We start from the raw sequence: 72,089 nt of genomic DNA, 5'->3' as shown, positions 1-72,089 counted from the left end.
TAAAAAATCAGTAAGTTAAAAAAGCGTATTTATTTGCCAAGTAAAACATACAGCTTAATTGAGAATCAGGTGCGCTGCCATCTTTAGGGTCTAAAAGGAGTGATAAATTGTCAATATTCAGAAATTCTACAGAAGTTCTATATCCTGATAGCTATCTTCTTTGTAAAAATCCAATTTCTATATTAGACTAAACGTGAAATGATTTCTTGTTGCAATGGTGAAGAGACGGTTATCACCAAAATCTCAGTTTTGAAAAAATTCGTTTAAATGAAGTAAAAGAAAATAATTGCATGTTTCAAATGTCCACGGACTTGTAGAAAAATCGTAAATATTTTAGTGAGCGTGTTTTTTTATTTCCCTCCGTTATAACTTGGCCATTTTTTTATACCGCCAAGGAAGCCACGGCAAAGCTTGCGTGGTCTGTAGACTTCATGGCGGTCTTTTGTCATGACTGAATGACTTTTGTGACCAGGCCACAGCACTCATGTGGCAGGGCACCTAGCCGCTAAAGGCCACAGCCACGGCCACTCCACAGTCGCCTGTTCAACTCTCCTGTGGTGGCTTTCCCAACACAGTGATACGAATAATGGCACTAACAGAAAAGAATAGAAATGTAGTGGGCACTGAGCTAACATAAAAGAAACAGGGAGAAGTCTGATTTAGTAGAAATTTCAGAAATAAATTTCAAGTCATTGTTATAGCCTCTTAATAGAAATTTCCATTAGAGGACTATAAAAAACTTAAAGCTACTTTTTTTTTCAGTGACATGTAATTATTTCAATATTATCTCATCAAATATATTCATATAGTAAAAGCACAATCCAAAAGAAAGAAATATATATAACTCTTCCGGGGCAAAATCCTTACCAGCAAAAACTGAATTTAAGGCCATCTGGCCACTCCAGTTTTAACCAATTAACTTTTACTGAGTCCACATTAAATACCATTAGATAAAAAAATAAGATAAATTTGTGAAATGCTTTTAATTTTCAAAAAATTAATGGCTTGTAGGTATTTCATACAACTGAAATATTGTTGTATGAAATACCTAATCACAGACAAATACCATTAATAAAAACTTGATATAAACATATTTTCCGATACTTTCATTCTGTGGTAGAAAATTTTTAATCTGAGTATTTTAATCCCATACCCTGTAAAACAGTTTAGTAATTTTTTGTTGTTTACTTCAGCTGGTTTCAAAAGTGATGCTTAAGAAAGGTTATTTTTGGTCTGCAACAATTTTATAGGACTCTTTTAGGGCTGTTTTAAAACTTGAAAATTATTTTAGGACTATTTAAATTATATGGGTATTTTAAACTATTTTAGGGTCTTTTAAAAACATTTTTTATACATTTAGACTCCATTAAAAGCTAATAAAATGTCTTGTAAGACTTTCCATATCAAATGTGCTGATTATTTAATATTTTGTGCAGGATGGATATTTTAAAGGTGTCGAGGATTCACCCAGCTACAAGTATCTTCCTAGAATACTTCCCCTCCTTTTTTTCTAGAATTCACATTATTTTGCTGCCAAAGATATTTTATAAAATTCTCAGAAAAAATTAGTAATGCAGGTCAAAAGAGAAAAAAAATATATATCAAAACATAAAAAGTTCAGTATCTTACATCGAAATGCTTAATTAATGGAGGTTAGCTTTATAAAAACCTGATCACTATCTGCAATCTTCTCACAGGAAAGGATTCTTGATTTGTTATTTTCGCCCTTGCTCTCTGACCAGACAGCTTGAATGCCCACAGACGGGGATTTCCCAGACGCCATCTGGCAGTTGCTCATGGTCAGAACTGAAGCTAGCTAGTTCCTCAAAGGCAGGTGGCCAAAATTACAGTGGACCCCCACTGTCTGGTCTATTATCGCCCCAAGTCATGGCAGCTGTCAGAGCAGGGCTTGGTCTTCCAGGGCTCGGTCTTCCTTCAAGGTTTTGTAAGGAGATCAGGGAGTTGCTGGACTGATCACAGAGGGTGACAGGGCTGTGCCTCAGCCCAGGTACAGACTCAGGGTTTGAAGTCACTCTAGAGGGGGGAGTCTGGCTCTAACACACTCAAAGAAAACCCAGGAAGGAAAAAGCAGCCTGATATAGCTACACAGTTCTGGGAGAGACACAGGGGAATGAGTTCTATAAGGAGGTCTAAGATGTGTTTTCACTTCTAAACTGTGAGGGAGTCTGATAAAATGGCCCTCGTGTCTTTGCCTAAAACACTGTGCTTATTGCAAGAGGCAGGGAACACAGGTGAAGGAAAGAAAGGTGAGGTCAGAAAAGCAACAAAGTCCTTCAAATGGCTGTAGACAAAACAGTGTAAAACTTTCTTAAGAGATGGGGACCAGAGAAAAACGCAAAATCATGGAGATTTTAAATCTACTTCCTGGTCTCCCTCATTGCTACTCAGAAGAAACACCTCTGTCTGTCCCTTATGGGCTCCGGGATTGCCCACAAATGATATACCCAAATGGAGGACTCCCCTGTTCCTTAAAGACCATTCTCTGTGCTTCTTTCCTCAGGGAGTGATGCTCAGCCATCCGTCTTTCTCTTCCCACCATCTCTGGACCAGTTGCACAAAGGAACTGCCTCTATCGTGTGCATGCTGAATGACTTCTACCCCAAAGAGGCCAATGTCCAGTGGAAAGTGGATGGTGTTCTCCAAAACCAAGGCATCCAGCAGAGCATCACAGAGCAGAACAGCAAGGACAACACCTACAGCCTCAGCAGCACCCTGACGATACCCAGTACAGAGTACCAGAGTCATGAAAAGTACTCCTGCGAGGTCACGCACAAGAGCCTGTCCTCCGCCCTCGTCAAGAGCTTCAACAGGAGCGAGTGTCAGAAAGAGTAGCCTCGCAGGCCTCATCGCCTGTGCCTCGGCCCCAACCTCCCTGCCTCCCTCCTCAGGCCTCCGGACCTTTTCTCATCGGAGACCCACGTCTATTGCAGGCCCTTTTCCCCACCTTACTGCCTCCCCCTCTTTGGCTTTAATCATGCTAATAATATTTGGGGGAAAATGAATAAATAAAGTGAATCTTTGCACCGATGATTTCTCTCTTCTTCCTCTGTTAATGGTTGTTATACATTTTTTTTTTCCAATGACCTAGCTTACTTATTTTCTAAGGAACTAAACACTGAGTTGCTATAAAATCACCACTATGCATAAAAATCATCATCCTACATTCTACCTGACCTTCCTGTCCTCTACGAGACACTCTATGAAAGCCATACGCGACCTGTCTTCATATCCAGCCCCCACCCCCACCCCTGGGCCATGGCTTAACAGGCTGGCTTCCTCACTTTCCCCTCCTCAGCAGGCCCTCAGAGTCCTTTTGAGGGTGACAGTTCTCACAGTCACAGATCTTTTGATCCAGTGAACTTACCGTAAGAATTTACTCAAAGCAAATTTTCCAAAAGAAACATCTATAAAGAGTCACTCACGTAACATTATATAAAATAACAAGACAATGAAAATGATCTAAATGAATAGGCAATGGGGAAATGTTAAAGTCCATTATGGCACTTTAACTTAATGGAATATGATCTCTCTACCTGACAAAAACCATACTGAGTGCTTTCCACAACCTAATTAAAGTCTTACTTTACTGCAAGGTTAAAAATGTTCATTAAAACACTGGGCAAGTCCTAAGGTGCACCTGGGTGGCTCAGCCAGTTGGTGATCCCGCTCTTGGTTTTGGCTCAGGGTGTGATCTCATGGTTTGGTGGGTTTGAGCCACGCATAGTGCTCTGTGCTGATAGCAGGGAGCCTGCTTGGGACTCTCTCTCTCCCCCTCTTTCTGCCCCCGTCGCCAATGCTCTCTCTGTCTCGCTCAAAAATAAATAAATAAATGTTTTAAAAATATATTAAAAAATAAAAATAAATAAAAATTTAAAATGTTGGGCAAGTTCTAGAAAGCTGAGAGATTCATATAGTATAGCCTAGCAATCCCATTCCCAGATGTCTCTGTCCACCAAAAGGCCTATGCACACATTTTTCAGAGCTGCTTCATTTATGAAAGCTTGAAACTGGAAATAATCCAAATGCCCACCAACAACAGAATGGGTCACTAATTTGTAGTATGTTTATACACTGAAATTCTAATACATAAGGAGAATTTTAAAACTATAATTATACCCAGTGGCATAGATGAATCTCATAAACATGACAACAAGCAAAAGAAACCAAACACAAAAGATACATTCTTTTTAAAAATTTTTTAATGTTTACTTATTTTTGAGAGAGAGAGAGAGACAGAGCATGAGCAGCAGAGGGGCAGAGAGACAGGGAGACACAGGATCCAAATTAAAAAAAAATTTTTTTTGTAAATGTTTATTTTGGTGAGACAGACATAGACAGAATGTGGGTGGGGGAAGGGCAGAGAGAGAGGGAGACACAGAATAAGAAGCAGCCTCCAGGCTCTGAGTTGTCATCACAGAGCCTGATGCGGGGCTTGAACCCACAAGCTGTGAGATTATGATCTGAGCTGAAGTCGGACGCTTAACTGACTGAGCCACCCAGGCACCCCCAAAAGATATATTCTATATATTTTCATTTAGATGAAGTCCAAGCCAGTTAAAAATACAATTAGAAGTTTAGATGGGGATTACTTTTAAGTATGGGGTGAGGTGGTGCCTAACAGAAGGGTTTCTAGAGTTTTGTTAAGTAATGTGTGTCACTTTGTGGAAATTTGTTGAGCTGTATTATATTATAATCTGTGCACTTTTCTGTATATATATTATACTTCAAAATAAGTTCACATCAAGAAATATCTTACACCAGGGCCACCTGGGTGCATCAATTGGTTTAAGCATCTGGGTCTTGGTTTTGGCTCAGGTCATGATCTCACAACTTGTGGGTTCGAGCCCCACATCAAGCTCTGCACTGACAGTGTGGAGCCTGCTTGGGATTCTCTCTCTCCCTCTCTCTGCCTCTCCCCTACTCATGCTGTCTTTCTATCTCAAACATAAATAAGCATTAAAAAAAAGAAATATCTTACACTCAGTTTATAGATTAGAGAGGCTAAGGTCAAGACCACATGGTCAATGGATCAAATCCCCACCTGCCTAACTCTGCTCTCTGAAAACCTATGAAGTTCTGCCTTCCTGTGCTTATGGTACTGCATAGAACAAAGGGTCAAAAATGCCATCTGCCTGAGGTCTCTCCTCTTTTCATCTTTCTAGAAGGTGCCATTCAGCCTGGGTACCTATGCTGGGGGGAGCAGAGGGAGGGTTGTATTAAATGTGGACAAGGTGGGGCCTTTTACTAAACTGTATTAGTGGCCAGAGTGGCCAGTGGAAGACCTAAGGCTGAATCTCAAAGACAGAGACCAGGGGTTCTGTGCTCTCTCCCTACTGGGTGAGCACAGGTGAGTTAGCACTAGGGTTCAAGTCATCCATTACCATGAGCCTTGCTAGATGAAGTGGACAAATTTCAATGCTCTTTTCCCACATCATTGTTCATATATAATTGCCTGGGAAGATATGCTCACAGGTCATAACAGAAAGTTACTTGACTTTTGTGCCTCAGTTTTCTCATCGGAATGTCTTACTTGTAAGACAGTTGTGAGAATTGAATGAAAGAATTCATGTGAACCACTGAACATCCAGCCTAGCATGTACCCAGGAAGGTGCAAGTATTAGTCATCATCATAATAATAGTAGCTCAATTTGGCAACTATTTGATTTCTTTCAAGGGGCTCTTTAATCTTATTCTCCAGCATTAATTCTTTTAACCCCAAAGACTTCCCTTTCCCCAGATGGAGTGCTTTGATACCCTTGTTGAAAGTCAATTGACCATAAAGTTGGGTCTATTTCTAAAATCTTTATTCCATTCCATGATCTATTTGTCAAGAGACACTACCCTAATTACAGCAGCTTTAGGAGCTTCTTTGTGGATGTGCTAAGTTTGAGGTGCCTATCAGACAACCAAGCAGAGATGACAGGTGGACAACTGGACATAAGATCCTGTCATGTGGAAGACAGAGGTCAGTACTAGAGACATGAATGTGGTCATCACCATAAAGTGGTGCTAAAAGCCCTCAGACTGTAAGAGAATAGCCACCAAGCACACAGGGATAGAGAAACCCAAGCACTAAACTGGGAAGCACTTCAACATTAAGAAGTTGGTGAGATGAGGAAGAGCCAGAAAAGAAGACAAAAAGGATTGGTCAGAGAAGGAGGAAAATCGGGAGAATGGTGTTGCCCTGGAATCCAAAAGAAGAAATGTTACAAGGGGGAGAAACTGATCAGTTGTCAGCTGTATCAACTGGAATGAAAATGGACCACTGGATCTAGAGATGTGGGGGTCACTGGTGAACTAGATAAAAGCTGTGTCTGTTGAACAGCAAGGGCAAAAATCTGATCAGAATGAGTTTAAAAGAAAATGAGAGGAAAGAAATTAGAGACAGTTTGCATGGCCTAGTCTTTGGAGGAAAGAGTTGGAAAAAGGCAGTATCTGGAAGAAGAGAAATGACAGCCTTTTTGAATGCTAATGAGAATAATCCAGTAAAGAAAATCTGGTGCCGCAGGAAAGACAAGAGAAACATGCTGCATCAATGTCCTTGAGTAGGTGAGATGGGGTGGGTGGAACACAAGTGGAGGTGCTGCCCCTCGCTAGGAACACAGATGGGGTTCAAACACGGACAGAAGGGAAGAGGGTGTCCACGCGCACTGATGCAGAGAGGTCCACAGACATGCTGGGAATTGCTCATAACTTCTCCGATAAATATGTAGAATTTCGATTGTGGAGGTTTAGCAATTCAAGATGACTTTGTAGACAGAAATACACAAGTAAAGGCTCCAGGCAGGGGGAAGCTAACAGAAGATGGAGAAGAAGAGTGAAATTCACAAGGGAGTTCCCTTACCATCTGCCACTTCCTGTCCCCTAGGTTCCACATGTCATTCCTCCCATGAATTCTTGGAGACCACTGGCATGGGAAAGACCCCCATAGATAGCTCTTGCCTCTCCCTTTAGCTCCTCTCAGCCTTTCTACCCCTCCATTTTCCTACCAATCTCTTCTCAGGATTTGAATAGCTCTTACTACCCCTACCATGTGGTTACTTATCTCTTAAGAGAAGGCCCTATCTCCTAACTTTGGAAACTTGTGTATCCCTGAAGATTCTCTGCATAGAGGGAGAAAAGGGGGATGATGGTGAGGACAGGGGCGATGGGGTGGGGAAGGCAGAAGAGGGAAAGGTACCGCCATTTGCTAGAACTGTCACTAGTACAAATACCTCGATTTTCATACCACAAACTGAGGTATTTATTAATCTGGCCTCATAGATGAGGATCCTGAAGCTAAGGAGGGTTATGTAGTGTGCTTAAAATTACAGAGCTCACACCATAACTTAAAGCAAGGTTATCAAGCCCAAACCACCATGCTTTTCTGATAGTTTGCACTCAGCAGGTTCTGCGTAGGTTTTCAGTAATACTGGTTTGTCATAGTAATAGTTAGGTCTCAGTCAGCTCTAAAACTAACAAAAAGATTGGACTACAGAGTGAATGAAGGTCTTCTCTCTCTGTGAAAGTCTTTCTCAAAAAAATATATAAGTTTTTGTTTCACCATGGGCTCAAAGAACAAATAAGGAACAGCCTCCAACCTACAACACCATAGTAAAATGTTGATGGTCAACGTAGGAAACAAAAAGTACACAGAGAAAACCTTCTGTAATACTCCTTCTGGCTCAACACATGCCAGCTTGTAACAAGTTTTTACTACATAATAATAGTAATACACACAATGTCTCAATGCTGACAGCAATGACCATGTCACTGAATCCTCCAACAACCCCACAGGTAGTCTGTATTATAAGGAAACTAAGACTTCATGTAAATACCATGTCCAACATCACACAATCAGTAAATACCAAAGTCAGGCCTCAAGTTCAGGCAGCCTGATCAAGAGCCCTAAGTGTAAAACAGCATGGTCCCTTCCTAAATTCTATTCGCAGCTGCCATTCTCTGGGGCAAAGAATCACTGGGTCTTTGACTGAGGAAAGAACTTGGAAGACAGGTCAGGAGACTGAAGAGCAAAGGCTGGATGGCATGGCCTAATCACCTGGAGACAGACTGAGATTCAAGGCTAGAGTTCTTCCCATCTGTTACTAGATGCAACAATGAGCTTATTATGGACATTTCAGGAGAGAAATCCGTGATGCTCGACAAAAATGGACAGTCAGCCATGCCTAAGCCAACTAGGTCAACATGGTCTCATTTGGAAAAATAACTCATTAACCAAAGCTTCCTCTTAGTACCAAAACATCTTCCACTATCACAGTGCTCAGACCTCAGACAGGCCCTGCCCATCCCCACCCCAGGTGGGTTAGTATCGAGTTTCATGGTGACTGGCCTAAGAAGATTAAAAAAGTAATGCCACTTTTTGAGGGAGAGTCCCAGGGACCAAGATAGCAACTGTCATGGTAACGGTCACACTGCTTTGGTCAAGGAGAAGACCTTTTGGGGAACTGAAAATAGAACCTTGAGCACATCTGTTGGTTTCACTCCCATCCTCCTCCAATAGGCTGGCTGGTGCCCTCCACACCCTTCCAGTAGTTCCTATGGCCCCCTGCACCTGGGTTCTCACAGCACCTGGACACGTCTGTGTCCAGCACTCGGCTGGAAGTAACACTGACCCTAACTTTGCTTGATACATTTCTACCTATTCCCACTGCCCCAACTCCAGTCCTAGGGTTCTCTCCCTAAAAACCTCAGCCCAGAATAGGCAGCATCTTCTCAGAGGTCTGATATGGTGACAGGATCCATACAGGCTGCATGTAAGACATTATGAGCAAACAGATTCTTCATGAAGCCCACAGAGGCCCTGGAAGTATCTGAGGGCAGCAAGAAATGATTCATGTTGAATAATAGTTTGGGCATCTCAGGAGTAGAAGGCCAGGAAAAATAGGGAAGAGTCATGGCAACATTTCAGTAAGCCTCCTAGTACCCATGACAGATGGATTCTCTTCTACTATACTCTCCATCCACCAAGGCATATACCCATCCACACATCCACTCACTCATCTGTTGGCCCTTACCCAAGTCACCATGTTAATTGCTTGCTCTTCTACAGTATGCAACCCTAACTACTACATACAAAACTTGTTTATATGGTTGGCTGTATGGATGTTCACCTTCGTTCATTCTACAGACATTGATTAGCATCTCCACGTACCTGGCTCTGTACTATGTTCTGCAGATAAACAGTGAACAAGAGAGAGCTCTCAACCTCAGGGAACTCCCAGCCTAATGTGGAAACAAGTTAACAGAAATTGCAACATAGAGCAATGAGATGGATGGTGAGGTGTCTAGGGAGCCCTATGGAACCACACATGACACATGCTGGAGGTCAGGAATGGTACATACCTTCACCTTCCTATCCAAACATTAGCCAACCTGGGACTTACTGACACCAAGCCTGTCCTCAGAAGTCACTGGAGTGCTCCAGCCCTTCAACTGGGAAGCCATAGCCTCCATCAATAAACTCTTACATGGGGATTCATCACTTATAACTTAAACTGGAATTAACACCCTCCTGTTCTCCGGTTCTCTGTCTATAATAAAGTAATAGTAATGAAACCTCTGTCTCAGCACCATTGTTAATTTTAAATGAAATATTGTCCATAACCCACTTAGTAGAAGGCATGCACAGAATATGTGCTCAATCCATGATCTTTTCTTGTTCTTAATTATTAATAGGTTCTTAGAGTCCATGGCTGAGCTCAGTGGGTATTTTCCTTGTAGTCATTCCACAAGGAAGCCTTTTTAAATTTGGCCTGAAACCTTCATTTCTTCTAATCTGCAGTAATACATCACAATCCTTCTGTTCCTCTTTAACTGGACATGTCAAGGCAAGACAAGTCTCTCAATCTGAAAAATGGAGAAACTAAGGTACAAAGTGAAGGAACTATTTGTTAACACACTTATCTCACCCACAGGCCTAAGGATCAAGTTCAGTTCAGTGTATTTCCCCCGAGCTTGCCTGACACCACAGTGGAATGTAAAAGCATTGCAGGGATTAAGGTGGAAAATGCATTTCCCAAAAACCACTGTTTCATACTGAAAGAAAGGAAATGTGCTCCCAGTCATCAGCATGTGATTTCAAGGGGTCCAATCATTCAGCAGTCTTCCTAGCCAGAAGGACAGTGAACTGACTGTGTCTTTTATATCCTTGTGGAAAAGAAGACTCTGGAATCTGAGACATCATAAACTCTTCTTGGACTACTTGCCAACTGAGACCCATCTTCTACCCACTTGGCTCATGAGCAAGCAGGCAATGGCTCATTTACAGAAGCCCCCTACTCTCTGGAACTGGTGTGTTGCCCTTCACTGTACAAAGAGACAAAAAATATCAAAGAAAAAACTAACAACACAGGTAGAGAAGAATAAGAAAGTACATAGGGGCGCCTGAGTGGCTCAGTTGGTTAAGTCTCCGACTTCGGCTCAGGTCATGATCTCAGGGTTCATGGATTCAAGCCCTGCCTTGGGCACTGTGCTGACAGCTCAGAACCTAGAGCCTAGTTCAGATTCGGTGTTCCTTCTATCTCTGCCTCTCCCACGCTCAATTTCTGTCTCTCTCCTTCAAAAATAAATAAACATTAAAAAAAAAATACACAGATAAATAACCTAGGAATCAGAATATTTTCAACTCAATCCCTTATAACTTCTGATCCCACAGGTATCCCGGGATTCTTTCATTCTATGAACATTTATCTGGTCTGTGTGCTGGGGATTGGAGAAGGACACAGAAGCCCTGTCCTCTAGGGTAGCAGCATGACCTATGAACACTCACCTTGAGCCCTTAGTCACCAAACAGATGCTCAGATCTGCTCCCTGAACCTGGATAATATGAGAAGAAGCTCCTACCTACTCCCATTCAATTTTCACTGTACCCTCCACAGACTCAAAACTCCACATATGGGTTTCCAATATGTACTTTCTTCTGTAGTCCACCAAAGACAATAATCTAGACATGAGGGAATTCTGGATTGACGATCACTGATCCAAACAAATACAGTTGAACCTTGAACAATGCAGGGGTTAGGGGGATAACCCCCACCAGTCAAGAATCCACTCAAAGAAATACAACTTTTAACTCCTGGAAAACTTATCTACTGTTAGCCTACTATTAACCAAAGCCTTACTGATAACATAAACAGTTGATTGACACATATTTTGTTTGTTAAATATATTATATACTACATTCCTATAATAAAGCCAGTGAAAAGAAAATGTTACTAAGAAAAGCATAAGTAAGAGGAAATGCATTTACAGCACTGTACTGTATTTGTCAAAAAAAAATGTACATGAAGTGGACCCGCACAGGACGAACCTATATTGTTCAAAGGCCAACTGCAATCTACTCCAGACTTCTACATTTTGGAAAGATTTTTTAACTCTGTGTCTTCCCTTTTTTCAAGAAATAGAAAATAATGTGTGTGTGTGTGTGTACATTTTATTTAGCAAACCAATGTTTATCATTTAAGTCCATAGTGTGTTTAATTAAAGTACATTTACCAGAGGATTAGAGGGAAAAGGCTAACAAAGAGAGCTGAAGGAAAGACAAAACATAAGAGGGATGGAAATAACAAGGAAGAGAGAAAAGACAGAAATAGAGAAACAGGGTAGGCTCTGTAGAGATCTAATCAGAGTCTTTCCCCTGAGAGCCAGGACCTTGGGCTCCTGAGAACCGCTGTGCATTGAGATATTGACTGGCTAGTCTGCACTCAGTATATACTCTCCCATTGCTAGATGATACCATTCTAATGAGTCTCCACTGACTATACTAACCACAGCAGCCACCCAGAAGTGGAATGCTTTCCTCAGAATGCAATACTAGTGAGGAAAGCCACATCAGCCACAGGACTGGAAGGGTCTCAGGCTTTCTGCCTTTCTGTTAGCTTGCCTTCTTCCTATGTCCTCCCTGCTCTTCTAAGATTGTAAATGCTTCAAGATACAGTGTCTCCTAAACTGACTGTAAAAAAAGAAAAAGGCAAAGTTCTTGAAACAGGAGAAGCTAAAGAGACATTTGTGGAAAATGACATAATCCGGCCTTCATTGCCCTCATCCCAATACACACCTACCCCCAGATACCTGCTTCTGTCTTAGTGTCTCTTACCCCTGCCACTCTTTCCACCTTCAGCCCCTACTTCATTTTTAATATGTGTCGTTGCTCAGAAATACAGTAACCCCTCATTATCATGTAAGGAGGAAATTACTTTTCTCAACTACTTATTCTGTATTAAGAATTTATAAGTAAAATTTAATAAGTTCCCAAAGCTTATGCTTTCATGAAGCCTACCTGATAGGACAGTGGCAAATAACTTTTTCACTCATGTTGACAGATTCATTATATACTCCAAAATAACGAGTCACGTGTTAAATGGAAGACTGTCAACTTTATTAACCTGATAACTCTTATTAGCTACTTTTCTGCAGGTATGTCTGAAAATGAGTGAAGCTGGTTTTATTTCCAGCTGACCTAAAGAAATTCCACCTCTTTCAGAAGATCATCTGTGAATAAGGAAAAAATCTGCCGACTTCACCCAGAGTCCACTCTCTGTTGATTTCCCATATTATTGAATTCATTATGGCCCATCCATCACTTACATGTTTGATTTGTGTAAGCCCCAAGTATCACTGTCTTTATTTTCCATCAAAAGTTAGGTCTCCTAAAAGGCAGGGCCATTTGTCTATTATAAAGAAACCAGTAAGGTGACATTTGGAAACTGCACCAAAATAACATTTGAGAATCATAATAGTAGCTGGAAGACCTATAGAAAGTCACTCTTTATTTCCATGCTTCAGTTTATGATTAATCTACAATTTATTGAGGACCCGAACTAGAATGTTTACACCTTGATCTTTATACAATAATTTTTTACTTGTTGCAGTGTTTAGCACGAAGCACTGTGCCTTGGTTGTTCAAGCATTTGTTGAAAAAAATAAATAAGCAAATGAATAATGACCTGTTGATGCTGACATATGTTTGTAGAACTATTATATGGGTTGTTTTTCTGTGTATCTGGTTGTGTTTGTTTGTTATTTGGATACGCTAACTCATGGAGTGTAACATTACTACTCTAGTTTACAGATGAAGAAACAGGACCAGAAAGACTGAAAGACTTGCCCAAGTGGAAAGGCCCACTCTTAGGTATTTGTCCTCTGATTTCAAGCCCACTGCTCTCTTTGCATCACAAAATCATCTGCCTGGAACCACTCCACTGGATCTGATGACACAAGTCTTCCTGAAAAGTGATGCTGCCCTTGTAATCCACTTTCCATCTGTGACTTCTAAGGATGGTCTGTTTATTCCTTTTCTGTCCCTGTACAGCATGCCTGGTCTGTGCTGCCTTCAGCCCCAAAGAATGTTGCATGGAAGTATAGGAGATTGCACCTTCTAGAGCCAGCCAACTACAAGCCAAGTTTCATTTCTTAGCACCTCAAGTAATCTAATCTAATCCAATTCCACCAACACCATGGCCTATCCAGCACCACGGCCATTCTCACCACCTCTGTGATGGTTGTTCATGATGGGTACTTCCACTTGGAGTGGAAAGGATCAGTCCACTTTCGGGTACAGTGGCTCAACCAGAGGCAATTAGTCATGGAGCTGACAGAAAAGAACTGCTTATTTGGACTGAATGACTTACAATTATTGCTCTTTCACAACTGCAAAGGATTATTTTGTGTTTCTCTCCAGATAAATTTATCAAATAACCTTATTTAGTTAAAAGAATATATCTTTTAAAATGTGTGTGTGTGAAAAGTATTTCCAACATTAACTCTGAAGAGAAACACTGGATCTATAAAACTTTCAGAATGTATTTAAAATGTTGATAACTTCTTATTATCGAGTTAAGAATGTGTTATAAAGACATGAGAAATACCCTAAAACACCAAGAAGATGTTGTTTTGACAATGGTTCTAAGAGTTCAAGTCACCATGAGGAGATACAAGGATATGAGTGTCACAAACCTTGTCCTCAAGAAGTCTGTAGAAAAGTCTGTAGAAAAAATCCCCATAATCCTTGTCCCCCAAAATATGGGTACAAATAAGGAAAATAATTAGACTAGTGCTAAATTGGACAGTGATGTTCTGAGAAGAGCCAACTAAAGGTATCAGAGTGGCTGAAATTTGGTTTCAATTAATCAAAAAGTTTGGATAAAAGAGCTGACGGTGAATTCATAGACTACCAGGACTGGAGAGAAGTGCCCAGAAAAGTTAGACTACTGTCTTTATTTTAATAAATTAGGAGATTAAGCCCTCAGGAGGTTGGCCTACTTACCCAATGCTATTAGTAGCTGAAATTGAAATAAGACTAGAAGCCAGGCATCGAGGCTCTCTGTCCAGTTCCCCTTCCTCCAATCTACATTTTCAAGCAAACAGGCAAGGAGGCCCTGAGAAGTTGGCACACAAGGAGAGTGAAAAAGGGTCACAGGTTCCATGTGGTGTTAAGAAAGATTAGAAGGACAACTCAAGCCATGCTGTTTTGTTAACTTCTAACTCAAGGGAGATGATGATCCTTAGGTTTGCTGACACAAACGCCAACATGTTTTTTGGACTGGTTAGATTGGACTCTTTTGCACTGGATTGGCTTGCATGGGGTTGAACTGATTAGACCCAAATTAAATTCAAATCTGCAAGACCACTGAAGGTCACAGCCATGTTGTATTTCCTCAGATTCTTCCCCTTGACAAGAACCCACTTACTCATGCTATGAAAGAGCCAGCCTAAGTATACATACTACCTACAGGGTAAGTGACCACGTGAAATCAATGTGTTCCTGAAAAGTCAATACATTTTTGACGGATGATCATGAAGAATTCTTTTGAAAATGAAGGGTCCATCTACCAAAATAAAATGTAAATCATCACCTGAATTACCCATTTGCCAAGTGGACTGTTGGTATATTGGTTTTTCTTGAAGGGATATGTGTCTCTATTAAGGCTGATTGATGCCTGGGAGAACCAGGCATTTTCTAGAGAAGCAGCAGGCCAAATACCTGAAGTTCAAAATCAGAGCTCCCAGGGTCTCTCCCTTCCTTTGGATTCAGTATCAGGTTAGGAAGATCTACAGAAACATAAATTGAAGAGGACTCCATAATCTACTGGATTTGTTGTACTTTTTGCTCTTCTAAAAAAAAAAAAAATCAAGCCATTCAAGACAGAGATCACAATGAATATCAAAAGGAAGTCCTACCCCAGAGAAGGATGGAATCTTCCACCAGGGACTGGTATAATATTCAATGTAAGTCATTATTCACTATGAAATTATTAAAAGTAGTTGGTGTCAATTGTTAAAACTGAAAGTCTACTAAAAGGAATGCTTTTGAAATTCATCCAAAATCCATAACCCTAACATATCTATTATTTTGATTTCTCACCTTATATTCTCATCTAGTATTTATCTATGCATCTTCATACAAAGCTACAGGGTAATCCACACCGTTAAGACAATTTTGTGTTCAACTTCTCTCACTCACTATTCACAGCACTTCTCTTTTCTATTTACATGACGCATTGATCATTTTGAATGATACACATCATTCTCTCCTATTGATAGTGCACAATTTTACTTGGCCTTCCTCTCATTATTGGACCCCATAACCTGTGGTCTTGACTCTCTCCTAGGATGGCTGGCTGTGCTGGCACCCCACTCTCCTTGAAAATGAGACTCAGAGACCATTACTGTGAAAATGTGCCTGCTCTGTTAGGGAGGTGTACCCTGTCCCCAGGCAGCGATCAGTCACGTCCTGACTCAAGCTGTTCCTGAATTGTTCCATATGTATTAATTTGGTCTCATTAAAACGTTGCTAGCTCCTTGAGATCAGAGGGCCAATTTTTCAGCCTCAAGGCTAACCAATAGCTAGCACTCATGAGCAGAAAAAAATGAACTTACATGATCCTGGGCAAACAAGCATTTTCTGAGTGCCTAGTATGTATCAAGTAGTACCTCAATCTCTTGCTCAGCTAATTCCCACAACAACCCCATGAAGGAAATATTATTCCTACTTTACAAAACAAAAACAAAAATACTGAGACTCAAGCTTGGTTTGATCTTCAGTAAAAAAGAACAGAAGAGTTTTATAAATATCAATTTCTTAAAATCTAGTCTTTTAAGATTTAGAACTTTGAAAGGAGTCTTTAATTCCTTAAACCAGAAAGGAAGAACAGCTTTCATGGAAATAACCTTCCCTGATGTTAAATTAAATCACCTATTGTTTGGGGCACCTGGGTGGCTCAGTTGGTGAAGTGTCCAGCTCAGGGCATGGTCTCACTGTTTGTGAGTTTGAATCCCACACTGGGCTCTCTGCTGTCAGCATAGAGCTTGCTTCAGATCTTCTGTCCCCCTCTTTTTTCTGCCCCTCCCCTGCTCTCACACTCTCTCTCTTTCAAAAATAAATAAACATTAAAAAAAAGAGGAGGAGGAGAAAATGAAATAAATCACCTATTGTTTTCTACAATCCCAATACATACATGGACACTTACTCAAGCTTTTAAGTGGTGCCTGCACCTACTTTCAAGAGGGTTGCTGATATAGAGCAAATGGGACATCAAGATGGTGAGATGACTACTCTAACCATCAAGAATCATTCTGAGGCCCAGCTATTTCTACTAGAATAATATTGCTGGGAGAACGAAACAAGATAGAGATGGTGAATTTAAAGACCTGAGACCTAATCAGAAACATGGACACAGAACATCAAAGCTAGAAAGGATATTAGTTGAGGTTACCAAGAACAAGCCCTGTATCTTACAAGTGAAGAAACCAGAAAGGTCAACTGAAGAATAAAAGGTCCCACAGAAGTCAGAAAAATGCCATGATACGGGGAGAGATCTTCATCATGTCATTAATCTGAACAACAGGTGAATCAAGGGGGCTTCCATAGTGCCACGTCACATGGAAAAAAGGTTTCTATTTTCAGAACCCACCCCTGCACCTGCTCTATCCAGATGGGCCTTGGCAAAAGAAGAAATGAAAAACAGGGTTTTCTCACTGCACGGCTGGCATGATGTACAGGCAGGTTGCTTCAGCCACAGTGGGGGAACCAAACGTTGCTGCTGTACACCCCACAGAGGTGGGGGCCTCTCCTCCTAAGATTCCCAGTTCAGTTACTACACAGCTTGTTCCCATACCACCAAGGGGAAAAGAAAGGCAAAGTCAGAGAAAGGGAATGTTTAATACTCTGGCTCCCATGAGGGTGTCCTGCCATGTGCTGATTAAGCAGAGGAATGGGAAGCAATAAAAAGGTCTAGTCAAGCCACAGATTAGAGGTAGAGGAGTTAAAGGCCCACACTTCCTATTCAGCATGTGTCCAGAAAAAGGAAATCATTCGCTCTTGGAATCAATTGACAAGAAAAGCAGGAAAAAAATAATCATAGCTTCTTGAGTATAATAAAAGTGCAAAGGAAAGATGAGGGACTTCAGAGCTAGGCAGACATGACTTTGAATTTCACTCTGCCACTAACTTGGTTGATTGGCCTTGAGACTAACACTGTCAAAACCTCAGTCTCCTCATCTATAATTTTCAGATAATAACAAAGCACCTCTTTGGAGGTTGTTGTGAGGACCGTGACAACAAGAAAGCACCAGTGAGGACCTGAGTAAAGGTAACTGCTCGTTACTTTTCTGAACCTACATGCAAGCATTGCTTTAACCTTTCAAAACCCTTCACTGCTGTTTCTTCATTTTGGAACATGAGCAATCAATCCTGTCCTCGGGGACCCATGATGATACAGAGGCCACTCTCTAGTACCCTCCTTCTCCAAGAAACTTCCATTCAAGTTCAAGGGATTCTGTGAGCTTTAGTTTTAGTCATATCATTGGACCTCCTTGTTCTATCACAGCCTGATGATTTAAAATCCGTCATGTGCAGGGGCACCCACATGGCTCAGTTGGTTAAGCATCCAACTTCAGCTCAGGTCATGATCTCATGGTTTGTGAGTCCAAGACCCACATCAAGCTCTGTGCTGACAGCTTGGAGCCTGCAGCCTACTTCAGATTCTGTGTTTCCCTCTCTCTCTCTGCCTCTCCCCTGCTGGCACTTGTTCTCTCTCTCTCTCTCAAAAATGAATTTAAAAAAAGAATTTAAAATTTATTATGTGCAGTTATCAAAATCCACAAACTCTATTTCTTTAGCAAAAGATAAAAATACCCAATGCAGAACTGAGGAAATTGACAAAATTTGTTAAGCAACTTCAGAAAATTCCCTGCTAACTGCCTTACTCAACGAATGGGTTTTTCTAATTAAAATAAACTAAATAGATTTTAAAAGACTCTGGCTAGAGTGAAATAAAACCAGCAGAGCTAATTTCCTTTCTGTAGTAATTTTCTTTCTTTAATAATTCATAAGTCACTTCAGAACCTAAACCTAAGTTACTTTATGAAGGGGCACCTGGCTCAGTTGGTTAATCATCTGATTCTTGGTTTTGGCTCACATCATTATTTCATGGTCTTGAGATTTAGCCCCATATCAGACTCAGTGCTGGAATTGTCTCTCTCCCTCTCTCTCTGCTCTTCCACCACTCATGCCCTCTCCTTCTTTCTCGCAAAATAAGTAAATAAACTTTTAAAAAATCCATTTCATAAAATACCAACTAAATTTTTTTTAAACTTTTAATGTTTTATTTATTTCTGAGAAAGAGTGAGAGACAGCATGAGTAGGGGAGGGTCAGAGAAAAAGGGAGACACAGAATCTGAAACAGGCTACAGGCTCTGAGCTGGCAGTTAGCACAGAGCCTGACGTGGGGCTCAAACCCACGAACCGTGAGATAATGACCTGAGCCGAAGTCGGACGCTCAACCAACTGAGCCACCTAGGCGCCCCAACTAAATTTCATTTTATGCATTTATACTTCTGCATCTACAAGAGCTTCAGAAACTACAAAGGGCTTTGTAATCGTATGGAGGCTCTGTAGTTATTATTTGCCTCTGATTTCTGACCTAGGACATTTTTCCTCTTGTCTGCTCCCCTTTGTAGAATAGTGAGCATCTGATGCTTGCTATATAGTCGTTAAAAGCAGTAGACTAGAGTCTTTCCTAGGCCATCACCTTGCTAACAATCTTGAGGCTATCACCAGGCCTCAGCCTCCCAGTCCGTAAGATGACGGGGTTGCACTGAGCGAGAAGGTCCCTTCCAGATCTAAACAATGCAGTGATTTTCACAGGGAAATATGAAGAACTTTTAAGTCCTTTCTTTGAACTTGATTTGCTATCTACAATGTAAAAATAACTACTTTAATATGAAAAGAGGCCTGACAAAATTCATTTCATAACATTGTTAAGGTTTCACCAAATGAAATGGCATCTGAAGAGGTACTGCTCTAGGGGAGATGAGTGGCCAAAGAGAAATGAAGATTACACCATGCAAGAGACTAGGCCCACGGTGCAGATTAAACTAGGACTCCCCTGGCATGTGCCACTTGTGGCAGACCTCCGCAGGCCTGTAGGAGCTTACCACCTACAACATGTGCTCACCCACGTGGATGCTGAGAATACACCAGCATAGTCCCAGAGTGAGACCAGAAGGTTACCCAGATGATAGAAACAATATAGTCAGAAGAAAGCGTAAATGAAATCTAGAATCCCTAACTATCCTGTTTGAACGTCAACACTGGACAAAATCACCAAGGCAACTGATCTAGTCTTCCCTTCATCAGTGCTGTGGATGCTGAGAGATTTCTACCCTCAAATGGCATGTTTTGAAAAAGTCAAGTGGCCTAAAATGGAGATAAAACCTAGGAAAATGACACTGGATCTGAAGGCAGACTTCTACTTGGTTCTGGTTCTGCTCCTGTGTGATGCTCATGGGGTCGCTTCTCCCAATCTAAAATAAGTCTCTCCCGTCTAAGATTAAATTGGGGATTAAAAAAAAGCTTGCTTGTGCTCTATACTATGTTGAGAAATGGTCACACAGAGTTCAAGGAAACTCTTGGGAAGCGTACTGTATTGCAGCCTTCTGAACAACAGCTCCCAGGGCGGCACGCAGAATTCACTTCATGAAAAGCAACACCGTGCACATTTTGGCCTCATCAGCAATGTGAGGTGAAACTGTTTCTTCTACATGTGGTGGGCCACAGACCTGCTCTCCTTCCTGACTCCACGCTGAGTATTTACTGAGTCCCCTGGAACCGGACTGGTGGGAACCATTTCCCTCAGCTCCCTCTTTTTGGAGAGACACCTGCAATCACAGTCAGAAACAGAAAGTCAAAGTTTCCACTTTACTCTGCGGACTTTGTGACAAAAACGTAACAGAATCGGGCTGTGGTACAGGAACTAATGCCAGACTTGAGGCCTGGAGCTAAGTGGGCTGTTTCCATATTTCTCAGTGAGAAAATAATGTAGAATTTAGTATGTGAAGTTTAGTAATTCACAGTAAACATACATGTATGTACGTATATCCTACCTCACCTTGAAACACGTTTTCCTATGGGGTGGGTGGAGGGGAGAGATGTAAAGGTGTGGAAATAAACTGTAGAACAATCCTCATATGGTTGAAAAAGTGTGAAACACTCAGTTAGCCCTGTAAATGGGCATAGCCTTCAGAAAAGGAATTTAGTAACACATATTGAAAGCCACAGAACTTTACTCCCTTGAACTCAATAATTTTAAGTCTAAAAAGCAAACAGAAAAATCCTACATGCCTACGAATCAGAGAAATGGCCAAGGAAATAATAAAAAGCCAACTCATTCTTATCCTCGAGAAGAGGGCTCTAAAGTCTAAGTGGCAACATGGGAAACTCAGTGGGGCATTTGTAAAACGAGGTGTGCAATTCTACACACCTTACAATTAGCTCTATGTAAAAAAAAATGTGCTTATGAACAAAGACTGGGAGAAAAAAAAAACACCAACAAAAATGCTAAGACTATTGTGTTAAAGTGCAAGATTGTGATTTTCTTCCTTTGAAATGTTTGTCAGAATATCATTTTTCCAAAAAGTAGTACTCAGGAACAGAAGGTGGGGAACAACTTTCCGACACTGCACAGTGGAAGTCAGAAACAAACTGTTGTCTTATTTGCAGATTCTGATAAAACCAGTACCTCCTGAGTACCAGCGCTGTGCCAGCCCCCCCCCCACCGTCAGATCATTCCACAGCCGTGGAGAACCTTCCCTAGCACCCACAGTAAAGCACTGTTACTTAGCCAGAGGAACATAAAAGCTAATGACTTCCCAACAGTGTGAACTGATTTTAAAGATAAAATTTCACCAGTTACAACAAATACTTCTTAGGGTCCTAAATTGTCTTTTATTGCCAAGGGACATGTGAATGATCAAAACATGTTTCACCATTCTGGATTGAGGACTGTCTAAATTAAAGTCACAAGGGCACGTTTGGGGATAGATGCATGTTTTAGTTAGTCAAGTCACTTCTCTCCAATTGCTCATATCCATTTGTCCCGTTCCATTTTTGACAGTATTTAAAAGACCAAGAAAACATTAATGAAAACACTACAGTGGATCAAAATATTTTACCCTCTTGATTACTGCACATGTTTCCATTTTATTTTGGGAACAGTAATACATGCCCTTGGTAAAACCTTCAAACCTCTCTACTGCTCCATTATCCTCCAGATTAAGAAATTCTTAATAAAGCATTTTGGCTCTAAAGTAGATTTTTTAAAATAAAAGTGGATTGAAACCAAAAGCGAGTATGTTATAAACTCTCCTTGCAGAGCAAAAGAATTCTTGAACAACATCTAAAACCAAAATGTGGGAGATTCATTTAAAATTATCCTTACTATACAATTCAGATTATAAAAGTGTTGACTATTTTCATTACAGAAAATGATTTAGGAAAGTAAGTTCTAGGATCCAGTCTTTTATTTGGATAAATGTTTGGGATCATTTACTCTCTGCTATTATTTATACTCTGATACACACTCAGACATGATCTAGTTGAGTTTCCACAGAAAGGAAAACACAAAAAAATATATTTTGCCCCATGAAACAAATTTACAATTCCTCAGTACTTGCCACATGGGTATAATTAAAAACAAAATCTATAAGATTACTTAGAAAAAGGATTCCTCTTTTCTTCCCAAAATTTTTAAACATAAGTATAAAACTTGCTATGCCCACGTCTATAAAATAGTGATCTGTTTTAGAAATAAGAATGCATTGTGGTGACTTGTATTATATGTGAATTATATCTCAATAAAAAAATAAGAATGCATTAAATAAAACCCAAGACAACTATACTTAAAAGAAAGGATATAATCAGAGGCATTAACCCAGAGAACACAATTCTCAGCTCTGCAAAGTACCTCGGGAATTTTCAAGATCAACACTTGCAAACATTATCAGCCTGAGTTATTGCTTATTTGGAGACTCCATTTTTCATGCCTGATACAGTTTACTTTGATGAAAATGTGCTTATTTTTCACAACTGAAATTGCATCCATTACCGATTTACCCTTAGTAACTGTATTTTTCTTACGTACTCTATTGACATTTCATCAAAGCAATCTTTTCCTTTAAGAGGTTTTATCTTGTTTCCCAAAACAGAAAAGAAAAGCGCCAAGCTGTAAAGCATCCTGTACTTACTTAGTGGGGAAAGCACATAAATAGAAGCATATGTTCTCAGTTACAGAGTAAGGGAGGGAAAGGACAGACTATCCAGAATTACATGAAATGATTCTCCCATCTCACTGGACCTCTCTTGGATTTTTCAACACACCACACGCACACACACGCACACACGCACGCAGCAAACCGTGATGGGTACACAGCCGGGGGCGGGGGGGCGGGGCAGCATCCAGCTCTTACCCCAGAGTTTCTGTAGGAGGTGCAGGTTGAAAGCACTCACTGTGGGGGCCCTAGTGGCAGCCCAGGATGACTCCTCATGAGGCTACAGGTGCTTTCAATATCAGAGCCCCATTACATTTTTGCAATGTCTGCTACTCAAAGTCTGACTTATTCTCCCCTGGGAAAGCTTCTGCATTCCCTTGAATTATGTCCTGTGACCCTGAGAACCTGTATGTAGATGTCCAGGAAAAATGCCAGGAAAACCTCCTGGAGGAACTTCAGGGCAGGCAGGAATTCTGGCCCAGCTCAGCCTGCCCCTTGGGTGGTGGGAGAGCTCTGTGCACCCAAGAGAGAAGACAGAGATAAGAGAGAAGAAGTACCAAAGAGTGATTATACACACCTTAACGCAAAGAAATGTCCTGAATAACACAGCTCTTACTACTCCTGGCACTTTGCTGGTTAAGTGGCCCAAACTGATCTCTCAGAGTTGGTCACTTTAGGTGAGATGCCTTGCAGAAACAGTAAAATGTGGAGCCTAGTACCCATCAATTTGAGGTACTTGTTTAGGAAAAAGCCAAGATGGTCTTATAGAGCATTTATTCATTTAGGACACTTAGGGTTAAATCTCTCCCCAGTGACCCAGTACCTCTGTGCAAGCAGAATCACTAGAGTAAGGCCTAAAGTTCAATGGCACCATGACAAACATTCCAAAGAGCCCAGGAAGGACCCACGAGTTCCGGTGGTGGTTGGTTTTTCCATGAGTCCTCCCAGTAGCCTATGAAAAGGGGCAACTCTGAAGGACTGGTCGAGGCTAACCCCTGGGGGCCCTGGCCAGCCAACAGGGCAATGTCTCCCTGGGGTTCTGCCCTGCAATGGCTGGGCAAATCCCAGTTTATCAGGCTCAGCCTGGGAGGCCTTGGTGTGCTGGGATAGAGAGCCCCCTGCTGGCACCCACCAAACGGAGAACACCCAGCCCTTGGAAGGCCCCTGACAAAAGTCTTCAGCTTAATGAGATTCTGTTGTTTGCATCACATCCACACTTACATACTTATTATCTTCATAAAAATGTTATTTTGTGTCTCCCCTGGACACATTTGCCATATTTTATTTCAATGACATTGTTTGGGTTCTTTAGAATATACAGAAGAACATATGAAAATAAATCGTATCTAATTCCATCAGCAAAAATAACTACTTTTAACATCATGTAATATGTGCAATTTGAATCTGGCTGAGATCATGCTGTGTGGCAGTCATTGCCCATCTACTCCCTGATCCATTTCCTGCCCTTGGCTCCAATGCCAACTAGCTTCTGGCTAGATTTGGCTAATGGGGGGCCACTGGTAAAAGCTTGGAAAGTGAGAAGAAGGGATAAGCCAAGATATCTGTCACTTTCTCTGCTTTGAGGAGGACTTTTCCATCAGTGGCTGTTATCTCCTCTATGTTTGTAGATTCCACCAACTGCCCAACTTCAGGCAACACCACCTTCTCCAGTCCTGGGACTGAAGGGGCTTATTTCTGGGTTGCTTCAACATAATGATTGGCTTCTCTGCCTTCCCATCACCTGGGAAGCATTTCCTACAATAAATGCCCGTTGTTTGAAATACCTGAGTGGTTTACTTTCCTGATTAGATCCTGACTGATATATGTCACATCAATAATTTTTAATTTATCACTCAATATTATTCTATAAGAGTTCTCCTGTATCTTTAGTTCTTTACAAGCCTTTCTTAATGGCTGCATAATATCTCATTACATCACACCTTCATTGACTTGCATCATTCAGGTTTCCAATGTCTGCTAAAATGTAACATTGGTAGGAAAATTTTCATGCATACATTTATATGTACATTTCTAAATGTTTGCTTCAACTGGATCCTTGGAAAGGATTAAAAAGGAATGATCCATTTAAAAATTCTTGGTAAACATCACCCAAAAATCCCTAGGAAGGTTAGACCAGTTTACAGTCCAGCCAGGGGTCTCTCGTTATGCTTTCTGCAACTCTAATCATAACATTAATTTATTTGATAATTTGGGCGGCAAAAAAAAAAAAACAAAAAAGACATGTTGTTGTTACTGCTTTAACTTAGTTGTTCTGTGTTTTCATTGTTAGTGAGGTAGAACAGTTTCCAAGTGCTTATTAGTCTCTTTTGTGCATTTCCTCTTTTGTAAATTATCTATTTTACTGTATGGTTCTTAGTCATTCTCTTATTGACTAGGGCATCAGTCAATGTTCTAAAATGCAAACAACAGGAGTTAGCTCTGACTAAACTAAGCAGAAATGGGGTTTATCAAACATATTATACAACCCCAAAATGGATAGGAAGGCTGGTAAATTAGGTTCAAAAAACAGAACTAAGGGAACCTGGTAAGCTGGAAATATGACCAAGAACTTATTCCTGAAAAGGTCTCAATAAATGCCAGTGTTGATGCTGCTATCCTGAGTGTTCTTGACATTGCTGCTGCCTGCCACCAAATTCTAGATGCCACCAGCAAAATGAACATTAAACTCTTCTTGTACCTTTGTCATTCCCTGTGACAACTTGCAAACTCTGCATCAATTCCTTCTCTCTTCAAGAAGTAGAGTCTATTTCGGGGCGCCTGGGTGGCTTAGTCGGTTAAGTGTCCGACTTTCACTTAGGTAATGATCTCGCGGTTCGTGGGTTCGAGCCCCGCGTCGGGCTCTGTGCTGACTGCCGGCTCAGAGCCTGGAGCCTGTTTCAATCTGTGACTCCCTCTCTCTCTGACCCTCCCCTGCTCATGCTGTCTCTCTCTCTCTCTCCTAGAAATAAATAAAAAAAAAAATTAAAAAAAAAAAAGTAGAGTCTATTTCTCCACTTCTTTGAATCTGGGCTGGCATTCTGACTTGCTTTAAGCAATAAAAGTGAGAGTGACATTGTACAATTTCTAAGGAAGCCTTGCAACTTCCACAAGAATTCCCCTTCCAATAATCCAGCCGCCATGCTGGGAGGAAGCCCAAGATGGAGTGAACAGAGTGAGAGGCCCAGGCATTCCCCAGACATTTCAGCCTCAGACAAACTGCCCCAGCTGAAGCCACATGCAATAGAGATGAGTTATCCCACCAAGGTATAAACAACTTATGGGACTGTGTGCAGATGAACAGTGGTGTTTTTTTTAAGCCGCTACGTTTTGAGGTGATTTGTTATGCAGCAATAGAAGACTGAGACACTGTCTTTACCTTTAAATCTTGGGCAGGAACGGCCAATTGGCAAAAGCTAGGTCTGTGCCCTGGTTGCCAAAGTGCAGGGAGAATGGACATTTCCACTTCAGTGGAGAGCAGGAGAGATATGCCACAGCAAGTTCCTACAGTGAGGAATTCCCCAAATAGAAAGAGGGGGTTTAGATAGTAGGGAAAACAAACAACTCTGTTAAACTCAGTACCTGTCTTTTGTATCTGCTTTTTACATATTGATTTTTCTCTACAGATATGGATAACTGTGGCTCCTTCCCAAGAATTATTTGTAGGATTCTTAAACAACGGACCACTTCAATGGAAACAATTTCAAGTTAACTGGATTTAGGGAGTTTCAGAGTCCCCCTGCCCTCGGGGTAACTAGCAACACTGCATGATGTCTTGGAAAAAATACCCACATGAGAGGGCACCTTGGTGGCTCAGTGGGTGAAGCACCAATTCTTGATTCCAACTGAGGTCATGATCTCATGGTTCGTGAGATCAAGCCCCACATTGGGCTCTGAGCTGGCAGCATGGAACCTGCTTGGGATTCTCTCTGTCTCTCTCTCCCACCCATTCCCCCTCCTGGTGCCTCTCTCACACAAAATAAATAAATAAACATTAAAAAAAATACCCACGTGAAAAATGTTTCTTGGCTGTGGTATTCGAAGTTTCTCTCCCAACCCAGATTTGCTGTGCCCTGACATGGGAAAGAACATCCCATCATCCTTAAAGAAAGTCTTCAGGTAAAGTAGGAAGTTCCTTAGAACCACTTCTATAGATTCACAACTGATATCCCTGGCCCAGACTCTTCCCCATCCATCCCACCCACCTCCTTGAAGCCAGCAAGGACGCCGATCATGCCACTCCACTGCCAATTACTCCCACTGTCAGAATTAAGGCCAAAGTCCTTAGCTATGGTGAACATGGCCCTTCAGTATGTGTCCCCTGCCTTCCATCTCTTCTCTCTCTGGAGACATTACTGATCAGCCACACACTGGTCAGCCACACATAGCTCCTCCACATTATCTGTACCCACCAGGTCCTCACTAACCATTGTCTTTGCACTTTCTGTTCCCACTTTATGGAATTCTTCTTTCCGTCTCTTCCACTCTTCTCTCAGCCACCATCCCCTGCCTGGTGGGCTTCCACTCTTCCTTCAAGATTCAGCAACTAGAGCAACTGCTAAGAAAGCCCCTAAAACATACACAGTAAAAACAAACAAACAAAAAAACCCCCAAAAAAACAAAAACCAGAGGAATCAAAAAGGTATGCTATAAATATTTATTTAAATCAAGATAGTAAAGGAAGACCAAAACAACAACAAAAAGGAGACAATGAAAACATACATCCATACAGAAACTTCTACGTGATTGTTCACAGCAGCATTAGCCATAAAAAATGGAAACAACTCAAATGTTCATCAATTGACAAATGCAGAAATAAAATGTGGTCCAGCTACACAATGGAATGTCATTCAGCAATATAAAGAAAAACAAAAACAAAAACAAAAGAAGTACTGATGGACAAACCTGAAAACATTATGTTCGATAAAAGCAGCAAGATACAAAACCATATATTTTAAGATTCAATTTATATGAAATGTCCAGTAGGGTGGGAATCTATAGAGACAGGGGTGTATTCACAGTTGCCTAGAGCTGGGGGACAGAGGGAGTGCCTGTTAACAGACACAGGGTTTCTCTTGGAGTTGATGAAAATGTTGTAGAATTGATTGTGAGGACTGCACAACTCTGTGAATATACTAAAAAACACCGAATTTTACACTTCAGATGGGTACTTATAAACAGGACTTCAATCTTACGAAAGCTGAAAAAATTTTTAAACTTTTTTTTTAAAGATTCAGCAAACTGACCACCTACTGTACCAGTCTTTCCCTGACTTCCCCAAGTAGAACACACACATATGCTTATCTCAAGTAAACCTATATGGCTTTTCACTGGGGCATGTAAAATTATTGTAACAATTTTTCCTTTCAGCAAATTCCAGAATAGAACTTGGCAAGCCATTTTAAGGAAAATTTTATGGAAAATAGCATATATATAAAAGTAGAGAGCAGTGGGGGCGCCTGGGTGGCTCAGTCGGTTGAGCGCCCAACTTCAGCTCAGGTCACAATCTCGTGGTTGACAAGTTTAAGACCTGCATCAGGCTCTGTGCTGACAGCTCGGAGCCTGGAGCCTGCTTCGGATTCTGTATCACCCTCTCTCTCTGCCCCTCCCCTGCTCATGCTCTGTTTCTCTCTGTCTCAAAAAAAAATAAAATAAACATTTAAAAAAAAGAAGAAAAATAAAAAAGTAGAGAGCAGTGAACTTCCATGTCCCTATGACTTAGCTCATGGCTTCCCTATCCACTGTGCATCCCCTAACCCCACCAAATTTTCAGCAAGAAACCTGGAAGCTGTAAGTCCAAAGCAGCCTAACAGCAATGTGACATTTATTAAATGCTTTATGTCCCTGTAACTGGTTGAAACACGTGGCATTTCAGCAGCACTCTTAATCCTGGAAACAATCCTAAAAGGTAACATTATTATACCCATTTTACTCCGAAGAAATCAAGGTTAGAGGTGAAATAACCTCTCCAATAGCTACTAAGTGGGAGACTTATATTCCAAACCGAGGTTACTATCTTAATCACACGTACCTCTCTCAGAAAAAGCAGTATAACACAACTAACGTAATCATTTACCTTAGAAGCTGAAGGAATGGTATTCTGTTTCCTGCAGTTAAGGCCACTTACAAGGTCAAGAAGCACAGATGAAGTACAGATGGTCTCAGTGTAAACTGGGGCTACTGAGTGGACCCTTGGGGAGCCCTCCATTTGTCTCAACTTAGTGGGCTCTAAGAAATGTCCAAGGCCAGGGGAGGTCCTTGCTCTAAGAAATCAAAGGAGCCTTTACAAAGCCAACAGGGGTGTCTGCATGGCTCAGTCAGTTAAGTGTCCAATTCTTGATTTCGGCTCAGGTCATGATCTCATGGTTTGTGGGATCGAGCCCCGCGTCAGGCTCTAGGCTGACAGCCTGGTCATTGGGTTGGGATTCTTTCTCTCTCTGCCCCTCCTCTGCTTTCTAGCACACACTTTGGTCTCTCTCCCTCTAAATAAATAAATAGACAAACAAAAACAACACCAACAACAAAATAAAAAGGCAGAACAAGGACAACACTAGAGTTGCCTGAAATTCTAGAGCTGTGTTCACTGGTACATAGTCACTCACCAGTGTGGCTAGTGAACACTTGAAAAGTGACAAGTCCAAACTGAGATGTGAAGTCAAATACTTACTATATTTTGAAGACTGAGTACAAATTGTCAAATATTGACTAAATGTTAAAATGATAATTTTTTTAAAGTTTATTATTTATTTTGAGAGAGAAAGAGAGTGCACACAAGAGGGCAGAGCAGGGGAGGGAGAGAGAATCTTAAGCAGGCTCCATGCCCAGCATGGAGCCTGACACAGAACCCAGCGTCACAAATCGTGAGATCATGACCGGGGCCAAAATCAACAGTGGGACAATCTACTGAGCCACCCAGGCACCCCTAAACTAGTAGTATTTTAGATATGTTGGATTAAATAAGAGATTTTATCAAAGTTAATCTCAGCTGTTCCTTGGCACCTTTTGAGTGTGGCTACTAGAACATTTAAAATCACATGTGTGGCTCAGCTTTCCAACTGGGCAGGGCGGTTCCTGACCACACCAGTGTTGTGCTGGATGCCAGCTCCCTGTGGGCTCTCACCTCACCAATGCCTCTCACAGGGGCAATCTCCATGAAGGAACACGGGCTGAGTGCGGCTGAAATCAGATCAGAGCTCTGGAACCTTCAGAACTCACGCGACACTGGAGACCAGTCCAACCTGCCACTAAGAGCAGCTTCTGAAATAAAATGTGGATGAGTGCAACTCTATTTGAAACTCTGGCCGGGATACCCCTGAACCTGGGAACGCCCTCCAACGCAGTTCCATCACCAGGGAGACATTCGGGAGTCTAGGCCAAGGCCTGCAGAGGCACAGCCAGGGCTCTAGTTCCCAGAGATGGGGCCATTTCCTCTCACCTTGCTGCCGCCCAGAGATGCTTCTCAGTGATCTGACATAAAGGAATCAATTGCAACACTGAATTTATTTCGTGCAGGATTCTGCATAATATATTGACCACAGGACACTGGAATTGCTTTTCCAGGGAAGGCCTTTCCCTCCCTCTCTGGATTCCCCCCACCCCCACTGCCCACATTAACACACACTTCCGCCCTTCTCAAAGCACCATTACAGATGTTTATTTGCAGAGGCAACATGGGCACATTTGAATGCTGGGCTATATTGGAGTGTTTTGCTGCCCTGCAATACAACCCGACCACTAAAAAAGCACAGGCACTGAACCTGTGACAAAAACATCATCTGACTACCGGGTCAGTGGGGAGTGGAGACTGATGTGTCCTAAATCGGGCTGCCTCGGCTGCTGGGTGTGACAGGAAGTGAGCAAACTTAGGCATTTGAGAAGAGGTATGAGGCCTGGTTGTCATGGCATCGATGACATCTTTGGAGGCCAGAGCCACATCATGGGTGTCTGTGGCCTGACTCCTCCATCCCAGTGTCCAGTACACAGCAAGTGCTCAACCCTTGTTCATCAGAGAGAAGAACTGATTACAGAATACTCGGGCCTCCTGGATCCTGGGGTCCACATATCCTGAGGAGAATGTAGCCCTGTACTAGCTCTAGTCAGGCCTTGGTGTTGCTACAGGCGGGCCTGGCGCCCACGGCAAAGCTGTGGTGTCCTCCTGTGGAACATCAACAATTTCACAGAACTCCATCAGATACAACTACTCTGGGACTAGAATGGATGAAGACAAAAGCCAGATGGCTCCACAATTACATCTCAACACGACAAAAATGGAACATTGTCCAAATCACAGCAAGTACCAGACATCTCCATACTCTGGCTGCTTCTTTAGCAGTCCCAGATTTTTAGCCTCATGCTTCTTACCTTCTCGGTAAAAATGAAAATACTCGAACACAGAACTTTCCTGCTTCCAATCCATTTCAATCCAACCCGACCCAATTCAGAGCAGAGCCCCGCTTCCTTGAGCACGCCTACAGAGCACCAGACACAGACCCAAATCCCCTAGGCCCCAACAGCCTCTGACTGAGACACCCCACAGCCCTGCCTGGCATGTGACTTCCCTAATTCAACGGGTCGATAAAACCAGCTCTGTTCAACCATGCGTTCCTGAAAGAGTCTTTGGCTAAAGGGAACTAACAATCCTTGGCCACAAACACCCTTTCCCAGGCGAGTCATGCTGCTGGTTGCCACTGTGCCTACCTATTCCCCAGGCCTGGAAAGGAGAAAAGGGAACAAGCACAGAGGACAAGAAAAGTCAATGGTGGTAGATGAGGAGGACTTCTCCAAAGTGCACTTTCCCATGGCCCATCCTAGGTTGGTGCAATGCTCTGTTCCTTTCTGCCATTAAAGAAAGCTCATCCAGAAACAGAAATTAATATTATAGGATGACTCATGAGCCTACACACACACACACATCATTTCATTAACTTCAGTCTTTTAACAAATTACTTGTGGGCCAAGGTGCAAATGATGGACGCAAGCATTAAGGAATACAAACTATTCAGAGTCCTACAACCACTTGAATTAGAAGTAAGGCCTGGAGCCAGTTAACGCTGGCCTGCCTTCCAGTGTATGACCTGAACAAGTTAAGCCAAACTTCAGTTTTTCACTCTGCAAATTACAAGGACACACACCATGAAGCTGTTGCACGGTTAACAGGGCAAAGGCCAAGAACAGCACCTGGCACAAGGGGAGTAGGGGGCTGTCACCGTCGGCCCATAACTGCTTTTCCCACCTGCTGGCCCACCTCTTCCCCACTGTGCTGACAATTCCTTCCCATCACTTGCTGCATCCTGGCATTCCTCAGTCAACCTGCTGGGCTCATCCACCAGGGCGGAAGCATCTAGAGCATGAGAGCGGTCTTACTAGGAATTGCCGTGTGATAGGAACTCAGAAAAAGGTGGGTATATGAACCAAACTTTATGAGCTCTAGCTGAAACCAAAATTGAAGAGGTCTCACTCAAATGCAAGTGATTCCCCCCCTCTGAGGCCTCCCGGAAGTGTGGCAGCTTAACTCGGTTACATCCTTTCCCAAATGCCAAACCTGCAGGTGGCCCTGTGCCCCTTGGATTCATCATGTGCCTGAAACTTTTTCCATCCGACGTATCACCTGCAAGACTACATTTCATTACAATTTTATGGAAGAATCTCCAATCAAAATTGACCTGTAGAACAGAGCACTCTGTGTGTGCCTAAAAGCACAGCAGATGTCTTGTTTACCTCAAGAGAAGGGAAACCTCAGTAACTCCCTGGAACTGCAGTCTGGCCACAGGTGTGAGCGCCCCTGAAACCCACTGAAAATGTCCACGGGATGTGGAGCGTACCGGTGGCTTTCAGACACCGCCATTGACTTGGTTATCTCTATCCCTAAATTTAACCCGTGCCAGAAGAGCTTCAAAGGATTTCAAAAAACTGGTTCTATCAAGTCTTCTCAGCTAAGATCTGGTGCCTGTTTGTGCAAAACTCATCATCTAGTCCAGAACAGGCTTGAAGAAAACTAAAGCACTCCTAACAATAGGTTTCCTTAGAAAGCATGAGGCAGCCACTTTTATAGAGCATCCCGGGGCACCTGGGTGGCTGTCAGTTGAGCCCCCAACACGTGATTTCAGCTGGGGCCCATGGTCCCAGGGTCGTAGGACCGGGCCCTGTGTGGGGCTTCATGCTGAGGGTGGAGGCTGCTTGGGATGCTCTCTCCCTCTGCCCCCTCCCCAGCTTGCACTCTCTAAAAAAAATAATAAACTAAGAAAAATAAAAATAAACAGCACCTTAAGAGCAAAGAAAGAGAAGGAAGTCAGCAAGAAAAAGGGCCTCTTTAATGCTGGTTCTGTTCACTTTTGTTGCGCTAAGAGGTTTAGCAGGAACTGAGAGGCCAGCTTGGTAGTTATGATCCAAGCTTCAGGGCCCGGGGGTAGGCTGAAGGAGATGGCTGTTCCGAGTCTCGTGCAGGGCAGCACAGGGGAGACGAAGGCCATGGGCCTCAACACTTAGCGGGCTGCCTTCCTCAGTCCCATCCATAATCACCTCTCCCTGTCTGTGAGGCTTTCTGGCAGTTTGCTGCTCACTGGGCACATGGCCTGAAGCCTGGTGGGGAGAACAAAGAGAATACGGGGAACCCACTTGATGCTTGTCAGCTTCTGCGAAACAAAGTCTAACAGATTGGGGATCATTCGTGACTTTTGTTCAGCTGAGTTATCTTCTATTAACAAGGAAAATAATGTTTGAAAAAGGTCTATGGCATAAAAATGACGTCTAGCTCTCTCAGAAATAAAGGAAATATTAATCTAGTCTTTGGCTCATGATTTCTCGAGTGAATTCCACCCCTTATCAAAAATCCATTGTAAACTGGTGAGCAAAACTGATACCTATTTTACTATAAAACAAGTGCAAATAGGGGCGCCTGGGTGGCTTAGTCAGTTAAGCGTCCGACTTTCGCTTAGGTCATGATCTCACGGTTCATGGGTTCGAGCCCCGCGTCGGGCACTGTGCTGACTGCCAGCTCAGAGCCTGGAGCCTGTTTCAGTCTGTGACTCCCTCTCTCTGACCCTCCCCTGCTCACGCTGTCTCTCTCTCTCTCCTAGAAAGAAATAAAACATTAAAAAAAAGAAACACAAACAAGTGCAAATAGTAAAGACAAAGAGTCACGATGGCACCATACAGTTTTATTTCAACCCTCAATCGGTACAAGGAGAGGACAGCTTCTGATGCCCCAGGCAGGTAACCATAAAGGAACAGAAACAATAACAAAAAGACATTGATTTAAAAGTATTTCACATTTCACAGCAGTGCTTTGGCAGTACTGGCAAGTATTTCTGGCCAATTGCTTCCCGCAACGGGGGTCTGAGAAAACCCCAGATCTTAGCAAAAGAACCACATTTTCTCCCTGACAGTTGACGCTCTGAGTCGCTTTATACCACACCGCTCCACTCGCCAGCTTCTGTAAACCTCACCTTAACATATGCTATCTAAGTGTTGGACGTGATCACAACACAAACTAAAGACAAGATGGTGTGGTAGAAAAGTAAACTCCAGTGTTTCCAGTAAGGCATCAGGGAATCACTGCTGGCTGGGCCCTTCATTCCACCAGCTTAAAGAAAAGTTTCGATTTACATTTCTCGGCAAACCCAATATTCAGAAGCTTTACCAGCAGACTCAAGTTAAAAGTTTAAAAGACAGTTCCCCTTTTTTTTTTTTTTGTAAATGTTTCATATAAAACATGAAATCAAGTTCTACTTTATTAAAAAAAACTGAGTATTTTTAATAGTAAAAATATATATGTTTATATTTCTCTTTTTAAAAAGACATTAAATAACAATACTTCAGAAGACTGGATTTCACCCCCCCCGCCCCCCACCCTGCCAGCGGTCTATCTGGCACAGAGACATTAAGGCAAAGGCTCCTGGAGAGGCATGTCCTCCTCAGCTGTGCGTTGGGGACTCAAGGGGAACACACTTCGCTCCTGCACGGTCAACAGAAAGGCTTCTCCCTCATGTTCACTGAGCCATCCTGCATCCCGAAGTAGACTCTCTCAGCCATGTTAATGAAGAGGCCTGTGTCCACCACGCCTGCAGGATGAAGGATGAAAATAAGCATTAAGTTTCAGCTTCCCAAGGCAAGAAGAGTCAAGGATCGTAGGGTCAGTAGGAGCAACTACTGTCAGCAGCACTGGACAAATGACAGGTCTGAAGTCTTTCCTTTCCCAGAACAATGAAAAGAGATTCTTATCATTTTTATTTCTTCTATCTTTTCTCCCCTACCATCTTTCTATACCCAATGTGCCAATTTTGACCTGCCTCAGGGCCTTTGCTCATGCTATTCTGCTTGCTGAACTAGTCATCTTTGAGCACTTCAAGGGGATGGTTCTTCAGATATCAGACGACCCCTCCCCTCTGGCAACCACTAGTCTGCTTCCGTTTTTTTCTTTTTCCGTTTGTTCATCTGTCTTGTTTTATAGATCCTACATGTAAGTGAAATCATACGGTATTTGGATTTCACTTAGTATAATATCTCTAGGCCCATCCACATTATTGTAAATGGCAAGATCTCTTTCTTTTTTATGGCTGAGTAACTTTCCATTGCACATATACACCAAATCTTTATCCATTCATCTCTCAATGGACACTTAGGTTGCTCCCATAGCTTGGCTGTTGTAAACAATGTTGCAATAAACATGGGTGCATATACCTTTGCAAATCAGTGTTTTCATTTCCTTTGGATAAATGTCCAGTAGTGGAATTACTAGATCATGTAATAGTTCTATTTTTAATATTCTGAGGAACCTCCATATTGTTTTCCATAACAGAAGCACCAATTTACATTCCCACCAATAGAGCATGAGGGTTCCCTTTTCTCCACATCCTCACCAACATTTGAGTTTTTTTTTTTAACATTTGTTATTTATCTTTTTGATTCTAGCCATTCTGACAGGTGTAAAATGATATCTCTTTGTGGTTTTGATCAGCATTTCTATGATGAGTGATGCTGAGCATCTTTTCATGGTGACTGTCAGCCATTTGTATGTCTTCTTTGGGAAAATGTCTATTCAGATCCTCTGCCCCGTTTTAATCAGATTATTAGTTTTTTGTGTTGAGTTTTAGTAAGAGTTCTTTATATATTTTGGATATTAACTCCTTATTGGATATATCATTTAGAAATATGTTCTACCATTAAAGTAAGCTGCCTTCTCATTTTGCTGATGGTTTCTTTTGCTGTGCAAAAGCTTTTCAGTTTGATGTTGTCCCAATAGTTTATTTTTTGCTTTTCTTTCCCTTGCCTTGGGAAAAAGATCCAGAAAAAATGTTGCTAAAGCCAATGTCCAAGAGATTACTGCCTATGTTTTCTTTAAGGAATTTCATGGCTTCAGGTCTCACATTTAAGTCCTTAACCCACTGTGAATTTATTTCTGTGTGTGGTATAAGAAAGTGACCCAGTTTCATTCTTTTGCATGTAGCTGCCTAGTTTTCCCAACACCATTTATTGAAGAGACTGTCTTTCTCCCATTGTATATTCTTGCCTCCTTTATCATAGGTTAGTGCTCGCTTCGGCAGCATGTATACTTTACCGTAGGTTAACTGACCACAGATGTGTGGGTTTATTTCTAGACTTTCTATTCTGTTCCATTGATTGGTGTGTCTCTTTTTGTGGCAGTACCAATCCGTTTTGATTACTACGGCTTTATAATATAGCTTGAAATCTGGAATACCTGCAGCCTTGCTCTTCTTTCTCAACATTGCTTTGGCTATTTGCACTCCCAGTTATTTTCCATCACACTATCAGCCTTAGAAGTCTCCCCCAGAGTTTAAGAAGACATTTGCAATGCATATATCCAACAAACGACCCACATCAAAATATATAAACAATTCTCCCAATCAATAAGACAAAAAACCTAGTAGAAAAATGGGCAAAAGACTTAAAGAGGTACATTACAAAAGAAGCTATATAAAATGGCCAATGGACATAAAAAGTGATGCTCAAACTAATTAATTAGTCAAAAGAATGCAAATATGAACATAAATGAAATTTGACTAGAATGCAAAGACACTTCCACTCACTCACAGTGGGAGGAAATTGGCAAAATCATTTTGGAAAACATCTGTTAATACATCTTCTAAAGCTGAACATAGTCATACCTAACGATCCAGCAATTCTACTAGGTACATATGCAATTGTTAGACACACATGTGGTCATCAAAAGACATGTATGAGAATATTCACATCAGCACTTTTTCTAATAGCCTAAAACTGGAAACACCTGAATGCTCATCAAGAATAGACTTGCTATACACACACTTTTTTTCGTACACATAAATACAATGGAATACTATTCCGTGATGCGAATTAAATGTATGCAACATTTACCAAAACTTTTTACCTACATACACATCTACCACAATGAGATAATACTGTTCAACTATCAGGAAAATAAAGTTTGATGAATGGGTATGTAGGGAAAATCGTTAGAAGGGCAAATTGGTACGATCCATGGAGGGCAATTTAGCACCATCTAAGACAGGAAAAGATGGAGGGAAAGAAGGAAGGGACTTTTCACTGCTTACTCTTGTATGTTGAACAATGTAAATTAAAATGAATTTTAAAATTAAAACTTTGCAAGAGGGCCTCCAATACATACATAAACAAAATCATCTATCAGTGATGACAAGCCACCAAGCAAGAGAGCGAGCTTCTGAAACCCAGAGGTCCCTGGCACAGCACTGTACCAACACCCCTGAAGCCGCCCAAAGGAAACAAAGTGGCCATGTAAGACCCAACAATTCTGTAATACAAGGTGACAGTTTCCTCCTGGTCCAAGAAAAGTCAAACCAGGTTCAGAAAAGGCTTCAAAGAAAGAGTAGAGATGAATGTCAGGAGTTGAAGATCTGATCTCAGAGCATCCTTGCTCAGGCTACTGACCACGCCCCAGTGGCAGAAAGGGCAGAGATGGCTCACTGTGAGCACAGTGTCCGTGACCTTTGGCCCTTCTACAGAGCTCTGTGCTCTAGGTGGAACCCAATGGAACATCCAACAGACAGAGTGACCAGCTAAGTACCAGTCCAGCTGTCCTCTGAGTATCCTCACACACACACGTACACGGGCAAGGGGAGGGCAAGGCAGGGCAGGGCAGGAGGAACAGACAGGGAACCCTGCCCTCTTCCCTTCCCTGGGTTTTGGTTTAGCAGTTAGTACCCTAACAGACCAAATGAGGGAAATAAGAGAATGGGAGGAGGCAACAAGCCACATCGATGCTTCTGGTGGCATCGTACTGAAGGATTTAACATCTAGCCTCTCTTTTCTCATTTTCTTTGGTTTAAGGGTCTACTAAGATTCTGAACATCTCTAGGCTGTAGCTTCTACTTAATGAGGCAGAGGGCAAATATAGGAGAAACTTCCTCAAGAATGACAGCTCCATGTCTCAGTAAGTCAAGAAAGATCTGAGCAGGAGCAACAGAGCCCCCTAGTGGGCACTGCAAGAAATGCACCTGCAGGAACCAGGCCCACACTGGTGAGTGGCTACTACACCGCCCCATGGGCTTATCTGCATTATCATCAGGGGCGATTGCTCCCACTTTACTAACAGTGACTAGTGACCTCTACATCCTCTCTTCCTCTTGCTCTATTGGCTCATTACAAGCTCAAAGACTGTCAAAGTCTAAAACAGCAGACTAAAGTAAGAATAATTAGCTCCTGAGGCACCTGGGTGGCTCAGTTTGGCATCCAACTTCGACTCAGGTCATGATCTCACAGTTCATGAGTTTGAGCCCCACGTCAGGCTCTGTGCTGACAGCTCAGAGCCTGGAGACTGCTTCTGATTCTGTGTCTCCCTCTCTCTCTGCCCCTTCCCTGCTCTCTCTCTCAAAAATAACATTAAAAATTAAAAAAAAAAAAAGGATAATTAGCTTATTACATGGCTTTTATTGACACCACTTTCATTCCTAAATAGCATGGATAACTTAGAACCCAGGATGTTTAATTAATGGTGACGATACTATCCTTTCTTCCTGGAGATTTATTCATTCAACAAACACTCCCTTATGTGCTAGGCACCATTTTAACACATTTAATCCAACAATCTTATGAAGTAGGCACTAACACTAGCTTCTTTTACAGAGAAAGAAAGGAGTCACAGAGACGTTAACTAACTGCACAAAGGCACACTGACAGAGTGAGGCTGGGTAGGAACCTGATCCAGGCAGCCTGAATCTAATCCTAGCCACTACAATCTGCTAAAGTGACCTTACCTGCCCCATTAGCCAGTTCTGGCTCAAAAACATCCTATGCCATGGAACAGTCCTAGTCAGAATCTTAGTCTCTCAGTACCATATGATGTTTCTCACACCTGCTTCCTGTATCTGATCCCCTTGTACCCTTCAATACTTCCTCTGGCCTGCGGGCAGGACTCCCTTCCACACTGTCCTCCCTCACCCCCCAGCCCTACACAGGGCCCCAGATCCCTGCTACAAGCAATAGAGGCTCTCCCACGCCAGTGTTCATGTCACAGACACCCCTCTTCAACCTGGCACTTGAGGAAGTAAGGACTAAAGGTTCAGAGTCTAGAAGTAAACAACCCAGGGCCCCCTCTTGCCCCTGCAGCCCTTAGGCAAGTTGTTGAACCTTCCCTGATCCCTGTCCTCCTCTCCAACTATCTGAGCCAACTGGAGGATCTATAACCACTTTGTGCAATGTCTAGATTACACTATTCTGCTAAGGCAGAGGTTAAAAGCCACCTCTCTTCCCTGGAACTTCCCACATTCTCCAAAGGAATCAACCTGTGCACACTCTAGACTCTTGGTATTTCTCTAGCAAATGTAGCACATTCTACCTTATCTGTAGGCGTGGCTTCTACACAGCCACACACAGCTGTCCCCAGGTATACATGAACTTTCCTTGAGAAAAGATTCATGTTCTAGAAATGGGGGCATTCCCTGTAACATGCAGCATAGCACCTGGCCTGTGGTAACTAATAAGTGTGGGTGAATGGAGTCATTTTCCCCACTGCTTAAGAAGAAAGCTCACAAAATCAGAGAGGCTACAGTTAGGCTTCTGGAAGGGAAGCTCTCTCCATAGGGGGTGTGCTTATTTCAAGCCGACCCCCTCTGACACTCCATCAGCTCCAGGCCTATCCCAACTGGAATGGGCTGGAATGCACAACCAACAAAGCTGCTAGGTAGGCAAGAACTATTTGGGGGGTAGGGTTGGAGAGCAAAGGCATGAAGTCAGAAACTCCAAGCAGGGTACAAAGGAAATTCTTCTTTCCAACCAAGTCTTACAAAACTCCACACCTCTCGTGCCTCCTACGGTCAGAGGTGGGAAACAGTTACGAAGTACTTGGGTGTCTGTGCTCAATGAACACCACTCACATTACCTGGGATCATTTTGATAGCTGTGTTCACTTCACTCCATTTGTGCACCCGATCAAACTTCCAATCTAGGATAAAATTTCCATTATCCGTCACCACAGGACCCTAGAAGGAAATTTTCCACATTTACAAAGGATATAGACATATGTAGGTGGAGAGGGGCAGGTAAGTGAAGGCGATGCCCAAAGACAAGTATCTTAATTAACCCACTCCAGGGGCACCTGGGTGGCTCAGTGGGTTAAGCGACCGACTTCAGCTCAGTCATGATCACATGGTTCGTATGTTCGAGCCCCGCGTTGGGCTCTGGGCTGACGGCTAGTTCAGAGCCTGGGGCCTGCTTCAGATTCTGTATCTCCCCCTCTCTCTCTCTCTGACCCTCCCCTGCTCACGCTGTCTCTCTCAGAAATAACTAAAACATTAAAAAAATTTTTAATTAACCCGCTCCAACCAGTACCCTCACTTCATGCTTTCTAGAAGGCAGTGCTCTGAAGTAATGAGCAGGAGCTCTGGAGTCAGAATTTGAGTCCTGAAGCTACAGAGGCATAGAGGAGGCTCAGAAGAGCCATTAGCCTCTGTGAGCCTCAGATTCCTTAACTACAAAAAGGGGACCATGATATATAGTTCATAAGGCAGTTATGTACAAACCATATGGGTAAGCATTTACCACAGTGAGGGCTCACAGTAAGGGTTCAATAATTCTCAGCTATTGTTAGAATGAAAAACTACAGCAAGAGACCATCAACACAGGGCAACATTCTCACCACTTCACATCAAGTGCCGGGTAATGCAAAATAAGGCAATGCTATCGCACCCATGGCTTCCTGAAGCAGGTGCTCCCACCAAAACAGGAAGCAGAGATGGGTTCTGGGGTCAAAAAATACAGGTTGTATACAACTTGTCTGTGTGACTTGTCATGCATTTCTGCCCAGAGCTGCACATACACACTCATGGGGGGGCTTAGTTGGCTTGTGTTCTGTATCTGGCCTCTGGATCAGAATTGGCCCTTCTGTTCCTGGTGCCTCACATTCCTCCTGGAGCCAGACCTGGCTGGTCCCCTGGGATGGATCTGGGAGGGAAGAGGAACAAACAAACGCCCAGGCTCCTAAGACTGTGAGAGATGACAAGAGAAAAACCCCAGCTTGCTCAAGACTACATGTAGGCAAACTTGATGACTAACCACGATCACACACGGATGGATCTCTCTCTAATGCCCTGGGGGGAACAGCTAGTTGGAAACCTTACCTGAGGGAGGACCCTCAATTGGGACTCCAACCGGGCTGTTCACTGTGGGGCCTCCCCAGCCAGAAGATTGGATGTTGTGAGTACCTGATTTGATGTATTAACCCTTCTTTATCTTTCTCTGTACTTCTCTTCCTCTTTATGTTTACTATAATTGTTTAATTCCATATATTCCCTTTCCCTTATAATTAATAAAACTTTCCTCCATGAAACAGAAAGTGTGGCTATCGTGAATTACAAGTATTCAGAACAGGGGGGCATTTTACTTAATCCAAAATTCCTCACAGCTTTGGGCCCTAGAAGGCATTTGGGAACAAATGTTGCCAGAGCACTACAGTCACAGGCAAGGAAACCAGGCCTCCCTGTCGATAGAGGGGGAGGGGTGGGAGTTCAGTGAAGAGCCCCACGAAGGCAGGAGGCTGGGGCTCTTGTCTGGCATCACCGCAGCGGTGACAGAGGACTTCCAACAGTCTCCTCCAGGCTCTTCTGCTACAAGGGGAACCACACTCTGCACAACCACTAGGATTAGGGACACAAGACACCAGGAAACAAAAAAATACACCAATATAAAAATTCCTCACAGTAGAGTTACAGATGATTTTTTTCCTGTATCTTTCAAACTTGTTATACAGTTATGTCAATACCTACACTTAGTTTTTGGGCTATTACTTTTGGTTGTTTGGTTATTTAAGTGTAAGAGGAAAAAAAAAGTTCTATGCAGCCCACTTTCAAATCTGAAGAGAAACATTTTGCCCTAAGTTTCTGGAGCATATTCATAGGGTACGGTTCATATCCCTCAAGAAACTCAAATTCTTGTCACATTTAATAAGAGATTAAAATAAGAGGAAAAAGAGAAAATTACACTATGAAACCTGAAACACTTCCTGCCTTGTGTGGGGGGCTTCCCAAAGCACACTTTTAGCTGCTGTTAATCATGGTGGTCCAGGCCGCAGGTGCAAAGGTCAGATCACCTGAGGATCATCAGACCCCAAAGGACAGAAAGACAGACTCACCTCCCTGCTTGTACAGAGGACACGCACTGCATTAAGTATAGCCTTCTCTACACGAGTTTGAATACAGTGACTAGTAAAGCCAGTACTCTAAAAATAAACCAATAACCTGATTAAGAAGAAATAAAAAGCTGACTACCCAGGCTAGGCACAGAGGATCTAACGGAAGCACATTGAGAGCCTGGAATGCCCCTGAGAAGCCTCCCTGGCCACTTACTGCCTTGTTGATGGCCATCCGAAGTTCAATCACGCCCCCAAACTTCTGGGTCACAGCACGGCTCACTGGGACATAAGCCATTGGGATGACCTCAATGGGGATTCCCTTGTGCCACTGATCCCCAAGGTTCTTTGAATCTTTTCTGTAAAAGTAAGTAAAAAAGTACAATAAATATAAATAAGCTCAATGACACAGATAAACACCGGATCCAGACATAGTAAGAGGGCAAGAGACATGAGCACAGACAAGGACACAGGGCTTCAAATATATTGGCTATAGTTTACTATTTAAGTAATGAGGGATTTGAAGTAAATACGACAAAAATGTTAAAAGTGGATATGACTGGCTTGTGATTATACAGGTGTTCATTATTTATATTCTTTCTAAAGCTACAGTATCTTGTAAGTACACACAATTTTCTTTTTAATTAACAAGCTCAGCATAAGCGCCTTCAGATTCCTTGAAGGACAATCTGAGAGCCTGGTCAAACACGATACACAACACAAGTCACACGTGGGCCCAGAGGAAGCAGGTGTGCTGAGTCACTGCCCATGGGCAAGGCCTATCTTTCCTGAGGCTCCCTGCAAGGATTAAATGAGTGGTATATGAAGACGTGCTCTTGTCACAAGAGTGACAAGCTGTTAAGCTGTTTGTTTCCTCCTCCTTCCAATGGACACGTCACAGAACAGTATCTCCCTTCAGCATGAAAACAAAGCAAAATCCAAGACATGGCCCTAAGTCCTAGCCATCAAGTCTCAGAAAGCCACAGTCCCTCCAGTTCTCCATTTCCTCCTCTATAACATGGGGACAAGGCCTGGTGTCTGATCTACCTCCTCAGTGGACAGCTCAGAACACTGAACAATGTACCTGAAGTCGGCAATCACGATGAAGCGACTGGCATAGCCAGCCACAATTTTCTCCTGGGTCAGGCAGCCTCTGGGGATGGGAAGAGGCAAATGAACACAAGGTAGGACACAAACTCAATTTGAAAACTAATGTCAGATACAGGAAACCCAAATCCACTTAATGAGAAACTTAATTTTCGATTCTTAAAGGAAGATCCCCAACTCCATCATGCTGTGCAACAGACTGAACTGTGTCCTTCTCAAATTTCATATATTGAAGCCCTACCTAACTCGAAGATGTACTTGGAAGAAGGGGCCTCAAAGGAAGTAATTGTGGTTAAATGTGTCATAAAGGCAGGGTCCTGCGTCTGCCAGGACTAGTGTCCTTCTAAGAAGAGACACCAGAGAGCTCACTTGTTCTCACTCCACCCTGTGAGGGCACCATGACAGAGCAGCCAACAGCATGCCAGAGTCTCCAGAACTGTTGAGAAATGTTTGCTGAAACCCCCAGTCTGTGGCATTTTGTTAAGGCAGCCCGAGCTACAAAATGGACTATGAAAGCGTGAGCCTGGGCCTGGGAGGAATGGCTCCCAGTCAGGTCAGGCACAATCCCTTCTAAGATGCAGCTGTGCTCAGGGAAAAGTCATCTGAGCAGGGCATGAATGGAAGGGCCTATGACTTGAGGACAAGCTGTGAACAACCTGTCCTGTCCACTACCTGCCAGGTGGGGGCGATGAAGCAGAGAGAGCACGGTGAAATTCTTAACATACTTTGTGTCACTCACTCCAGTCTGCTCCCTGCCAAACAGGCCTTCACCTTCTTCAACTCACCATTTCCTACCCTCTGTATCAACATCGAAGAAACACCCAGGGGTACCTGGGTGGCTCAGTCAGTTGAGTGTCTGACTTTGGCTAAGGTCATGATCTCAAGGTTGGTGGGTTCAAGCCTCGTGTCGGGCTCTCTGCCGTCACCACAGAGCCTAGTTCGGATCCTCTGTCCCCCTCTCTCTTCTGCCCCTCCCCCGCTAGTGCTCACTCACACACTCTCTCAATTTAAAAAAAAAACAAAACATTCAAGAAATACTTTCCAGGGGTGCCTGGGTGGCTCAGTCAGTTAAGTGCCTGACTTTCGCTCAGGTCATGATCTCATGGTTCATGGGTTCGAGCCCTGCGCTGGGCTCTGTGCTGACAGCTAGCTCAGAGCCTGGAGCCTGTTTTGGATTCTATGTCTCTCTCTCTCTGACCCTCCCCTGTTCACGCGGTCCCTCTCTCAGAAATAAATAAAACATTTTAAAAAATTACAAAAAAAAAAAAAGAAATGCTTTCCAAATGAATGAATATATACATAAGCAAGTGCTCAAAGAGGCTAAGAGCAGCTTTAAAACAAAGATCACACACTCCCCTACCCACAGACCTAATAATCTAGCCCCAGCAATATATTTGGTTTAATCTGTACAGTTTTTAAAATTTGAATCAGCTGAAGACTGTAGATACAGAGAATGCATTAGGATGAATAATCTCACCGAGAGGCCCAGGTTCCTGGTCGGCAGACTGCTACTCATGACTAGAAATGCCAAGCCGGCTCTATAGCCAAAGGGTATCAACTTTCTAGTACAAAGACAAGCTCACATACATCACAGTAGCAATTTGTTTATTCTGTCTTCCAATCTGCTTTGCTAAGGATTAACTGGCATACTCCTCAGCAAGAAAGTCCCTACAATACTTACCCACCGCCCTTGATGAGATTGAGATCAGCATCTACTTCATCAGCACCATCAATTGCGAGGTCAATCTGCATTGGGGGAAGGGAGGAAAGATACAGAAACTACTAAGAGCCTTTGGAAGCGAGGCTCTGTCCAAAGCTTGGACATGCAATAACTCATCAGATCCTTAGCAGCCCTATTAGCTAGTTTCAGTTGTTCCCTTTTAACCAGTCAAGAAACTGAGGCTCTGAGAGGTTAAGCTAGTCTACTAGGGTCACCAGGAAACAAATATGGGGCCAAGAAATCACACCTGGGTCCAGCTTTTACCCAGCTTTTAATTCCCTTTCCTTATTGATGGGCTTCTCTGTGGATGAGCTAGAATGATTTGAAAGTACACAACTCCAACATGGGGTGACATCACCCCTAAGAAAAGAAAAAGATACACAGTATGCCTACGGTTTAAAATTTCACTGAGGGTGGGGGGCATACCTGGGCGGCTAAGTCAGTTGAGCATCCAACTTTGGCTTGGGTCATTATCTTGGGGTTCATGGGTTGGAGCCCCACATCAGGCTCTATGCTGGCAGCTCAGAGCCTGGAGCCTGCTTCGGATTCTCTGTCTCCCTCTCTCTCTGCCCCTCCCTCACTCGCACTCTGTTTCTCTCTCTCAAAAATAAATAAAACATCTTTAAAAAAAACATAAATTTCACTGGAGAGGGGCAACAGATATAAGGCTGAGGAACACAAATTCAGAAGTCTCCATACTAGTGGCAAAAGGAAACGCAATTTCAAGCAGACACAAGAAAACCCAATGAACAGTTAAAAAGACATGATCTGCAATTGGAAATTAGCTGAAGCACCCACACTATGACCCCACCAAAGCACCTGGCAGGGCTTGTCCAGTCCCACTGTTAGGAAATGCCACCACCAATGCCAAGAGCAGTCAGGGGCAAAATAGGTTCATTTATCTTTCAAAACTTAAGATCAAGGAAGCTCTATATTTCTCTTCACTACTAACTCTCCATGGACAAGGCAGGAGCCTTAAGCCTGGTTATTTAAAGGAGCAGTATAAAAAACCCCAGGGTACAAATCAGTTTAAGTTGCCTGGCCTGGCACAGAAGTAAAGTGTCCAAAGCTTCAGCTTCACCGTGCTTCCATCCTTTCACAGCTCCCGCCCTCTGTCTGAAGAGATGGACTGCGCCACTTCTCCAGGGCCTGGAAGGCTGCAACCTTCTTTGTACGAGTTGCAGGCCCACCTTTGGCCCAAACCACCCTCCTCACAGTGCTGAACACAAATGCACACTGTGGCCTGCTCTGTCCACAGAAATCCCCCAGCAAGCTCTTCCCATGGTTCTTACCAACCCCTCTAAGGCCCACTTGTTCTGGAATGACACAGGCTAGAAGACCAGAGGCTCCTACGCAGTTTGGTCTGCACGCTGCCATAACCCCTCCCCCCTCTTGCAATCCAACCTTGCCCACTGTGCACCAATGCATTCCACCTACCCAGTCCTTACCACCCAGGCCAACCCAGGCACTGTCCACATAGGCTGCCTGGAACTGTGCTGGAGGCCAAGCCGGCTCCGGCAGGTCCAGGGGTCCCTGAAGGATGGATGGTGTCAGTGAGAGAGTGAGAGAGCCCAGAGATTCTTTCTGATCACCAGGCAGGCATCTCTGTCCTGTTGGTTTTGGTGTCTTTATTTAAAAGTTCAGAAACAACATGAAGTCAGAGAAAAGAATTTCTTACAATGGGAGGCCTTTTGTGATATCAACTGCAGAATTATTCCGACCAAGGAAATAAAAGAATGTTCTTAGTGAAAAATAGGATAACATACAAGTTAAATTGTATATAGATAAGCTAGGAGTCATTCTGTCTGGCTCTCAAGAGGATAAATGTTTCTGAATTGGCTTGTTTGTGGAAACTAACATGGGGGCCCTAAAAGTGTCAGTCTTTGCACCTGGGTTTATGTTTTAGCTACTCTTATCTATCCTCATCCCAGCTGCCAGTGTAAGGGAGGGTGTTTGTGGAATGTAGGCCTTGAGGAAGGGACTACTATGCGTCACCAATTAGCAAAGATATATGTAGTAACTATGTTCTGCCCTTAACCCCAAAATAGGCTATTTGTCTCCGGACCAGGCTCAATTGTAACTCTTGTGTTCTTAACCCCCTTTATCATCTAAGTCTTGGGTCTGCAAGGCCCATTGGAAGAGCCTTTTGACAATCACCCACAGAGCTTTCATCTAAAGTCTCTTTTGTAAAGGCAGGAGTATGCTTTTCCTTATGAGGTATCTGTGTTCAGAATATGGGTCTGATATGGAATACTGTGAGGCCTGGTCAATACCAGCAGGCTTATATCCAACATGAGCCAGTAGTAGCAGAAGGAGATACCAGTTTTCGTTTCTCATGGCAGGAGCTGCAAACACTGCCACTTCCCCGCTGCGACTGCCATCCAGAGAGGCCGGCATGGCTCCCGGCAGAACTGCTCCCGGAGTTCCCATCTATTCCTCTCTGGAATGCTCTCTCCTGCCCTGGCTTCCTCGCCTTCACAGTTCTGCTCAAACTTTACCTCTCCCCACAAACCCTTCCAGGTAGCATTGCTCCAGAGCCAGAAGCATCCAAATTCATATTTAAGCTCACTACCAGCTACAGAAGGTGTGGTTTTGGCAAATGGCTTGTCCTCTCTGTGTCTTTTACACGTCCATAAAATGGGATAATGATGGTATGCACCCTCAAGACTACTGGAGAGTAAGTAGTTTAATACAGGCCTAGCACTTAGCACAATACATGGTATACAAGAAGGCTCAGTAAATGCTAACTGTGAGTCTGCTGCTCACCCTCCTCAACTTCAGTCTCCTCTGTGTGTTTCACCAACTTTGCTGTAACACCTAACTGCAACTGTTTTCAAATGTCCATGGCCACCTCAGAAAATTACTTCTTCTCTCCACTTAGTGGTAAGCCCCATGGGCCGGCTCACTCTCACACTTCTGTACACGGACCACAGGAAGCCGTGGATCCAGCCCTGGGTTTGCGCAATCCCCCTTCACCACACTCATACTGAGCCCTCAGGGTTAACCACAGGGAATGTACCGGAAACTAACAACCTCTCCTCTCGTGATGTCAGCCAAATTTAACATTCAAAACCCCTGGAGAAAATGTAGCATGACTCACTGACCTTTCTCAGAGACTCAACAGGACATTGAGTCCATGAGCAAGTGACAGCCTTTAAAAAGACAGAAAGACAAAGCAGCCCAACTCTCTTACCTCTGGGTGTCGGTCCAGGTCACTGAGAGTTAAGCCATACTGCAAGATGAGCTGACGGGCCTATGGAGGACAGGAAAAAGCACCCATGATCATTTACTCTGAGCACGTGGAAAAGATTCTCAGCATTCTTTTAGATTTAAGTGTCAGACATGGAGTCCTAACCAAGGCTCTCTCCCAAATCCAACTGGGCCCACTAAGAGCAGGAGATCTAGCTCTATGAAGGGCAAAACTAAGCTAATTCATCCTGGGAGCCAGAAGGAGGCAAATAGCATATGGTGAAGATCCCGAGTGCCAGGCTAAGATTCCTCCTCTGTGACCTGCTATTTAAGACAATGCCATGGGGGCCCCTGGGCGGCTCAGTCAGTTGAGCATCCAACTCTTGACTTCAGCTCAGGTCATGATCCCCGGGTCATGGGATCAAGCCCCGCATGTGGCTCTGTGCTGAATGTGGACTCTGCTAAGATATTATCTCTCTCTCTCTTTCCTCCCCCCCCCCCCAATCCTTGGCCCCTACCCCACTAACACTCTCTCTAAAATAAAAAGAAGTTTTAAAAAAGACAATGCCATGGACTCCTAAAGCTTATGGTAATACAGTATTTAAAACAAAAAACAAAACAAAACAACAACAACAACAAAAACTTCCTAAAATAAGAACTGAATGAATAGAGTGATTTCCAGGCTATAATGTTGAATAAAAATAAGCAAAAAGGGTGTCTGGGTGCCTCAGTCAGTTAAGCATTCAACTCTTGATTTCGGCTCAGGTCATGATTTCACGGTTACTGGGATCAAACCCCGCGTTCGACTCCGAGCTGTCAGCCCAGCTGGGATTCTCTCTCTCCTGCCCCACACCCACTTGCATGCACGTGTGTGCACTCTCTCTCAAAATAAATAAACTGAAAACATAAACTTATGTTTAAAAATAAAAAATAAACAAAAGAATATACACACTCCATAGAGTGTATTAAAGGCAGGATGTTCAAGTGACTAAGCGAAGGGCTGAGCAAATGGAGGAGAACACCACACTGGGAGAGACCTGAGATTTACTTTATAGACATGCCTCATATTAACCTTTCAAAGAGGCCGACAAAAAAAAAAAAAAAAAAAGAGCAGTGATTACTGCTACCACGTGAGAGTCACAGCTGGAATAAATACACCTTGAATCTTCGAGTTTGACCACCCAAATCCAAGTGATAAGGATCTGTATTCATTGTATTCATGTCATTGCTTACCATAAGCAGAGGGACCAAAGGATAAAAAATTTTCTTCCAAAGGCATGTCTTGAAAATATTTTGTTTAAAATGAAAAACATCTGAGATTAAGAATCAGAAGGTCTCAACTCTACTCTTAAATGAACCAGCCACATGACCCTTGGCAAGTTTTCTTGCGATGGATGAAATGACCAATGTCAATCTTCAAATCCAAAATCCTAAGAGTCAAACCAAAAAAGATCCTGTAATTTGCAATATATGGTCCTTGTTGGGATCCTAAATAAATTAAAAAATATGTTTAAACGATAAGACAAGGGGAAATTTAAACCCTAAAGATTATTTTATGTTACCAAAGATTATTAAATTTTTTAGTATTAACAGATGTTTAAAAGCCTCCCTATTTTTCAAAGAGACATAATGAAATCGTTATGATGAAATTATACTATGACTGAATTTGTTTCAAAATCATCAAGGTGGGGTGCCTGGGTGGCTCAGTTGGTTGAGCATCTGTCTCTTGATTTTGGCTCATGTCATGATCTCATGGTTCATGGGATAGAGCCCTACACTGGGTCTATGCTGACAGAAGGGATCCTGCTTAGGATTCTCTCTCTCCCCTTCTCTCTGCCCCTGTTCTGCTTGCACGCCCAACTCTCTCTCTCTCTCAAAAATAAATAAAATTTAAAAAATAGTCAAGGTAGAGGAGAATGGGGTTCAGATTAAAAAAAACTGGGGCGCCTGGGTGGCTCAGTCGGTAAAGCGCCAACTTCTGCTCAGGTCATGATCCCACGGTTCATGGGTTCGAGCCCCTTGTCAGGCTCTGTGCTGACAGCTAGCTCAGAGCCTGGAGCCTGTTTCAGATTCTGTGTCTCCCTCTCTCTGACCCTCTCCTGCTCACGCTGTGTCTGTCTCTCTCTCTCAGAAATAAATAAAACATTAAAAAAAAGAAAAACAAATATTGTTTAAAAAAAAAACAAAAACTGACCATGAACTGGTGATTACTAATACTGGGTGATGGGTACATGAAAGTTCATTATGTGGTTCTTTATCCTTTTTGAAGTATGAAAATTTCCACATAAAAAGCTAAAATAAAATTCTTACTGAAAATAGCAAATTCAAAACAAAAATAACCCCATGATTCTGGGGCGCCTGGGTGGCTCAGTTGGTTAAATGTCTGATCTTGGTTTCAGCCCAGGTCATGATCTCGTGGTTTGTGAGTTCAAGCCCGGCAAGAGAATTCTTGGGATTCTCTCTACCCCTCCCCTGCTCTCTCTTGCTCTCTCTCTCTCTCAAAATAAATACATAATAAAAGGAGAAAACAATAAAAATGGTATTGGATAATTATTTCTCAGTTCCTATATGTCTCCAAAAGTAGTGCTGTAGAAAGCACCCTAATTCCAGACCCTGAAGCTGTAAGAACAATGGGAAAGTCTGGAAGGTAGCCCCTAAGATGACGATCCCCACCTCTTGGTCTTCATGCTTTTGGATAATCCCTGCCCACAAAGTCCCAGGGTTGGTCTGAGTGACAAATGGCATACAGCAAAGGCAATGCAAGATACTTCAGAGATTAGTTTATAAAGAATGCTGAGGGGTGGGTAAGGGTGGCACGCTCGACAAGATCCCTCCCTCTTCCCTCTGCCCCCTCTCTTATCACACACAGCAGGGGAAAAGTTGCCATGTCCTGGAGACACTAACAGAGGCCCTCCCAAACAGCCTGTGAAGGATGAAGGCCTGCGACACCCATGTGACAGAGCTTGGACACACATTTGGGTCTTGAGATGACCACAGCCCTGGCCAACAGCTTACCGGTAACCTCGTCAGAGACCGAAGCCTGGCCGCCTGGCTAACCCACTGTGGATTCCTGACCCTTCCTGACCCGTGGCAACTAGAGATAATAAATGTTTGTTGTTTTAAGCTGCTAAATTTAAGGGTAATTGCTTCCATAGCAACAGATATTGAACACAGATGGCGTTAGAAACCTGATATACAAACTGCACAGGGTTCAGGGTGATAGTCTCCCATGCACATACAACTGTGTGATGTACTATGATTTCCTAGTAACCTTATACACTTTAGAAAGAATATGAAACTGCATTCAGATATATCACATAGAAACTGGCTGTCAGGAAACTGGTCTACCAGAATTCCTAAGGAAAAAGTCCTGTACAAATATATCACTTTAATTTAACATTTCCTAAGCTCAAAGACTGCCTGCACCACTGGACAGTGTTACTATTCCATGAGGATGTCTTACTTGTCCATCTGGATTGTAATCAGAGTGTGAGAGAGCACATTTTCAACATCCTTGCTACCCAAGAGCAGTTAGCATCATTTGAGCCAATAGCTGGGTAAATAAGCAATCATTCTCAGTTCATTCTAGGAGTTACCTAGTGCAAACCCCTGTTTTAAGGAAGAAATGGATGCCCAGAGAGGTCACAGTGGTAAGTTAGGGACAGACTGAAGACCAGAAATAGTCTCCTGCCTTCCAGTCTTATCTAGGGACTAAGAAGGGAATCAGAAAAAAAGGAAAACAGAGAGAATGGTAAAAGAACAAGAAGCAGAGAGGACAGGCCCGTTTATAAATGGAATTGAAGTCATCTTATATAATAACATGCTATTAAAGATAACAATTTTAAAAGGAGTTCTTTGAGGTCTTGGCATTCCTCCTCCACCTTCTCCCAAACTCCAGCCCCACACATCCAGCTCAAATGTCATCCTTCCCGGGAAGCTCTCCCCAATTTGCTGGGCAAGGAGTAGGCTTTCCTTCCTCTAAAAGCCACATTATCTCTACTTCTCTACGATTTACTTATAAATAATGACACACATAAATGTAGCATTAATTCATCCAACAAACACATACAGAGTGCCTAAAAGCCAGACACCACACTGGGCACTGGAGATGGTGGCTCCCATGCATAGGAGCCTCATATCTGTATAATACTACGCACATCCTCAATGATCGCTATGTCCAACTGAATTCTGCCTCCTTACCACCACCACCAGCAGCCACCCATCTTAGTTCTCATCCAAAGTCCAGCACATAATGATGCATAGGGGCACATGGACCCCAATGTTTATAGCAGCGCTCTCAACAAGAGCTAAATTATGGAAAGCGCTTAAATGTCCATCAACTGACAAATGGATAAAGATGTGGTTTATCTATACAATGGAGTACTACTTGGCAATGAGAAAGAATGAAATCATGCCATCTGCAGCAACATGGATGGAACTGGAAAGCATTACGCTGAGTAAAATAAATCAGTCACAGGACAGATATCATATTATGTTTTCACTCAGTGGATCTTGAGAAACTTAACACCACAAGAGAGTCTTAAATCCAGAGAACAAACTGAGGGTGCATGGGGGTTGGGGGAGAGGGCAAAATGGGTGATGGGCAGTGAGGACGGCACTTGCTGGGATGAGCGCTGGGTGTTGTATATAAGCCAATTTGACAATAAATTATATTCATAAAAAATAAAAAAAAAAAAAGTCCAGCATATGAAAGAAACCCTGTAAATGTTGTATGGCTGGGAGGCCCCACCCCAACTCCTGCAAGCCATGGATCCCTCATCTGGGACAATAAGCAGTAATACAAGGACAGGATCTGTCCTAGCTTTAAACAGTCTACACCCCTGTCCAGATTGTGGAGAACTCTTGTACACTGACCTCAATAGTCACAGAGGTAGGACCGGCTCCCATCTGCAAGTCCTACAACTCTCCCTTCTCCCCATCTTTGACTGGACTCCCTATAGGTCCCCTGCGAGTGGCTCTGCACACACAAGACAGTCAGAGCCACAAACAACATGAACTTCCTGTTATGAGATGAACTGCGTTCCCCTGGGAAAAAAAAAAAAAAGGCTGGAGTCTTAACCCCCAGTACTTCAGAATGTGACCTTATTTGGACACAGGGTCTTCACAGATGTAATCATGTTAAAACAAAGTCATTAGGCTGAGCCTTAATCCAATATGACTGGTATGACTGGTGTCCCATGGAGGAGAATCTGGACACAGACAGGGAGAAAGGCATGTGAACATGAAAGCAAAGATCAGGGCGATGCACCTATAAGCCAAGCAAGGCCAAAGACAACCAGAAAGCCACCAGAAGCTAAGAGAAAGGCACACCAGATTCTCCTACTTGACCTCAAACTGCTAGCCTTCAGAACTGAAGAGACAATAGATTCTGGTTAAGTCACACTGGGTTTGTGGTCCCTTGTTACGGCAGCCCTAGGAGACCAATATACCGACTTCAACACAACACACGACAGCCCAATTGTGGGGGTATCGAACTAACACTGGCTTAGTCAGCACATAAGCAGCCACAGGTGCTCGGGTGATACCAGTGTCTCCTGGATACCAGACACCCTGAACTTACAAATTTAAAGGTCTCCGGAAGGTGTAGCATAAACACCCATGTCTGCTTTTCCAGCTCCTAAAAGCATAGGGAGCAGTAAGCTAATGTTTACCTTGTGCTTTTGGAAAAAAGAAGCCAATGGCCTTATCGTTACAATCCCACAGCAGGGCCCCCAAAAGCCTCTTGTGACTAAGGACAGTGGCATGTGGCAGACTAGCAGCCCTGTTGTTCATAAATTTCACAATAAAATAGGAAAGTCCATATTTTCCTTTCAATCATCTAGTTGAGGTGCACTGAAAGCTGACATGAAAAATAAAGTTTTTGGCCTAGACCAAGTCTGACTTTTAAGTACCTTTTTTTATTATCCTCTTCTAGAAACTTTTAACCTTAAAGGAAAAATCTACAGAAAAATCCTTTAAATCTCTATAGGTTTACTTGTTTAGAAGTAAAGCATGGAGTATTTTGACTTTTTCAATCATTTCAGGAGCCTGTATCTAGCTAAACTTAACACGAAATAAGTTTGCATACGAGGGGGGGTAAAAAACGGTAACTCTGAACAAATGAATTTTTACAAGCTCTATGACTGTGAATGACTCCTCCACTGAATCTATTGGAATTGGCCGGCATTTTCCACTCTGGGTACACTATTATCACTTACCACCATAAAATGTAGGTGGGTTAGGAGGATGTTATTTTAAGAACACAGTACTAAACCTCCAATTAAAAACAGCAATTTGAACACCTCTATTTAGCTCAACTCTTTCCCAAAACCTCTGTAAAACTATAATAAAGGAAATTTTCTAAAACACATAAACAAAAAGAGGAGAAAATAGTAGCAAACTTTTAAAAGCTGGACCACTGATGGACAATGGGAACTGCCAAAAATGAGAAAGAAAGACAAATCTTAAAATAGCACTGGAAGAAGTGAAGAAGACACTAAATAAATAGCACATAAAGAACCTCCCGAAAGGTTCGGAGTTCCACAGTACTGCAAACTTTGGGAAGCAGACTTGTCAGTGGGAGTAAAACATAGTTACGAACCTGCTGTATCTCTCTTTCTCCACTACTCCCAAAGCAGCATATTTATTCATTTATTTTCTGGAGAAGGTCAAACAGCAGGTCTCGGAACTGGCCTGCAGGCACAGTTGAAGACGGAGGGCCCTCCCTCAGCGAGCTCTTGCTGCACAGTAGCTACCCCAAAACTCAGGGGCTTAAAAGAGAGAATACTGCAGACATTTCTCCATTTCTCTGCATTCTCCATATACAGATGGCCAACAGACACAAGAAAAGATACTCAACATCACCCATCATCAGGGAAATGGAAATCAAAACTATAATGATATACCACCTCACATCTGTCAGAATGGCTAAAATCAAAAACACAAGAAATAGCAACTGTTGATGAGGATGTGGAGAAAAAGGAACACTCATACACTCTTGGTGGGAATGCAAAGTGGTACAGACACTGTGGAAAACAGTATGGGGGTTCCTCAAAAAATTAAAAATAGAACTACTGTATGATCCAATAATTCCACTACTGAATATTTACCCAAAGAATACCAGAACACTAATTCAAAAAGACATATGAGCCCCTATGTTTACTACATCATTATTTACAGTAGCCAAATTATGGAAGCAGCCTAAGTGTCCATCTACAGATGAATGGATAAAGATGTGGTGTGTATGTATATATGCACACACACACACACACACACACACACAAAATGACACAATGGAATATTACTCAGCCATAAAAAAGAATAAAATCTTGACCTTTGCAACAGCATGGATGGATGTAGAGTGTAATGCTAAACAAGGTAAGTCAGAGAAAGACAAATACCATTTGATTTCACTCATATGTGGAATTGAAGAAACAAAACAAACCAAAAACTACTCTTAACTACAGAGAAATGGTGGTTATCAGAAGGGAGATGGGAGGTGGGGTGGATAAACAGGTAGCAGATTAATAGTACACTCATTGTGATGAGCACTGAGTAATGTATGGTATTGCTGAATCACTTTATTGTACACCTGAAAGTAATATAACACTGTATGTTAACTAAACTGGCATTAAAATTTTTTTAATAATTAATTTTGAAAAAAGGAGCAAATATATATCAATTCTCATGATTCCATGGACTAACTGGGAAGTCTCTGGAACAGGCTGATAGGTGTAGGAAAAAGGCTTGCCTCGCACACCTGGAGCTGCTCAGCCCTGAATCCTCCAGAAGAGTAGCCTAGGCTTGTTCACATGGTGGCAAAATGGCTTCAGCAGCAAGAAGGGCCAAGCCCCACCACAAAAGTGCCTTTCAGTTCTCTGCTAGAATATCATTTGGTCACATCCCAATGACAAAGCAAGTCACAATCAAGCCCAGAGTCAAAGAGATACTGCAAAATGGTGCAGACACTTCTTTTCCAACTATTACAGGTTCTTCATTGAAAACTGGGAGCAAGTTTATATCCAGAATAATGACAGAGGTCTTCTAGCTTCTTTGTCTACTTGGACCCCGGGACACAGGTGGCCATGCATACCCTTCCCACAGGGGCACTGGTCAGTCTTCTCTGAGACATCTGAGCAGCCAGAAGACAAATAATCTGACATAAGGAGCTCTCCAACAGGCTTGGCTGACAAACCTGGAGCAAAGACCACCTTTATCCTACAAGCTACTTTCCAATCAGCTTTAGTCTACCAGTCCTCAGAATGAGCAGAGAGCTGGGGCGCCTGGGTGGCTTAGTCGGTTAAGCGTCCGACTTTCGCTTAGGTCATGATCTCGCTGTAGTGGGTTCGAGCCCCGCGTCGGGCTCTGTGCTGACTGCCAGCTCAGAGCCTGGAGCCTATTTCGGAGCTGTGTCTCCCTCTCTCTCTGACCCTCCCCTCTTCACGCTGTCTCTCTCTCTCTCTTCTAGGAAAAAAAAAAAAAGAATGAGCAGAGAGCTAAGGAAAGCCAGAATCAGGAATGCAAAAACATAATAAAATAAAACACCAAACAACCTAACCATATTTTGACTGTGCTGGTTGATCTGTCAAAACTTATAATCATATGCAAAAAAGAATAAATTTTACTGTATTAAATTATACTTCCAACAAACTTTGGGAAAACAGATATATAAGGAGAAAAAAATGTTAAAAACAAATGGAGATAAAGGGAGACACTGAAAAAAACTGACCCCATTAAACAAGAACAATTAAAAAAAGACTCTCAGAAAACAAAACAAAACAAAAAGAGATCTTATTGGAAACTAAACATGAGACAGTAAAATAAGCTCAGTAGAAGGGTTAGAGGGGGTGCCTGGGTGGCTTAGTCAGTCAAGTGTCTGACTTTGGCTCAGGTCATGAGCTCATAGTTCGTGGGTTCGAGACCCGCATTAGGCTCCATGCTGACAACTCAGAGGCTGAAGCCTGCTTCAAATTCTGTGTCTCCCTCTCTCCTCCCTCCCCCAGCTTATACTCTCTCTCTTAAAAATAAATAAACATTAAAAAAAAAAAAGGGGTTAGAAAAGACAAAGCTAAAAAGATAATAGGGCAAAACAGCCTGCAAGCACGAAGAATAAAACAAACATCCTAGAACGAAAAACCAGAGAAAACAGAGGCAAGAAAATTGAACAATAGGAAAAAAACTCCCCCAAAATGAAGAGTATGAGTTTACAGAATGAAATGTCCTTCCAAGGGGCCAGGAGCATGGATGAAACAAACCCACGCTAAAACACACTATGGTGAAATGCCAGAACACTGGACACAAAGAAAAGATAACATCAGGGTATCAGGGTTCAGAGAGTGTAAAATACTGGTTTCATACAAAGGATCAAGAATCAGAATGGCATCAAACTCCTTTAATAGCAAACTGAAAACTACAGAATAGAGAAATACCTTCAAATTTCCTCAGAAAAGATCTAATATATAATTCTCTAAGCCAAACAACCAACTTCAAGGAAGGCTAGTATAAAGATATTTTCAGGGACACCTGGATGAGCATCCATCTCTTGATTTCAGCTCAGGTCATGATCCCAGGGTCAAGGTCATGGGATCGAGCCCCACATCGGGCCCTGCACTGAGTATGGAACCTGCTTAATATTCTCTCTCTCTCTAAAAAGAAGTAAAATAAAAATTAAAATAAAAAAATTTAAGACATTTTTCAGACATCCAAAGTTGTCAACAACTTGGCATCCCACACACTTAGACAGCTTCTTAAAAGATGTGCTTCACCCAAAGTGAAGGAAACAAAAGGGGTGGGGAAGAAATGACAAGAAACAGGACCAAGAACAGGGCGATCCAAAAAAGAGAAGAGAGGGGCGCCTGGGTGGCTTAGTCGGTTAAGCGTCCGACTTTCGCTTAGGTCATGATCTCGCGGTTCGTGGGTTCGAGCCCCGCGTCGGGCTCTGTGCTGACTGCCAGCTCAGAGCCTGGAGCCTGTTTCAGATTCTGTGTCTCCCTCTCTCTCTGACCCTCCCCTGCTCACGCTGTCTCTCTCTCTCTCTCTCTCCTAGAAATAAATAAAAAGCGTTAAAAAAAAACCAAAAACAAACAAACAAAAAAAACAAAAAAGAGAAGAGAAGGAAGGTTCCTGAGGGCAAAGGGGAAACCAAGCCACACCTCCACGTCCTCGGGATCCAGAAGATTCAGCAGCCAAATGCCATGGTGCAGAATGGAAAGCAGGACATACCTGGAAGGAGGTGGGAATGCAGACGAGGTTCAGATTCTCTTGTTTCACTCTTTCAGCTGTGGAGACAAAAGCCACGTTGGTGGTTTTTCACTCTCCTCACTTTATTTTTCTTGTCATGTGCACATCTGCTCAAATCCAACAGAAAAGGAAAGGTCTATTCCCCACTGACAGCTGCCTTTCATTCTGTGTCCCCAGCCTTGGTGAAAAACTCTGTGAACAAACATCTCACACACACAAGACAGGGACATTCAAAAGCCTGAGGACTAAATACTAACTACAAATAGAGCCATGTCAGGTGTTTGTGACTACTACGTTCCTGGCAATATTCAAATGTTTTTTACATGTGAACTTTTAATCCTAACAACCCAAAGGTTAAGTTTCAACTATTACTCCCACTTTATAGATGAGGAAACTGAAGCACAGATAGGTAAAGCCACTGGGTAGTTATGTCACTAATAGGTGGCAGAGCTGACATCCCACGCAGTCTAGCTCCAGTCTTAACTACTTCTTCCTTGTACTTTACTTTTACATGCATAATACATATAATCATTTATAGGCCCCAGAGGGTGGTTAAGCAGGGTTTACTTATTCTTTTTGGATTTGTACATTTCAGGGGGTGGGGAGGGACTCTTACCAAAAAAACTTTATTAAAAGTTCAAGTCTTTAATCACTGGGTCTGCATCATGGCAGGTTCAGAAGCCACTATTATGAAATGCACACTAATTCCCATGCCTTACAATCCTCCATACACTCAGTGCTAAGGTAGAAAGGTATGCAACACAAAAGCCTGTGTTAAGCCAATGAGGATTCCAGAAGCCATCACGCCAGCACCACAGCCACTCTTTTAAAGACTAAGTGTTCCTGGACTTTGTCTCCTGAGCACTGCCCCCCTTGGCACCTAGAAAAAGCAATCAGCATTCAGGCAAGTCTCTCCTCTGGGCTTTGTTTTAACAGACAAAAGCAGAGCAGTAAAACCTGTTGAGCAGCCACACGGGCTGATAAGTCCAGAGCCTTTCCTAAGCTCAGGGACACCCTAATCAGTAAGAAGCCAGCACCTGCAGGAAGGAGCCACCAACTCTGGGTGCCTCATATCCACTCCAAGGTCATGGACAGGGTGAGCCTGCTCTGAGCTCAGTATGTCCACCTGAGGTTGACCGAGGGACCCAACGGCTTTAGAAGGCTTATCCCAGGGCCCTAGGGGCCACACATAAGGATTAAAATTCTGCTGAGATCTCATCCTAAATCCACTCCCACCCTCCACATGAGCAAAGTAAACAAAGCCAGGGCATCCCCCAAAGTTAGCTGAAGAGGCCCAAGAATATCTCTCAGAGAAGAGCAGAGTTGGGCAGGTGCCAATGCTTTGCCCCTCCTTCCTCCGCCCCACCACATCCCCACCCCACTGTCCCCCACAAAACATCCAGCAGACACCCCAAGAGCATACCTATTCGCTGCACAGCATGAACGATTGTAGAGCCGCTTCCAATCCCTAGCACTTGGTTATTCTGCCAAAAAAAGGAGAGGAAAAAGCAAAAGTCATTAATACCATATGTGACGCTCTCTTTAGCCCACTTCCTAGATCAAGGTGGGGTGCCCATTTTATAGCAACATAAGCCCTGAACAGAACCACCTGAGAGCACTTTAGCCTAATACCCATGGCAATTTATCAGCAGCACCTTCTACTCTCATCTAACACTAACATCACCATTTCTTCCTGTTAAAAAGATAAACTGAGGCATATGAAGAATTTTATTTGAGCAAGTCAAGCAGCACCCAGTCTGACAGATAGAAAGAGCTTCGAGGAGCTACACAAAATGAAAGACTTTTATAGCCAGAGGAAAGTGTGAACAAGGAGGTGACAGCAGGCAAAAAAGCAGACTGGTTATTATTGCCAGGTTACTTTTCCTTAGGGGATGGCAGGGGCTACTCAGGCACATACCTAACTAGTGCTGATCAGACAATTCCTAACTAATATAACATTCCATTTTGGGGAGGGTTGAAACTGTAATTAAGTCTCCTTTTGGTGATACAGGCTTAACACAAGTGACTTAATTTGGAGCCTGTTGTCTTGTTTATTGATGAGGGACCATGGGGTAAGTGGAGGGCAAAATACAGGCTGGCACCACTCCACCACTCCCCAGGTGGAATATGTGTGATATTACCCCAGACACTCCCAGCTACCCAAGAACAAAGGAAACAGCTTTAAGTATCTGCCATGGTGATGTGAGAAACTAAGGCAAATGAAAAATTAAATTTCCTTACTGCCTACAGGCCTTTGACAAGTCCTTGAAACCAGCAGAGTGACCTCCCTCTAGGAGCTCAGCTGTCTCGATGATGGCACTTTGCTAGGGGCAAAAGAGAACCTTGGCTTAACATTGTTCCAACCTCAAGGATCCTGTAATAAGTCTACTTCCTTTATCTCAAGGGCCCAAGATCTATTCTGGCAATCATACTCCAAGCTTATGGCCCCCGATACACATCTGAAGGGTCTCATGACTGAGGTTTTACTAAATGGTAATAATGGCCTTTCCCTAGCCAACAGCTAGTCCCTCAAGGTCCTAGAAACCTTGCTTCCAAAATGCCTTAGAAACTTACTCTAACCCTGACCCCCTCCCAACCTGAGGGTATATAATGAGTTACCCTTCACGACCCCAGTGCAGCTCTTCCTGTCTATGGTTCCTGTCCCATGCCTTAATAAAATCATCTTTTTGTTCCAAAGACATCTTCAAGAATTCTTTCTTGGCTGTCGGCTCCGGACCAACCCACCAGCACCCCAAAACTTCATTATTTATAACAAAAAAAGATTCACTATGGGCTTCCCCTTGCTCAATGGATGTTTAATCAGTTGCTGGAATTCTACGAAATTTGACACAAAATATTTCAGCATATCGAACTTACTCCGAAGTTGCTTATTCAAAGTAAGGTTGTGTAGGAGGTAACTGATGTTGTTAAAAGATGATTAAAAAAAAAAGGAAGGTAAAATCACAGGCTTGTATCAATATAAAATGAATAGGTCATAGATTTCATTTAGCTCATTAAATTACTGAGTGAACAGAAAAAGATGTTACAACCTATCCACAGGAAGAACCCTAGAATCGAAAATTCATATACAGTCAAGAAATGCTGAAATGAATTTACAAGATCTTTAGGGAAATAATCAGTTGACTCTCATAAAATTTGCATTTCTATGAACAAAAATTATGTGCATTGCTAATAGTGTTCTACAAGTTAAAGGTCCCTCCACAGAGTTGTATATGGCCTAGTGGAAGGCAATGGCAGGCTCTGGCATTCCAAGAAAGGATGTGCAGTAATCTCTTTTGCTCATTTTTTTTTTTAATGCTTTATTTATTTCTGAGAGAAGAGAGACAGCATGAGCAGGGGAGGGTCAGAGAGAGAGAGGGAGACACAGAATCAGAAGCAGGCTGGCAGGCTGCAGGCTCTGAGCGTCAGCACAGAGCAAACATGGGGCTGGGCCCCACGAACCACCATGACCTGAGTTGAAGTAGGACACCTAACCGACTGAGCCACCCAGGCACCCCAAGCACATTTGTTTTAGAGTCTCTGAGAAGTCACAGGAAACCGACTTGACTCTGCTTAACCCAGGAGGAGGTTGTATTGCTGAGAACCTGATTCCATGTTTCTAGCCAATCTCACCACGATGAATTTGTAAGTAGCTCCTTTGTACCAAAATACTGTCAATCAGTTTAGTACCAGGCAAATGTAACCCACATGTCCAAACCCCGCTAGCAAGTGACCTCAGAGTAAAGCTCCATTGATGGTAACGGTACAAGGCTCAACACTCTGTGCTTTTACACGAAGTCTTTAACAAATATTCCTGGGATGCTCACAGGTATAGTCCCCGTGCTCCCTAGGCTTGGCCACTTTGCAGTTCTACTTAAGTTTCCTTCTTCTCGAACAGAAGGGCTAGATGGACAGTGCCTGCCTTGCTCAGACCCACACCCTGTTCACATGGTCCTGCTCCACAGGCTGCCGCTGCTCCCCCACTGCTCGCTCACTGCCTGCCCGCATTCACGGAGACCTCCTACGTGACTTCCCCATGGATGTCTCCTCCCTGGCCAGCAAGGAAACTCACTCCAGAGGGGGTGCTCCTCAGAGAGCGGCAGGGCTTCTGCGCCATAGTTTTCCCCTTGATGTTACACTTCTTTTCTCAAAGCCTAAAACCCACTAGCACACCGGGTGTGTGTAATGGGGAAAACTGGTCCCGGTGGGCAAGTCACCTCCTGTGTTGACCAGGGTTCTCCAGAGAAACAGAACCAACAGGATGTGAGCAAGTGTGTGCGCGCGCGTGCACGTGTGTGTATGTGTGTATGCAGAGACAGAGATAGAGAGTAAGAAAGAGACTTATCTTAAGGAACTGGCCCATGTGATTTCAGGGGCTGGCCAATCTGACATTTTTAAGGCAGGCCGGCAAGCTGGAGACTCAGGGAAGAGTTGATGTAGTCACAAGACAGTTTAGAGGCAGAATGCCTTCTTCCTTGGGAGACCTCAGCCTTTTCTCTTAAGGCCTTCAACTGATTGGATGAGGCCCACCCACAATAGACTTTTACTCAAAGTCTATTGCTTCAAATCTTAATCTCATCTAAAATATACCTGCCATGACATCTTGGCTGGTGTTTGACAAAAAAAAAAACCTAAGCACAATGGTGCAGCCAAGCTGACACATGAAATTAACCATTACACCCAGGTGTGCTGTGGAGTTTGGCTCACTCTGCCAGGCTCCTGGGTCACTTGCAATGACTTTCCTCTCAAGCTGCTTGTCCCTCTGTGTAATCTGGGGCCACGGGTGCAAGCCCTAACTAAACACTCAGGTACAGCCACGTTAGTGTGCAAAGTGGACAGAACCCTTCTCTTAAATGCGTCAAACCAGCTTTAGTTTACATGGCATTCTATAGTTTTGTCTTTAAAGTCCCTTTTCTGGGCTAGTATCCAAAATCTGTAAGGAACTCACCAAACTCCACACCTGAAAAGCAAATAATCCAGTTAAGAAATGGGCAGAAGAGATGAACAGGCACTTCTCTGAAGAGAACATCCAGATGGCCAACCGACACATGAAACGATGCTCAACATCTCTCAGTCTCAGGGAAATACAAATCAAAACCACGCTGAGATACTGCCTCACACCGGTCAGAGTGGCTAAAATGAACAAATCAGGAGACTCTAGATGCTGGTGAGGATGTGGAGAAACGGGCACCCTCTTAAACTGTTGATGGGAATGCAAACTGGTACAGCTGCCCTGGAGAACAGTGTGGAGGTAACTCAAAAAATTAACAGGAGAACTCCCCTATGACCCAGCAATAATAGCACTGCTAGGAATTTACCCAAGGGATACAGGAGTGCTGATGCATAGGGGCACATGGACACCAATGTTCATAGCAGTACCTCAACAATAGCCAAAAAATGGAAAGACCTTAAGTGTCCATCAACAGACGAATGGATCAAGAAGATGTGGTTTATCTATACCATGGAATACTACATGGCAATGAGAAACAATGAAATCTGGCCATGTGTAGCAACATGGATGGACCTTGAGGGTGTTATGCTGAGCGAAATAAGTCAGGCAGAGAAAGACAAATACCATATGATTGCACGTATAGGAGGATTAGGAGGAACTTAACGGAGGACCAAGGGGGAGAAGAAGGGGGGAAATAGTGCGGGAGAGGAAGAGAGGCAAACCATGAAAGACTGTTGAATACTGAGAACAAACTGAGGACTGATGGGTGTGGGAGGGGAGGGGAGGGGGGAGATGTGCAAGGAGGAGGGCACTTGTAGGGATGAGCACTGGGTGTTATATGGAAACCAACGTGACAATAAACTATTTGTTTAAAAAAAAAAAAAAAAGAAGCAGCACGCTCCAGGCTCAGAGACAGGTGTCAGCACAGAGCCCGAAGCGGGGCTCAAACCCACGAACCGTGAGATCATGACCTGAGCCGAAGTCAGACACTTAACCAACTGAGCCACTCAGGTGCCCCTCTTTTGCTCATTTTCTTAAATTTTGCCTTATGGTGTTGAATTCTTTCCTAAAGTGGGGATAATTAGTCTTGAGGTCACAAGGGATTATTGTGAGATTTGACTTATATTAACATTTAATAAACATTCTAAACATTCTTGGTAAGTGCTTATTGATAGATGGTAGTTTTGCTTTGGTTTCTAGCTGTTTTGCCTTAGACTGGCAGGAAGTTGCTTAGGAACTGAGTGAGCTCCACATTATTTCCTAATTGTAGTATTCTGACCTGTTTTGCTGTTTGTGGTCTAACTGAAGTTGGCTGGGCCCCTATGCAGCCCCTCATCTGCTCAAGGGATCCTCCCCCTTTCTTCGGACTGCAGGCTCAGTCAGGCCTCTTCTTGTCCTTTGTACTCACAAGCGCTCTTACCCACTGTCCCTACTGCAGGAGAAGACTCTTTCTCATAATCCTAACTAAGCTTCACCCTCTTCCCATATTCTGAGGCAGTCTTTTGCAAAATAGGGACCTTCTGGCATCAACTGGACAGATGCTAACGTGGTTTGCTATTTCAGAACATGCGCCATCCCCTTCAGACAGGGTAACTGAAGAGACCCTATTAAAAAAAAAAACAAAACAAAAAATAAAACGTGCTTTTTTGCTCCTTTTCCTGCTTCTATTCTTGCTAGTGATGAGGAAGCCAAAGGCAAGCTAAGGGCAAAGCACAAGCTAACCCCCCGAAACCCCTGTCCCCCAGTGGGACACTGTGACGCTCCTCAGGCGCTCCAGACTGCCCAAGCACAAAGGAAAGGGAAACACAAACTGACAGAGATCACAGTCACGCAGGACAGGAGTCTCCATCAGTTTGCAACTACCTGTTTTAATGATTTACAAGAAAAAAAGGCAATCTCCAGAAACCTACACACTCCATTTCCAAGAACCCTAACATCACCCTCCTCCTCCATAATGATGTGGGGAACAATGGCAAGAAGAAAATGTAGATAAAATTATATTTCCTTATAACCTGCATCCCACTAACACTTGAGATAGGCAGAGTAAAACATTCCTCTGGAAACTCCTCACTGTCTTAATGTTAATGTTTTGCTAGAAAAAAATAGCTTTAGTTCAACAATAGCAAGGCTTCCAGTATCTTGGGAGTCTTCTTTAGCATATGAAAGTTTGGGAACTTCCCACTGCCTTTACACACTCCTCCTCCCCCAACTCCCAGGTATATAATCAGTCAGAACCCCAGAGCAGCTCCTCTAGCCCACTGGTCCCGTCCCCAAGCTTTAACAAAGTCATCTTGGCACCAAAGACATCTCAAGAATTCTTTCTTGGCCATTGGCTCTGGACCCTCACCCCCACCACTTCAACCTCATCACTAGGACTTGCACCCCCACCCTAGACATGTCTTATGGTATGGCTAAAAGTATGTCCTCCTTGTAAAGGTCAGGGAGTTCATGGTATCTTTAGTCTTCTAGCACAATAGGTAATATCTAAGTAGTGATGGGGTGGGGTCATCACTACTGTGATGGTTTTGGTTTTCTGAGACTCCTAGCTTCAGGGCATAGGCATAAGTGACTTATAGAGGACACCTGAGCACTCATCCTTTTTTTAAAAAATATTTATTTTTAATTTTTTGAAAGAGTGAGCCAAGTAGGGGAGGGGCAGAGAGAGAATCTCAAGCCAGCTCTACGCTCAACACAGAGCCAAACACGGGGCTTGATCCCACAACCCTGGAAGCCAAAATCAAGAGTCTGATGTTCACCTAACTGAGCCACAGAGGCACCGAAGCACCCCACACTCATCCCTGTTTTGACCAGTTACTAGATGTTTGAGAGGCACATACCCCAGGCCACTGTCCTCAAAAAAACCACAAAAAACCTGGCCCCCAAGCAAAGATGAGTCTCTTCTTTCCTTCCTGGGTCTCCCACACATTCAGATTCTGCTATAACCTATCACTCACACTATTCAATAAACTCTGCTCCCACTTCCTACCAGCCTGAATTTGATTTTGATCCTGTGTGAAGCCAAGGATCCTGTTGGCTAGTCCTGAGGGACCCTCTCTAGTTCCCCAGACCAGGCCAGCCTGCATCACCCTAATGGTTACTTTGGACTCTACCCCTTCTGCTGACTTCAGGGAGGCTCTAGATGGTGGGCTTGATAGCCCCCCTGAAGATTTCCTGTGATGCCACCAACCTGAAGTTGCCTGTGATCAGTCCCCGAAAAGTCACTGAAGCTAGATAACTCTGCTTTTCACTCTTAGGGTGAACCTAGGCTTTGTGTTTTTTGTACAGCTTTTCCTTTCTGACTGCCCCTGGGGGCTAGCCAGGAACCTTTTAGTACTCACCTGCAGAACATTTTTGTAAAGCCAGCTTAAACTGAACATTTTAAGTAAGTTAAATCTTTTGCCTGATAGGAAGTAGGGAGTGTTAAAAAAAAAAAAAAAAAGGCCCAAAATGGAGTCACTTATGCTAAACTGCAGATCACCATACCAAGACTTGACTTAATTACAGTTTTGGCTCTCCCAGAAATGGAATCTTAAGCTAGTCAATCGGGAACCGTCTGATCAGCACTAGCTAGGTAACGTGCCTAAGAGACCTCTGCCATCCCCTATAGCAAAGTGACCTTACAATAAACAACCTGCTTTTATGCCTAGTATAACTTCCTAGGTCCTGTCCTTTCTGACTAGAAAAGTCTTTCATTTTGCAAAGCTCTTTGGAGTCCCTTTCTATGTGTTAGGTTGGATGCTACCTGATTCATGAATCACTGAATAAAGCCAATAGATCTTTAAGATTTACTGTTGAATTCTGTTTTTTATTACTTCATAGGAGACAAGAAAAATCCTGGGAGCATCTCAGGACAAACTGAGAGCCAGAGTCAACACCGCTCACTCCCCACAGGACAAATACCCAATGCCAGCCCCTGGGCCCATATCTGATGTGGTCCTTCTCAAAGCAAGACCACATCTCAAACTGTAAAGGATTAGTTAGAAAGAATGACCAGCCAGTGGAGAGAGCTACAAAAAAAGAAATCAAATGTTAATACTCCAGCCACTAAAGCACTTCCAGTTGGGCCTCTACCTACAGATGGCTTTACCCACTAGCCTCTGTTTGCTACCTGATGGAAATCACTTTGACTAGCTCACAGTTCCCAAATCACCAAATACACCACAGAGCCCTCAGAAGAGAGCTTGTCCCAGGTAAGAATTCCATCTTCAGTGATGCCCTCATGAAGGTAATGCATCCAGTAGTTATTTAACTACCTGCACAAATGTCAACAGTAAGGTCTTTAAGACAAGTGAATGGTATGTCACAACACAAAAACATTCAAAACAGCTGAATGTCTGGGTGTGCCTGGGTGGCTCAGCCAGTTACTTAACTAGCTCTTGATTTCCACCCAAGTCATGATCTCACAGTCAATGAAATCAAGTTCCGTGTCGGACTCTATGCTGCTGACAGCACGGAGCCTGCTTGGGATTGTCTCTATCTACCTTTCTCAAAATAAATAAACTAAAAAAAAAAAAAAAAAAAATAGCTGAATATATTCAAGAATGAGAAAATTACTTAATATACTAATGCCTATGTAGGCTCGACCTAACTCTCACACTTAACCTGAAGCTGACAGCACTTAGCTATACAGTAATCCTCATTACCATACACTGATGTCACTCATAAGCTCCCTGCAGCCAGGTGGCACACAGACGAACTTTGGTGAGTCAGGCAAGCTCTATGCAAGGCTCTCCTTCCCTCTGTGGAGGAGGCCAGGAATTACAGGGGCCTGCCAGGCGCAAGCTCTTCAACCACGCGGTTCTCCTACCATGGAATCAAATGACTGGCCCAGAAATCAGCGTCCTAGCCAAAGCGAAACAGAGATAGCCAAAGGGTGCCTATGAGGTGGCGCAACGGCAGACAGCCACCAAGCAAGCTCTGCAGGAGGAACAGGCCCCTTCTGCTGGACAATACTAAACCACATGCCATACTTGCAACACTGGAACTTCACTACGTCCAGTAGGGTAACTTGGAAATAGTTTCACTGACCAACTGGAGCTACTGCTCACCAACTTCAGGCTAAGCCAGTCAAAAAACAAAGCCAGGCTCCAAGAAAACAAAGGGAGCTATAGCCCTTCAGGAGAACACGGCCCTGCATGGTCCTGGGTGGCTAAACTCCCAGAAACAGGCAGAGCTGAGGTCAGGGTGGCTACCAGAAGGGTTCAGTTGAGAACTCTACAAGTTCTCCATCCATCCAGATGTGGAAGTAGTCACCACAATGGAACCCCAATGGGCTGGGCAACTGCGAAGCCTACACTCCAGAGATTCTAACTAAGCAAAGGGCCACCAATAACCCCACAATCTCCATATTTGTGTCCACATTCCACCAACTCAGCAAATATTTACCAGGCAGGCCCAACTGCAACTGACACTGAGAGAAGATGAGGTTAACTATCCACTAAGAGCTTACTCCTTAGGAAGACAGGAGAGAGAAACATACAGATGACTAGAACGGAAGACACCATAAAGCACATAAGAGGTATAAAGCACTACAAAACCGAAAAGGTCTCCCCCAAAGTTAGGAGGCTAAGAAAAAACTGAAAAGAGGAAATGGTCTTTGAACCAAACCCTGAAGGACATATATGATTTTAACAGGCAAGGTCAGAGGACAAGAGCGAGCATTCTAGGGTAGAGTGTAGTGATGTTAAAACACATTATATGCCAGTAGTCTGACTTTTCCAACGTTCTGGTACATGGAGGACAAAGGATTATAGAAGGAAACAAGACTGTGGGCTTCAGGAAAAGAACCACAGCCTCTCATCTGCATATTCTCTCCAGCTGGCCCAGTACCTGGCTCACAATAGATACTTCAGATATGTTACGTGGACATTAAAATGACACCACCTGAGGGGTCCCTGTGACAAGAGCAGATGAGAGCTTCAGAAGATGATAATGCATCACTCAACAGATTGGCAGAGGGGACAAGATAAGGGCAACCGCTATCCTCTGGCCATGGGAAGAGCTTAAACTGGGAAAGGTGACAGGTCAGGGAGAAGGGTCAGCTATAACAACATCCAAAGGATGGAAGGACCTGGCACATGACCACATCGACAAACTGACACGAGTGAACAATTTCAAGACACGAGGCACTAGAAGAAAACATGGCTTAGATGGGGGCAAAGGATACCCACCCTGGAGAGGGCAGCTAGCTAAGCCTTGACGATTAGGCACATGACTATGTTCGGTAAATGTGTAGGTTTGAACTCTCCTGTTTGCCAAGTATCCAGGACATGATTTTCCTTCTCCCTGAAGCCACGTTTCTGGCCACCACACCAACTGCCTGACACATACTAGGCACTCAAATATCTGGCAAACAAATGAAATGGACAAATCAACGTTGAAAAGCAGAAAATACAAAATTCAGGTAATGTTAGCATCTCAGGAAGCAGCTTCATAGGGAAAGCGGGTGCCCCTGAGATTGGGGTGAGGTGCCCCGAAAGTGCCAATGAAGATCTCCCCATGACCACCTGGTAATTTCACAGAATAATGTGGCTGGAATCCAGTGCTTTGTAGCTCTAGCCCGAGATGGGGGCTCACAGATTTTTATGTAAGCAAATACATTTAACTAAAGTCGAGAATACTGATGTCAGCAAGTATTAATGTAACTAAGTTCATAGGAAAACTAAGATATTTACAGATTTCATTTACCTGTCTATTAATTATTCACTTTACACAGGCATTTTGAAATTTCAGCTTACTGTCCCAATTTTTCCGCTGAGGCACTGAATCCCAAAAGCAGAGCCAGACTGCACATTTTGCATTATCTCTGAGGATTCCCATAGAAAACTCCACTGCTAACCAGTCCTGGAACAAAATACACCAGAACAGAGCGGCTGCAGAACTGGTAGAAGGGCACTGGAACAGGAGTCACTCAGTTTGGATCCCCAAGGATCCTTGGCCATTCCTCTACAGAACAAGCCGGTTCTGTAGAATCAGGTTACCACACTGGTCCCTCCTCCGACTTAGTCAAGTGGTGTGAGGATCAAACATCATCTACCTATAGAAAGTATCTCTTAAAGCGTTAACAAATGTAAAGAACTATCATTAAAGGAGAAAGAGACCCGGATACCACTTTCTAAGAAAATAGAAGAGAGAGACAAAAAGCCCAACAAAGCCCAGGAAACTCCCCCAAAGGGCAGAGATACTCCACTTCGCTCGTAAAGTACCACAATTAAGACAATTAACTTGACTGATGACAGCAAATCCACTCAAAAGACTTCACTATAACAGCACCACACCCGCCACTTAACAAGTGGGGCCACACGACCTCACCGGTAACGCCTAGACATCTCTGCTCCCCACCTTAAAGAACAGCTCCCTCCAAAATCCAAGCGCCCACCCTGCCCTGTGAAAGGCAAGGAGGTTTAAAGCCTGAGTGAGTCTTCCGGTATCTCTCACTAGCGAGTACACTCAGGACCTAGCGCGCGCCAAGCTACGAACCTCCTTGGACGTGAAATTTCAACGCAATTTGCAAACAGGCTCTCCCCGGGCTTCCCAACACAAGAGAAACGAAGAGAAACGAAGATCTCTTGGCAGCCTCAGAACTCCATTTGCCATTTGTTGATAAGGAAGCCGCACGGCACGTACTTTCCAGACCCACTCCAAACACATCAGACACCACCAGACTCCACTATGCAAACTGTTACCCGGCCGGACACGGAAGGAGTCCTTTTAGAAAGCTCAACTTTTAGGAAACTCGTCCCCAACTGATCCCACATCTAAAAGACGTTTAAGGAGCAAGGAAAAGGAGGGGGGGATCTAAACCCGGATAAAGCGTGCACCCTCGCCCCTCTCACGCAGACCCTGCCCAGAGCGCGCAACACGAGCCCGTCACGCCGAGCACGGGAGCCCCACGCCCGGAGCTGCTCACCCTCACGTGGTTCTCAACGGCCGCGCGGCCCGCTAGCTTCTTGGCCTCCTCGGCCTTGGACATCGTGGAGGGGGCCGGGCAGGCGCTGTTGGCGTCCCCGCCGTGGGTACCTGTACTGCCGACGCCGGCGCGGGTCCCGGACTGCGCGCGTCCGGGAGGCTGCACGTGGGAACCCAGGACACCCCAGCTGTTCCCGCCTCCGCCTGAGGCCGCGCCCCCGGCCCGCCCGGGCAGCGGGGCCAAGACCCGCCCGTAGAGGGTGCTGAAGGGCCCGGGGCGCTGCATCCCGACGCCCAGCTCCAGCCTCCGCCACGGTCCCGCCCCCCGGCTCGTCCGGAAGTGTGGTCGCTAACGCACGCCGCGCGCACCAGCTGCTGCCGGGGTCCTTACTGGGAAGTGTAGTTCTGTGGCTTTGGCAGCCCTAAACCACGCACCAATTGGAACTACCAGCCCCACAGTGCTGCGCGACTGGCGCGCAATAGCCCGCGACGAGCTTCGACGCGCAGGCGCGTGCGGCCTGAGCGGCCAAAGCTTGAACCTAGGCGTTAACACCCAGCGGAGACGCGTTTATGCCGCGCTTGGGTGGGCCCGGAGGGTTTTTCTTTCTGCCCTCACAACCGCGAAAGGGGTGGTAAGAGCTGACCTCGTCGGTTTTCCCAGAGGTGGGAATGTGGCCGTAGAGTCCTTAGGCCAGTCGCTGTTCTGGAGACATCACCCCGTTTTGACAGCGACTGCTCTAGACACTCCCTGGGGAAATATACAAGCGGTTTGCGCGGTCTTGTTATTGGACAGAGAACAGGTTCTGAACCCAGGT

The 72,089-nt window shown here is 43.5% G+C and overlaps 1 protein-coding gene and 1 gene segment (V, D, J or C); one reads left to right on the top strand and one right to left on the bottom strand.

Moving 5' to 3' along the window:
• LOC120245532 overlaps positions 1–3,049 on the top strand; it is a 4,115-nt gene extending 1,066 nt beyond the window's left edge. The window contains 1 exon segment of the C gene segment in view: positions 2,522–3,049. Within this exon segment, the coding sequence occupies positions 2,522–2,853 (332 nt within the window).
• Positions 3,050–34,293: 31,244 nt separating this feature from the next.
• On the bottom strand, positions 34,294–71,597 carry RPIA (ribose 5-phosphate isomerase A). The gene is made up of 9 exons (XM_039252648.1): positions 71,276–71,597; positions 59,839–59,899; positions 58,398–58,453; positions 48,181–48,240; positions 44,949–45,013; positions 43,245–43,313; positions 42,378–42,519; positions 39,917–40,016; positions 34,294–34,622 (listed from the first exon to the last, which is right to left on the bottom strand). The coding sequence occupies exons 1-9, from the start codon at positions 71,558–71,560 to the stop codon at positions 34,525–34,527; spliced, it is 936 nt and encodes a 311-aa protein (XP_039108579.1). The 5' UTR covers positions 71,561–71,597; the 3' UTR covers positions 34,294–34,524.
• Positions 71,598–72,089: the final 492 nt, after the last annotated feature.

Source organism: Hyaena hyaena, unplaced genomic scaffold (assembly GCF_003009895.1).
Source record: "Hyaena hyaena isolate Hyena2069 unplaced genomic scaffold, ASM300989v1 scaffold_421, whole genome shotgun sequence".
Lineage (NCBI taxonomy): Eukaryota > Metazoa > Chordata > Mammalia > Carnivora > Hyaenidae > Hyaena > Hyaena hyaena.
The sequence above is the reverse complement of the archived record's forward strand: the minus strand, read 5'-3'. Positions and strand labels throughout refer to the sequence as shown.

What these genes read in the sequence shown, in the direction of transcription:
- RPIA (XM_039252648.1), bottom strand. Translation starts at nt 71,560, where the DNA reads ATGCAGCGCCCCGGGCCCTTCAGCACCCTCTACGGGCGGGTCTTGGCC. An exon ending in AATCTCATCAAGGGCGGTGG is followed by an intron (nt 43,314 to 44,948) that starts GTAAGTATTGTA and finishes TCCCATCCCCAG; the next exon opens with AGGCTGCCTGACCCAGGAGA. An exon ending in GGATGGCCATCAACAAGGCA is followed by an intron (nt 40,017 to 42,377) that starts GTAAGTGGCCAG and finishes ATTTCCTTCTAG; the next exon opens with GGTCCTGTGGTGACGGATAA.